The following is a 72089-nucleotide window of genomic DNA, read 5'->3' as shown; positions in this document are numbered from 1 at the left end:
AGGAGATCTTAACTATTTCCCCTTTCTGGGGCTATCCATGTGTGTTTCTCTTAGGGTCCTCTTCTTTACCTAGCTTCTCTAGGGTTGTGGTTGTAGCCTGGTTATCCTTTGCTTTGCATCTAATATTGACTTATGACTGAGTACATACCGTGTTTGTCTTTCTGGGTCTGGGTTATCTCATTCAGAATGACTTTTTTCTTGTTCCATTCACTTGTCTACAAATTTCATGATGTCATTGTTTTTTGTTTTTGTTTTTGTTTTGTTTTAATTTTTTTTTTTTTTTTTGGAGATAGGGTTTCTCTGTGTAGCTTTGGAGCCTGTCCTGGAACTCACTCTGTAGACCAGACTAGCCTCAAATTCACAGAGATCTGCCTGCCTCTGCCTCCCGAGTGCTGGGATTAAAGGTGTGCACCACCACCACCCAGTGATGTCATTATTTTTTTTACTGCTGAGTAATACTCCATTGTGTAAATGTACCACATTTTCTTTACCCATTCTTCAGTTGAGGGACATCTAGACTGTTTTTAGGTTCTGGCTATTACAAATAATGCTGCTATGAACATAGTTGAGTAAGTGTCCTTATGTATGGTTGAACATCTTTAGGGTATATGCCTAAAAGTGGTATTGCTGGGTCTTGAGGTAGATTGAGTCCCAATTTTCTGAGAAGCCACCATACTGATTTCCAAAGTGGCTGTACATGTTTGTACTCCCACCAGCAATGGAGGAGTGTTCCCCTTGCTCCACTGGAGCAACAGGTTTGTGGGTTTTTTATTGCCTCTATATCAATTTTTTAAGTCTTGAACTGTTTCCTTCACCTGTTTGATTTTTTTGGCTTTCTTTGAGGGAATATTGATTTCTTCCAATTTTTCCTTTGTCTTTCCCTCCATTTCTCTTTTCATTTCTTCTTTAAGGGCCTCTATCATCTCCATAAAATTATTTTTTAGGTCATTTCCTTCCACTTCATCTGCGTTGGGATGTTCAGGTCTTGCTGTTGTAGAATCACTGGGTTCTGGCGGTGCCATACTGCTCTTTATGTTGTTGAATATATTCTTGCACTGGTTTCTACCTATCTCTTCCTCCAATCAGTGCAGGTGGGGCCTGTGTCTCCAGGAGTCCCTCTTCCTCCAACTGGTGAAGGTAGGGTCTGTGGCTCCTGCGGTTGCTCTTCTTCCAATGGGTGTAGGTGGGGCCTGTGGCTCTGGTGGTCCCTGGTGCCATGGTGGCTGCAATGGGTGGGGGAGGGGCACAGGTTGTGCCCCTGGGGCCTAGGGGCTAGAGAGCTGGGCTGTCCAGTAGGGAGCTCAGACACCCACTTCTTCTTCCATTTGGTGCAGGTGGAGGCTGGGGCTCTGGTGGTTGCTGGTCCTGCAGGGGATGGTTGGCAAGGTGGGGGGTAGGATGCTGCTGCTTCATCTCTGGGGCTGCAATGGGTGGTGGAGGTACATGGGATGTGCCCCCAGGACCTAGGGGCTAGAGTGCAGGCCTATCTTGCCGGGAGCTCAGACATTCACCTCCTCCTCCCATTGGTGCAGGTAGGGCCTGTCCATAAAGTTGTTTTTAAGGTTGTTTTCTACTGCTTCATGTACATTGGGATGTTCAAATCTTGCTGTTATAGAATCACTAGGTTCTAGTGGTGCCATATTGCTCTTTATTCTGTTGAATGTATTCTTACACTGTTATTTACCCATCTGCATTTGGGATAATACTAGGAACAGGTGTTGATTCTTGTGATGTCTTTGTTGGGTCAGGCTTTTGTTCCTTTATTAAGTTTCCTTTACTGTCCTTTGCCCTGGATGGCCAAGGGTTCTGATGATCGGCTGGTTGTCAGGTCAAATAGGGTTGTCTCAGCTGAGGTTTGAGGGGGTTTGGGTACCTAGATCCAGTTTATCACCCAGGCTGGTATGGGCTTTACTTGTGCCTATGGGGTTTGTTCTTCCAACTGGTGTAGGTTTTCCCTGTGCCTGTTCTTCTAAGTTCTTCTAAGTTGTATGTCTATAGAATCTGCTGATGCTGCTGGAGAGGGCTGTTCACAGGGAGGATGCTCTTCTTCCAATTGGTACAGGTGGTGCTTGTGCCTCTAGGTGCTCTTTTTCCAATTAGTCCAGATGGTGCTTCCCCTAGGGGCTCCTGACTTTGGGGGGGATGGTTGGCCAGGGGGAGGATGATGGCCTTGATGGGCTTAGGTGGTGGAGTGGGTCTTGCAGGTTACAGGGTCCAATGGATGTCAGCAGTGGTGGCATGCAAGATTCTTACTTGATAGCTGGCTGTTGGGGCAGAGGTGGGGGGGGAGAGGCATGGAACATGTCCCAGGGTCTAAGACCTAGGGACTGGGGCAGTTCATCTGGAAAACCAGTCACTCACCTCTTCCTCCAGATGATGGAGGTAGTGCTTGTGCCTCTAGGGGCTGCTGATTTTGGGGGATGGTTGGCCAGGGGGAGGATGATGGGTTTGGTGGGTTTGGGTAGTGCAATAGGTCTTGTAGGTTACAGGGTCCAATGGGTAACAGTAATGGTAGCTGCCTGCCCTCAGAAGTCTGACCTGCTATCTCCTCCCGCAATTGGTGCAGGTGGTGCTTTTGCCTCATGGGGCTGCTGATTTTGTGATGGATGGTTGAACAAGGGGAGGATGATGGGTTCAGTGAGTCCAAACAATTTCTTTGATCTTACCCAGCAGTCATTATATGTCACTGTCTGTAACAATTGCTCCTGCTACCCCAAGTCTTCATGGCCACTCAAGTTATTTGCCACTGTTTATTTCCAGTGGACAGGAAGCAGTCTCTCTTGGACATGAAATTTTATCATATGCTGTTAGGATCCTGCCCTCACTCCTTGTGGTCTTGCTTCCTACATCATCAGGGGGCACTGGTGACTATGTGGTCATGCAACCTGTACCTTAAAAAGCCGGACACAGACCTCCACACTCTCTGTCTTTGTTGGAGCAGGTGTGGTCTTGTTGGAGGAAGTGTGTCACTATAAGGACAGGCTTTGAGGTCTTTTTCTTAAGCTTAAATCAGTGTGACAGTCAGCTGACTTCTTGCTGTCTCCAGCACGACATCTGCCTACACACTGCCATACTCCCTGTTATGATGATGATGGAATAAACCTCTGACACTGTAAGCCACCACTTCAAATGTTTTCTTTTTAAGAGTTGCTGTGGTCATTGTATTTCTTCACAGCAATAAAAAGCCCTAAGACAGGCCTGACCATGTGTTTGTTTGGAGGAATTTGGACTTTGGTACTTTGGGTTATGAAAGCAGTGGAATGCTTTAAGCACTGCTCAATGGGCCATACTAGTAGGAGCATGTCAGACAATGGTGCTGATAATGATTTGAAGTATCAGGACCTGGCTCAAGAGGTTTTGGAGAAGAATATTAGTATGCTGCCTAGAAATTGTTCTTGTGATATTTGTTGAAGAGAGTGACTGACTTTTGCCCTTATCTTAAGAGTCTGCCTATGGCTAAAGTAAAGTATTTTGGATTAATTCCATCAGCAGAGGAAATCTCAAAACAGCATAGTATAGACTCTGTCCTGTGTTTTTTAGTAGTAACTCTAATGAAGATTTATAATGAAAAGGAGTAAGCTGAGCAGGATAAATTACAAAATGTAAATTTTGAGTAGAAAAAGAGCACCAAGAACTGGAATGGAGCTAAATTCCTGTGTTCAAGGAGATAAATGGACTAAGAAATAGAACGAAGGGAGTGATGACCTCAGGACAAGATCCCACCCAGCTAAGTTTCTAACTTGTGTAATAGAATTAAAGAAAAGCTTAGAGCTGGGTGTGTTGGGGGGCACACCTTTAATCCCAGCTCTGGGAAGGTAGAAGCTGGTGGATATCTGAGTTTGAGGCCATCCTGGTCTAAAGTTCAAGGGCAGCAAAGCTTAGGCAGTTAAAGAAAACAGAAAGCTGGTGGAAACGTAATTAAACAAGGGGGCATGTTCTAGCACCAGCAAGCAGAACTTGGCAGCTTTGGCCATGTGGTTCTGGCTCTAGGGTTAAGGATAGAATAAAGCAGTTAAGGAATAAATCCACTGAGGCTAGGCATGTTTCAGGCCTAGTAGAGAGGCCATTGCATGAAGTTGTGAAGGTGAAGCCTGGATTGCCTTGGAGAACCAAAGATGTTAGAGATGCCAGAGTCATGGGATACCTGCTGAGGAAAGCTGCTAACCAAGAGTGAAACCAGTCCAAGGGAAAGAAGTGTGTTGCAGTAAACAAATATGAATGGAATTGGACACCTGAAGAGCATTTTGACATCAGATACGGAGATGCAGAGTTTGGAGTATGCCCAGCTGGTTTTCAGTCTTGCTTTGGTTGAGTATTTCCTCATTATGGTCCCTTCCCTGCATTTTGGAATGGTAATGTATATCCTGTGCCATCATAAGTTGGAAGCATGTGATTTGCTTTTTTATTTTGATTTCTACAGGTGATTACAGTTAATAGATTGTCATGCATCTCAGAAGAGACTTTGGACTTTGGACACTGAAATAAATTTGAGACTGTTATAGACTATGAAGACTTTTAAATGCATTTTTGCATTATAATATGGCTACAAGCTGTTGGGGGCCATGGAGTGGAAGGTGGTGGTTTAAGAGAAAATGGCCTCCAAAGGAAGTAGCACTTGTAAGGATTATGTCTTTAATTACATCAACAGCCTGCGACGGCATCTCAACCTAAAAAGAGTGCATGCTCTCTGTGTTCTCTCTTTCCACACTCTCTCTTTCCATATTCTCCCCCCTCTGCGTTCTCTCTCTCTCTCTCTCTCTCTCTCTCTCTCTCTCTCTCTCTCTCTCTCTCTCTCTTCTCTCCCAATAAATCTCTAGAAAGGTAACCATGGCTCGTGACTCTCCTCCAGCACTCTCATTTGTTGGTATGGCCACAAGTGCCACTGCTTAACCAACAGCACTATTAGGAGGTGTGGCCTTGTTGGAGTAGGTGTGGTTTTATTGGAGGAAGTGTATCACTGTTGGGGGTGGGCTTTGAAGTCTTTTCCTCAAGCTGCACTCATTGTGACAGTCAGTCAATTTCCTGGGGCCTTCTGGCCAAGATGTAGTTTGCATGCCACCTTGCTCCCCATCATGATGATAATGAACGGAACCTCTGAAACTGTAAGCCACAGCCTCAATTAAATGTTTTCTTTGTAAGAGTTGCTATGGTTATGATGTCTCTTCACAGCAATAAAAAACCCCAAGACATGTGGAATCCTGGGGAATTACCATCTTACATTGGGAAATATTTTTCACTCCCCAACAAGAAACCTTCCTGTGCTTAAGGAATGAACCTTTAGAGGACTATCTCTTCATTGTTGAGAACTTCTCTTCATCCCATAGGAAAAAAAAGACTGTTGCCCCTGTCTCCTCTCATTACTATATTTATGAGCTATATTAATTATATATTAATGGGCTGTCCATCTGAAGGAGCTCTTGTCATGCTGGCAATTGAGCTCCTTTGTGACAGACCTGCTCTTGTTTCTGAGGCAACCCTTATCTGTCCTGGCACTTCCACATACATATGTTCCTGCCAACTCTCCCTTAGGTCAAGGAAAACTTATCCTCTGCCACATGCCAAAGTTGGGTCCTGTTCTACCCATTATTCCAATGGATGGACAGTCATTACAGAGGAGGAGGGGGACATTACTTGAACTTGACCCTGGGTGTTCTCTGGGACTGTTGAGCAAGGTAGTCATGGAAAGAGAAACCTCTAAGAATGGTGACTTGCTTGTATGTATGTCTTTACAGCTCAGTGTGTTTTGCTATGCAGGCACTGGTATTGAAATGACCTCTTGGGGCTGGAGAGAAGGCTCAGAGGTTAAGAGCACTGACTGCTCTTCCAGAGGTCCTGAGTTCAATTCCCAGCAACCACATGGTGGCTCACAACCATCCATAATGAAATCTGGTGCCCTCTTCTGGCCTGCAGTCATACATGCTGTATACATAATAAATAAATAAATCTTAAAAAAAAAAAAAAAGAAATGACCTCTTTCCCAGCTCACATTTGTCTTCTTTGCTTGACTGTGGTTGTCTTTACTTAGATTCACTTTAGAAAGAACATCGCCATCTGCTTCTTGCTGTTACACACTTGACTCACAACACAAAGACACCCGGCCTGTTCCCCATACTTAGAGTTATTCCCTATATCTGTGGCTTGTACTGGGGACTTAGTTTTGTTGGTGAACCCTTGGATGACAGGGACTGAACAGAACTCTACCTGCAGCAGTCCTTAAAGGCAGCAAAAGTACAAAGGAAACAAAAGAAAGTCAAAAGACAGAAAAGAGAAAAGGGAAAGGGAGAAAATAGAGACAACAGACTGAGGCTGTAAGAGTGGAAGGAAGACAGGGAGAGACAAACGAAAGGAGGGAAGAGAAGGTGAGCAAGGTAGATGGAGGAAGGAAGAAAGCAAAGGAAGGAAGAAAAGGACCAACAAATATATAGCCTCTTGTTGAAATTCCTGGTAATTCCCCAAGTCCACAAGCAGAGTCCAGAATCTCAAGGACAATGTCTGATTCCAAAAAATGAGGGGTAGATATGAGAGAGGACTCAAAAAAATCATCGAAGGCCTTGGAGTGAGAGACTCAGCAAATGAGTAAGTAGAAGGCAGTAGTTACGAGACTGACACCCTGCCCACATCTTTGCATGCACTCACGAAAGAAAAAAATGTTTTCTTCTCTGTCCAGCACAGTAATCAAAGGCTCAAGGCACTCAAAATTAGTCTGCCATGTTTATATTACAACTCAGCAGACAGCTCACAGAACTGTAGCGATGTTGATCTTACCAAAATGTGAACACACACATTTTTCCCCATTGAAACTAAAATTTCTTAAGACCCACATCTGAACACACATGTTAATTACATACTGTGTAATCAATGACATTTCTTAGTAGTTTAAAAGAGGCTTTTGAATCTTTTCATCACAACGGAGAATTCCTTTTCAGTTTCTTTATAGTTGCTGAACTTTTTTTGTGCTTTTTTTTATATTAATATCTAACTTGTCCACTTTGGTTGTTAGCTGGTCAAGAATGCCTTCCTGCTCTTTAATTTCCGTCTTCATTCCTAAGGCTATGTCCTTGAGTAAGCCCAATCCCATGGAGAGATCATCTAAATTGTTGTCAATCTTCTGGTGATAGGCTTGAGTTCTTTGGGTAAACCTCAGTCGTCTCAGCAGAAGCAGGCCCTTTGGGGATCAGGTCTTCATCATGCAGCCTTCTGAGGTTTGGGTAGCTGGCTTGGTACTTGCTTTCCTGATTCTTACTTGTATTTATGGCTTCTTTCAATCTACTGTTGGGCTGCAGGGTGATGCTGCCATTCTGTTCAGGTGGAGTCTCTACTGGTTTGGATTTGAAATAGTTGATAAATCCTCCAAACACACTCTTAATGCTGTTGATATGTTTCTGGCTTATCTTCAAATCGTGATCCATCTTGTTCACCATCTTTTCAGTGTGTTCTAGGACTCCTCGCTGCTGACCAGCTCCTCGCAAGAGGTGACTCCGGCCCTTCTCCGATTCATACATGAGGGACAAGGAAGGACCTGCTGGTGCTGTAGCTTTGGCCCTGCAAGCACCTCTGGTCGCAGGTACTGCTGATGGTCCATGGGCGTATCATCCTGTCAGGAGGGAGGGTCGCAGGCGTCCTCATCCTCCACGTCGGTCCTCGTGGAAAGGATTATAGCTTTTAGGGTAGCCGGACATGGTGCCTGCCACGGCCTGGACCTGGGAAGCAGGAGGGGCGACCGGGCCAGGAGTCCATAGCCCAGGGCCAGCGGGTGGACTCACTGGAGCGAGCAAGAGCTGCTTCCGCCAGTTCTGTGCCGGCAGCCCCGCCTCCGGAGCCAACCACCACACCAAGCTGCGGAGGGGGAGCAGGCCAGGCGCTGCCTGGTGCAGACTGAGGCAAAGTGTGCTACTAAAATAAGTGCATTCTCCTCCCTTCTAACATGTAATGACTTGTAACTTAGCAGTACTAGAGTGACCTCATGAATTGTTTTTCCTCATTCTGTAGAAGAGGCCTGAAGTTCATTCATGTAACAAGTAAAAAAAGATAGTGCATTTTAATTTTCCTTTCTCCTTATAAATGTGTAATTTTAAGTGTATGATGTGTCACTTTAGTAAAAATTTCCTGCTTTGCAAAAAAAAAAAAAATCATCAAAGAGTCAGAGACTGTGTTGTTCCCAGAGGTACTTGAGCAGACTCTATTCCTTGATGCTGAGAGGAAATGGAGTCACACTCAAGGTGTCCACATATATATCTAGGCCGAGCTAATAACTTCTGAATAGAGTTCCTCTCCACCATGCCTGACATGGCTTATCACAAGATCTCCTGCCTACACTTTCTATGTCCATGAGTTTACTGCTAGGAATGCCTGGGGCCCCCACTGGTCACTTGCACCCTAGCTTATCTAAAGACTGGCAAGCTGGTTGGAGTCCCCTTCATTTCAGTATTTGGAATAGAGTCCCAAGCATTCCTCACCAAGCACTCCCTCTCTCTAGACCTATTGAGAAAAATCATGTTGAGCTTTTGTTAAAAGCAGCAATATAGTTCTGTTGGATGGCCATATTAGATTTAAAAAATGCCAAGGTGTACTATTATCAGGGCTGCTCCTTCTGTCCTACTATAGATGGGAGTGAGAGAGATAGATGGTAATAGATAATAGAGATGGTAGATAATAGACAAAGGGATTATAGAGAAATGATAAAGAGATAATAAAGAGATGATAGAGAAAGAGATGCTAGAGAGATGATAGAGAAAGAGATGATAGATGATAAAGATGATAGAAATGATAGATTGTAGAGAAAGAGATAATAGAGAGAGAATAGAGAAAGATGGTAGTGAGATGATAGAGTTGACAGAGAGCTGATAAAGATTATTGATAGATGATACAGAAAGAGATGATAGAGCAAGGTGATAATAGAAATGATAGAGAGATGATATAAAGATAATACAGATAGAGATGATAGAGATAGCTTTTGAGAGTTGCTGGTAGCAAAAGTCCATGGGAGTATAGAGCAGTGACAACTAGAGTTCAGAAGGTCAACCTATCAGAACTAAGGGTCCTGTTAGAGGAAACCATGACACAAGGTGTTATGGAATTACTGCCTTTTAAATGAATTGACTATTTCTTATTGTAAACTTCTTGTGCAATAACAGCTATGATTCTCTCCATTTACCATGCATTCCCATGTTATGTGTACATGTAACCTCATGATTGCATCTCAATCTTGAGCACAACTTTCCCTATACATTTAGAGTAATTGGACAACTGTCCCCAGCTGTGTATATTTTTTATTAACATAAATCTGTCCAGGGCAATTCTCCAGACAAAAGTATTTCAGCTAAGATACCTTTTTATCCTAGGACGAACACAGATCACATTAGCTCATCTCACCCACAGATAGAGAAAATAACCACCAACAATTAAATCCTCAACTCCTTACCTTCACTCCGGGTTGTTTACATAAGTCCCTAATTTAAGAAGTTTACTGCTCACATTTCTGGGATAATGTTTTAACTACTTGCTAGTTACTGTGTTAAGGTAGTTATTTCTCACTGGCATATATAGACTTCCTACATTTTGCCTAACCACTTGTAGATTATAGTTTGAGCACATAAATTACATTTTAGAATTCCCTAATTGATCTTAGCCTTTAGTTTAACCTACAAGAAAACTTCCCTTTAGTCACTCCCCCTTTTGGGTTGTAATTGGAAGCTGACAATTATTGCTTTATGTGTGGATCCTTATCACCTCTCTCTGCAACCCTGAAAACTTCAAGCCTCACAATGCTTTGTCAAAGAATTAATGCTTGCCGGGCGGTGGTGGCGCACGCCTTTAATCCCAGCACTCGGGAGGCAGAGCCAGGCGGATCTCTGTGAGTTCGAGGCCAGCCTGGGCTACCAAGTGAGCTCCAGGAAAGGCGCAAAGCTACGCAGAGAAACCCTGTCTCGAAAAACCAAAAAAAAAAAAAAAAAAAAAAAAAAAAAAAAAAAAAAGAATTAATGCTTGTGTATATATACCAGTTCCCTCACAGCACAAAAGGAATTGATTTAGAAGAAAAAGATGAGGGCAAAGATGGAAAGAATTAGATAGAGTTGAGAGAACAGCAGAAGAGACTGAGAGCAGGAGGGACTGAGAAGAGCAAAGTATAAGAACAGAAAAGAAGCTTTGTAGATAGAATTGAATTTAGAAGAATGAAGTGAGCGGACTAGAGAATTCAGTGTGCTTAGATTCATTTGATAGCTCTTAGATTATGATCCTCAGCTGGTTGTTAGACTCTCACAGACCCTGGGAGGAAGCAATAAGGGCAGGGCCCTTTATTGTTTTCGGTAGAGATGATAGAGATAGAGAAATGATAGATGACTGACAGAGAGATGATAGAGAGATGATGATAGAAATTTATATATATATATATATATATATATATATATATATATATATATATATATATATATATATAGAGAGAGAGAGAGAGAGAGAGAGAGAGAGAGAGAGAGAAGAGAAATAGAAGACATATATATAGAGAACAGCAAACAACTTGCCACAATACTTCAAGATCACTGAGTTCTATCTTGGCCACTTTTGTCAGATATGGGCCTTGGAGCCTTACCTTATAGATCTGGCCTACTAGATCTCACTATATTGAGACACTCTTCCACAAGGTCAAGACCCACTCTCAAAGCATAAGGAGCATACAGGGAAACTAATTTGGGAGTTCCCTCACTAAATACAAGAGTCAGTAGAAACCACAGAAACAGACTCTTGGGTACAGACTGGTCCTGGAGCTAAGTAAAGCACCCCACATATCATGCCAGAAGCATTCTAGATGGTATGTGTGTGGATGACCCTCAGCTGGTACCTTAAATGGGGGTCAAGGCTGGACAATAGTGTGTCTAGGACTGAACTTCCAGAAGCCCACCTCATTATTGAGACTTTCTATACTACCAAACAAAAAGGACTCTTCCCCTTTAATTCCAGGAAGTCATTACAGAGCTTTCAAGTTCTCCATTTCTGCAAAGGTCCAGCTGAAGGAGCACTTTTGATGATGGAAATTGAACTCCCTTGATGTGACTTCTCACTGGCTCAAGGGCACCCACACCTATAGACTGGTCCTAGCACCTTCATCATACATACTTTCCAGGCAAAGTTCCCAAAAAGCATATCAAAGACAAAGATACCAACCTCCTGAGAAGAGAGGACTACAATCTCAGGACTTCCAACTAGATTCACTTACCTGTCCTTCTGAGGGCTGGGCCATAAAGAACTTACAGTTCAGACCAAAAGCCCTTCTGTGTTTGAACTTAGGAATGCCTTTAAGAACTATTAGAGTCAAAATGCTCTGCCACCATGGTGTCTGACCAATATGGCTATGATTCCACTGCAGGATACACCCTTTTAACATACAAACTAACACATATCCCATCTTACACTCAAGTGGAGATGAAACACAGCCTATTTACCACCTGCTAAGAGGGGTACCTGCTTTATCTATAATTCCAGTGGTTGAATTCAGATCAGGTTCCCATATAGGGCAGCCAGGACATGAGAAAGAGGAGTGTTTCTTGAGATTGACACAGGGATTCTGTGGGACTCTTGAGCAAAGTGGCCTAGGGAGGAGTGGCCTCCAAGAATGGCGCCTGCTTATAATAAAACAGTTTTGTACCTATGGGCTTGGCAAAAGGGGCACTAGTAATGAAAGCTGTCTACCTGGCACCTCACCTGTCTCACATCTACCTTCCTTGTTGGCTCAGCTTCATCCTAAGTAACGACTCTGCCTTCTCGATCTTCTCCCTGCTCACTCACTTCACTCACAGGACAAAGATTGTAATCCACACTTGAGTTTATTCCCCGTACCTTGGATTGTGCTGGGGTTTTAATGTTGAACACCTGGATGAGAGGTATAGGACACTGAAATCTAATTGAAGCCCTCATCAAGGACAGCAGATTATCAAGGAAACAAAAAGAAAATCAAAATGCAGAAAAGCCAGCAATAAGCAACTAAATGTGAAGCAGAGAGAACAGAGTGGAAATATCAGCAGGGACAGAGGGAGGGAGCAAAAAAAAGGAGAATAGGAAGGAAGGGATGCAGTGAGGACAGACTGAGGGAGAAAGAAGGGAATGGAGAAATAAAGGAAGGACTGACTGAGAAACAGGTAAGCTCTTGGTGACATTTCTGGAGAACCCAAAGCCCATGTACAGAGTTGAGGATCCCAAGGGCAGTGTTTCATTCTAGGAGTTGAGGGCTAAGTACCGGTGAAAGTTCAAAGAAATAATCATGAAGATGGAGAACATGTAATCACAGACACTTGATCTGTCTCTGATCTTAGATGCTTTGCACACTTATCTGTTCCAGGCTGCTGACTACTGGGTATAGAGCTCCTCCCCTGCCCGACAAACATGGCTGCCACAGGATCTCCAAGCCTGCACTTCCTGTGTAGCTCTGGTTATTACTCTGTGGTACAGCAAGCCTCTAAGATTGGCAATGGTGAGGTGAAGACTAGACAGTTATAATTTCCTGAGTTATGATAAAAGATAAGTTAGATATGAAACCTTAGACTCACACATATAGAATAGATAGGATATCTTCTTTAATTTTACCAAATAGAAATAGACTAGATATTGTAACTGTAATTCTTGCTTGATAATTGTTTTGTTATATGTAATTTTACTATGTTAAACCTAAAACCATCCTTTTTGAAAAAAATGAAAAGGGGAAGTGCTGTGGATATCGCTTTGTGTGCTGTGAATGTGTTGCTCTGATTGGTTAATAAATAAAGTGCTCATTGGCCAGTAGCCAGGCAGGAAGTTAAGGCGGGACAAGCACAGAGGAGAATTCTGGGAACAGGAAGGCTGAATCAAGAGTCGCCAGCCACACACAGAAGAAGCAAGATGTAAAAGTACCAGTGAGCCACATGGCAAATTACAGATTTATAGAAATGGGTTAATTTAAGATATAAGAACTAGATAGCAAGAAGCCTGGCATGGCCATACAATTTATAAGTAATATAAGTCTCTGTGTGTTTACTTGAGTCTGAGCAGCTGCAGGAGCTGCATGGACACAGGAAAACTCCAGCTACAGTGAGGCCCTAATCTGTCAGCTAGACTGGGCTAGTAGCCACTTCAGTCTTTGGACCAGAATACCCCATATATTCCTTAATCCTTCTTGCCAGACTTTTTCAGAGAAAACACACTGAGGTATTAATGGAAACAGTAAAGAAATACTGCTTGATGGCAGCATTGCACCAACAATATCAAGGCACCAGTCTGCCAGGGTCTCGCCCTCCGCCCTTTTCTGATTAAAAAAATAAAAAGTAAACCAATTTGCCATTAGATTCCAAGATGGATGAATTCAGTCTTGGCTTCTTTTAGACAGAGATGGGCCTTGGGGCCTCACTGATTGTATACAGTCCAGGAGGTCACAGACTCCAGTTTTCTCAATCTCACTCCAACACGAGTACATAACATGCTCTTAAGGCCTAAGGACTATAGATGAAAACTAAGTTGGGAATACCCAAATAAGAAGCATGAGTCAGAAAAAGGCACAGAAAGGAAATGTAGGGCAGAAGTTGGACCTTACGGTGAGCACAACACACTATATCCTGCCAAGAACAAGCAAACGAGCCATATGTGCATGACGCTAGGGGCAATCTTGAAGCTGGGTTTCAGGGTAACCTACAGAGGGGCCAGTGCTCCTGTGAGTGTGCAGACATTGTATAGCCATTCTAAAAGCAAGCTCCAGTTCAAGACTGCCTGATATCCTCCTCACATTTACACACCAGACTCCTGACAAGGATAGCACAAAGCACAGAGAGGAAGGTAGGCAGTTGGCACAAGGGAGACAACATGTACCCACAGAGGCTCCAGAAACAGTGATGGATTTATAACAAGGGGAACGAAATGCTGGATTATACAGAGGAAAGAAAGCATGTAGATACTTTTGATGTAGAGTGTCCCAGTTCATGTGGTATGGACGAGAGTCAGAGTAAAAAGGACAGATGTCACCAAAACTCTTTAGGCTTCTTGTCCAGAAACTCCAACTTCTGCATTCTAGGATCTTACTAGTGCATACAAGAAAATACGTTGGGCATTTTCTAAAGCTCACATGAGCTTATGTATTGAGGCACCTCTGCCTCTGATGAAAGATTGGGGTTCCAAGGACCCACAATGGGGACTAGAAAATATCAAAGAAGAACTATTAGTCCATGCAGCTGCTACCAGAGTGTCAGGACCTGGGCTGTATTTCCAAATCATCTATTCTGGCGTTCCCAAAAACTTTATGACCTCATTGTCTGTAATCAGTAGTTCCCTCTACACCACAAGGCAACTGCCAGAGAAGATATTTGCCACTATTTATTTCTTCAAAGGACAGGCTCTCTTGTCCATGGACCTTTCTTTACCATGCACATGCAGCCAGGTACAGATGTCTGTAAGCCTCCATTCACAAAAAGGAAAGCTGTCTGATGGTATTTACATAGACCCAAGAGCACCAGGACACATAACAGAAAACCCAGTCCACTTGGCTTCTACCAGGATGCCAGATGACACCAGAAAGCCAGCACACCAGCACACTTTCCTTACGCAGTCCCTTGGTGTTACATTTGGGACAAACTCAAAAGAAATCCACAATTTCATCTTGTTTTCTCCTCGGGATCTGAACACATGGAGAAGGACAAAGTCAGTGTAGACATCATGAGAATTAGTGTGGTTTTTAATAAACATACACCTACCTATGCACATACACAAACTCTCTCCCTCATAACATGTCTTTCACATTACAAGTATACAGGAAGTATAGAAAATGATGTAGAGAGGACAGAATGGATCTGTGACCATGGGATGAAGGAGGGAGTCAAAAGGAGAAGAGGAAAGAAGGAAGGGAAGGAGGAAGTGTGGTTGGTATATTGTGCACCTGAATAAACTTGTCTGGGGGTCAGAGAACAAAACAGCCAGTGTATTAAACATAGAGATCAGGTAGTGGTAGCACATGCCTTTAATCACAGCACTAGAGATCTCATGTCTTACTTGGGAAAGACACAAGCCTTTAATCGCAGGAAGGGATGGCAGGAAGCAGAAAGGTATACAAGGAATGAGGACCAGGAACTAGAGGGTTTTTTTTTTTTAAGGATTAAGGCTTTTGGCAAGCAGTTCAGCTGAGATCAATTCGGGTGAGGACTCAGAAGCTTTCAGTCTGAAGATTCATAGAAAAAAGATCTGCTGAAAATTTGATGAGGTGAGGTTAGCTGTGGCTGGTTCTGTTTCTCTGATCTTTCAGCATTCAACCAAATACCTGGCTCCGGGTTGTTGTTTTTTTTTATTAATAAGACCTTTTAAAATTCATACTTAAGTAAGCACAGATTGAGGGAGGAAGAATGGAATGAGAAAGGTAAGATAGACTGCTAAATATGCAAACTCTTGTTGGGATTTCTGGGATCCTCAAGCCCATTAACAGAGGACAGAATCCCCAAAGCAGCATCTATTCCAGGAAATGAGGAGTAGGCATAGATGTGGGTTCAGAAAAACTATCATGAAGCCAGAGCCTCTGCTGTCCCCACAGCAACGTGTGCTGTCTCCACTCCTTGATGGTGGTAGAAGGGAATGAGTGAGCGCCAGCACATTGCCCACATGTCTCCTCCTAAGCAGCTGACTCCTGGGAAGAAAGGACTTTAGCACTCTGACAAACATGGCTACCCCAAGAAATCCGAGGCTGCACTTCCTGTTTAGCTCTGGTTAGTGTTCTGGGACATGGGGAGCCTCGGAAACTGGCAAGGGAGCACCCCCGCAGATCACATGGACCCCGGCTTGCCCCAGAACTGGCCAGCTACCTGAAGCCACCTTCACTTCAGTCCTGGGACCAGAGTCTCCATGCATAGTCACGCCCACACCCTGGGTCCTGCTGAGAAACAGCACGCTGAGGTGTTGACAAAAGAAGGAAAGCAAATCCGCTTGATGGCAGTGTTGTACTAAGAAGACAATGGTGCCCATATTCCAGGGTCTATCCCTCCGCCCTTCTCTGAGGGAAAAAAAAAGCCAACTTGCCAGTAGACTATAAGATGGTTGGTTTCAATTGTGTCCTTTTAGGCCTTTCTGTATTAATCCTGCATGGCAATCTCCCCCTAAAAACACACACACCATTACACTACAGGGAGACACTCCATCATAAGTGCCTGTCACATGCTCAAGGCATAGACAACATAAGGGAAACTAAATTGGAAAATGCACCACTAGATGCAAGAGTCAGGAGAAGGTATAGAAAGGAAACTTTGGGCATAAACTGGGACTAGGGATGAACACAGCAAGCTCTCATAGCCCAGCAGAAAGTCTGACTGGCAGGGATGTGCATGATGCTCAGCTCACATCTTGATTCTGGGTGCCAAGGGTAGCCAATATGGATTCAAGTGTCCCATGGCTGTGTAGACACTCGATAACCATGACATAACTAAGCTTCAGGTTCTATATTACCTTACACCTCCTCCCAACACTCACACACCAGGCTCATGACTGGGAAGGTGCATAGGACAGAGGAGAAGTTGGGCCATTGGCACAGGGGAGACAACACCTACCCACACTGGCTGTAGGACCAGGAATGGATTTATACCATGCAGAGGTAGATGCCAGGCTGTACAGAAGACAGAAAGCACACAGATAGTTTCCATGTTGAATGTCCCAGTTCCTGGGCCATGGGCAAGAGTCAGAATAGAAAGGACAAGTGTCATCTAAATCACTTGGTCTTCTACCATTGTGCATTCCATGAGTCTGTCTGTGTATTCAAGTGTTTCTGTCAGCCATCTTGCCTTTGTGTTGAGGTACCTCTGCCTCTGATGAATGATTAGGTTCCCAGGGACCCTCACTGGAGACTAGAAAATATCAAAGAAGAATTGTTAGTCCATCCAAGCAGCAGTCAAGTCCTGCGGTGGGCCTACAAACCATCTGTTCTGACCTTCCTAGAAATTATTATGATCTCATTGTCTGTAAACAGTAGTTCTCTCTACCACACACAGACACTGCAGTCAAGATATTGGCTACTAATTACTTTCTTCAAAGGACAGACTCTCCTGTCCATGGACCTTTCTTTACCATGTGCGTGCAGCCAGGTACAGATGTCTGTTAGCCTCCATTCACACAAAGGAAATCTGTCTGATGGTATTTACATAGACTCAGGAGCACCAGGACACATAACAGAGAACCCAGTCTTCTTGGCTCTTGACCAGGATGCCAGTACCACACCAGCACACCAGCACACCTGCATCCTTTTCTCAGGCGGTCCCTTGGTGTTACATTTGGGACAAACTCAAAGAAATCCACAACTTCATCTAGTTTTCTCCTCGGGATCTGAACATATGGAAGACAAAGTCAGTGCAGACATCACAAGAATTAGTGTGGTTTTTAATACACACACCTACCATGCACACACACAAACTCTCTCCCACATAACATGTCTTTCGCATTACAAGTATACCGGAGTACAGAAAATAATGTAGACAGGACAGAATGGATCTGTGACCATGGATGAAGGAGGGAGCTAAAAGAATAGGAAAGAAGGGAGGGAGGAGGAAGTGTGGTTGATGTATTGTGCACCCCAATGAAATTGTCTGGGGGTCAGAGAACAAAACAGGCACTGTATTAAACATAGAGGTCTGGCAGTGGTAGCACATGCCTTTAATCCCAAGAAGAGATGGCAGGAAGCAGAAAGGTGCACAAGGCATGAGCATCATGAACGAGAGTTGTTTTTTTGTTTTGTTTTGTTTTGTTGTTTTTTTTGTTTTTTTTTTTTAAGCTTTTAGGCTTTTTAGCAGCAATTCAGCTGAGATCAATTCAGGTGAGGACTCAGAAGTTTTCAGTCTGAAGATTCATGGAAACAAAATCTGCTGAGAAGTTGGTGAGGTGAGGTTAGCTGTGACTTGTTCTGTTTTTCTGATCATTCAGCATTTACCTCAATACCTGGCTCTTGGTTTGTTCTCATTAATAAGAAGGACTTTTTAAGTGCTACAAGGAAGCACTGTAGTGAGATTGTGTTTCCCAATATATTGTGTACTTTAATAAACTTATCTGGGGTCAGAGAACAGAAGAGCCACTAGACAGTCATAGAGGCCAGAAAATGGTAGCACAAACCTTTAATCCTAACATTCCAGAGGCAGAGATCCATTCCAATTTTTGTAAGTTAAAAGCTACACTGGAAACAGCCAGGCATAGTGACACATGCCTTTAATCCCAGGAAGTGATGGCAGGAAGCAGAAACGTATACAAGGTGTGAGGATCAGGAACTAGAGCCTGGTTATGCTTTTAGGCTTTTGGGCAGCAGTTCAGCTGAGATCCATTTGGATGAGGACACAAAGGCTTCCAGTTTGAGGAAACAGGATCAGCAGAGGAATTAGCAAAGTGAGGTTAGCTGTGGCTGGTTTTGTCTGATCATTCAGCATTCACCCCAGTACCTGGCTCTGGGTTTGTTTTTATTAATAAGAAAGACCTTTTAAGATTCGTGCTACAAGGAAGCACAGATTGAGGGAGGAAGAAGGGAAGGAGAAAGGTAAGATGGACTGCTAAATATGCAAACTCTTGTTGGAATTTCTGGGATCCTCAAGCCCATTAACAGAGGACAGAATCCCCAAAGCAGCATCTATTCCAGGAAATGAGGAGTAGACATAGATGTGGGTTCAGAAAAACTATCATGAAGCCAGAGCCTCTGCTGTCCCCACAGCAATGTGTGCTGTCTCCACTCCTTGATGGTGGTAGAAGGGAATGAGTGAGCACCAGCACATTGCCCACATGTCTCCTCCTAAGCAGCTGACTCCTGGGAAGAAAGGACTTTAGCACTCTGACAAACATGGCTACCCCCCAAGAAATCTGAGGCTGCACTTCCTGTTTAGCTCTGGTTAGTGTTCTGGGACATGGGGAGCCTCGGGAATTGGCAAAGGAGCACCCTCACAAATCACATGGACCCGGGCTTGTCCCAGAACTGGCAAGGTACCTGGAACCACCTTCACTTCAGTCCTGGGACCAGAGTCTCCATGCATAGTCATGCCCTTACCCTTGGTCCTGCTGAGAAACAGCTCACTGAGGTGCTGACAAAATAAGGAAAGCAAATCCGCTTGATGGCAGTATTGTACTAAGAAGGCATTGGTGCCCATATTCTAGCATCTATCCCTCCGCCCTTCTCTGAGGGAAAAAATGCCAACTTGCCAGTAGATTATAAAATGGCTGGTTTCAAATGTGTCCTTTTAGGCCTTTCTGTATTAATCCTGCATGGCAATCTCCCCCTAAAAACACACACACCATTACACTACAGGGAGACACTCCATCATAAGTGCCTGTCACATGCTCAAGGCATAGACAACATAAGGGAAACTAAATTGGAAAATGCACCACTAGATGCAAGAGTCAGGAGAAGGTATAGAAAGGAAACTTTGGGCATAAACTGGGACTAGGGATGAACACAGCAAGCTCTCATAGCCCAGCAGAAAGTCTGACTGGCAGGGATGTGCATGATGCTCAGCTCACATCTTGATTCTGGGTGCCAAGGGTAGCCAATATGGATTCAAGTGTCCCATGGCTGTGTAGACACTCGATAACCATGACATAACTAAGCTTCAGGTTCTATATTACCTTACACCTCCTCCCAACACTCACACACCAGGCTCATGACTGGGAAGGTGCATAGGACAGAGGAGAAGTTGGGCCATTGGCACAGGGGAGACAACACCTACCCACACTGGCTGTAGGACCAGGAATGGATTTATACCATGCAGAGGTAGATGCCAGGCTGTACAGAAGACAGAAAGCACACAGATAGTTTCCATGTTGAATGTCCCAGTTCCTGGGCCATGGGCAAGAGTCAGAATAGAAAGGACAAGTGTCATCTAAATCCCTTGGTCTTCTACCATTGTGCATTCCATGAGTCTGTCTGTGTATTCAAGTGTTTCTGTCAGCCATCTTGCCTTTGTGTTGAGGTACCTCTGCCTCTGATGAATGATTAGGTTCCCAGGGACCCTCACTGGAGACTAGAAAATATCAAAGAAGAATTGTTAGTCCATCCAAGCAGCAGTCAAGTCCTGCGGTGGGCCTACAAACCATCTGTTCTGACCTTCCTAGAAATTATTATGATCTCATTGTCTGTAAACAGTAGTTCTCTCTACCACACACAGACACTGCAGTCAAGATATTGGCTACTAATTACTTTCTTCAAAGGACAGACTCTCCTGTCCATGGACCTTTCTTTACCATGTGCGTGCAGCCAGGTACAGATGTCTGTTAGCCTCCATTCACACAAAGGAAATCTGTCTGATGGTATTTACATAGACTCAGGAGCACCAGGACACATAACAGAGAACCCAGTCTTCTTGGCTCTTGACCAGGATGCCAGTACCACACCAGCACACCAGCACACCTGCATCCTTTTCTCAGGCGGTCCCTTGGTGTTACATTTGGGACAAACTCAAAGAAATCCACAACTTCATCTAGTTTTCTCCTCGGGATCTGAACATATGGAAGACAAAGTCAGTGCAGACATCACAAGAATTAGTGTGGTTTTTAATACACACACCTACCATGCACACACACAAACTCTCTCCCACATAACATGTCTTTCGCATTACAAGTATACCGGAGTACAGAAAATAATGTAGACAGGACAGAATGGATCTGTGACCATGGATGAAGGAGGGAGCTAAAAGAATAGGAAAGAAGGGAGGGAGGAGGAAGTGTGGTTGATGTATTGTGCACCCCAATGAAATTGTCTGGGGGTCAGAGAACAAAACAGGCACTGTATTAAACATAGAGGTCTGGCAGTGGTAGCACATGCCTTTAATCCCAAGAAGAGATGGCAGGAAGCAGAAAGGTGCACAAGGCATGAGCATCATGAACGAGAGTTGTTTTTTTGTTTTGTTTTGTTTTGTTGTTTTTTTTGTTTTTTTTTTTTTAAGCTTTTAGGCTTTTTAGCAGCAATTCAGCTGAGATCAATTCAGGTGAGGACTCAGAAGTTTTCAGTCTGAAGATTCATGGAAACAAAATCTGCTGAGAAGTTGGTGAGGTGAGGTTAGCTGTGACTTGTTCTGTTTTTCTGATCATTCAGCATTTACCTCAATACCTGGCTCTTGGTTTGTTCTCATTAATAAGAAGGACTTTTTAAGTGCTACAAGGAAGCACTGTAGTGAGATTGTGTTTCCCAATATATTGTGTACTTTAATAAACTTATCTGGGGTCAGAGAACAGAAGAGCCACTAGACAGTCATAGAGGCCAGAAAATGGTAGCACAAACCTTTAATCCTAACATTCCAGAGGCAGAGATCCATTCCAATTTTTGTAAGTTAAAAGCTACACTGGAAACAGCCAGGCATAGTGACACATGCCTTTAATCCCAGGAAGTGATGGCAGGAAGCAGAAACGTATACAAGGTGTGAGGATCAGGAACTAGAGCCTGGTTATGCTTTTAGGCTTTTGGGCAGCAGTTCAGCTGAGATCCATTTGGATGAGGACACAAAGGCTTCCAGTTTGAGGAAACAGGATCAGCAGAGGAATTAGCAAAGTGAGGTTAGCTGTGGCTGGTTTTGTCTGATCATTCAGCATTCACCCCAGTACCTGGCTCTGGGTTTGTTTTTATTAATAAGAAAGACCTTTTAAGATTCGTGCTACAAGGAAGCACAGATTGAGGGAGGAAGAAGGGAAGGAGAAAGGTAAGATGGACTGCTAAATATGCAAACTCTTGTTGGAATTTCTGGGATCCTCAAGCCCATTAACAGAGGACAGAATCCCCAAAGCAGCATCTATTCCAGGAAATGAGGAGTAGACATAGATGTGGGTTCAGAAAAACTATCATGAAGCCAGAGCCTCTGCTGTCCCCACAGCAATGTGTGCTGTCTCCACTCCTTGATGGTGGTAGAAGGGAATGAGTGAGCACCAGCACATTGCCCACATGTCTCCTCCTAAGCAGCTGACTCCTGGGAAGAAAGGACTTTAGCACTCTGACAAACATGGCTACCCCCCAAGAAATCTGAGGCTGCACTTCCTGTTTAGCTCTGGTTAGTGTTCTGGGACATGGGGAGCCTCGGGAATTGGCAAAGGAGCACCCTCACAAATCACATGGACCCGGGCTTGTCCCAGAACTGGCAAGGTACCTGGAACCACCTTCACTTCAGTCCTGGGACCAGAGTCTCCATGCATAGTCATGCCCTTACCCTTGGTCCTGCTGAGAAACAGCTCACTGAGGTGCTGACAAAATAAGGAAAGCAAATCCGCTTGATGGCAGTATTGTACTAAGAAGGCATTGGTGCCCATATTCTAGCATCTATCCCTCCGCCCTTCTCTGAGGGAAAAAATGCCAACTTGCCAGTAGATTATAAAATGGCTGGTTTCAAATGTGTCCTTTTAGGCCTTTCTGTATTAATCCTGCATGGCAATCTCCCCCTAAAAACACACACACCATTACACTACAGGGAGACACTCCATCATAAGTGCCTGTCACATGCTCAAGGCATAGACAACATAAGGGAAACTAAATTGGAAAATGCACCACTAGATGCAAGAGTCAGGAGAAGGTATAGAAAGGAAACTTTGGGCATAAACTGGGACTAGGGATGAACACAGCAAGCTCTCATAGCCCAGCAGAAAGTCTGACTGGCAGGGATGTGCATGATGCTCAGCTCACATCTTGATTCTGGGTGCCAAGGGTAGCCAATATGGATTCAAGTGTCCCATGGCTGTGTAGACACTCGATAACCATGACATAACTAAGCTTCAGGTTCTATATTACCTTACACCTCCTCCCAACACTCACACACCAGGCTCATGACTGGGAAGGTGCATAGGACAGAGGAGAAGTTGGGCCATTGGCACAGGGGAGACAACACCTACCCACACTGGCTGTAGGACCAGGAATGGATTTATACCATGCAGAGGTAGATGCCAGGCTGTACAGAAGACAGAAAGCACACAGATAGTTTCCATGTTGAATGTCCCAGTTCCTGGGCCATGGGCAAGAGTCAGAATAGAAAGGACAAGTGTCATCTAAATCCCTTGGTCTTCTACCATTGTGCATTCCATGAGTCTGTCTGTGTATTCAAGTGTTTCTGTCAGCCATCTTGCCTTTGTGTTGAGGTACCTCTGCCTCTGATGAATGATTAGGTTCCCAGGGACCCTCACTGGAGACTAGAAAATATCAAAGAAGAATTGTTAGTCCATCAAGCAGCTACCTGTCAAGTCCTGCGGTGGGCCTACAAACCATCTGTTCTGACCTTCCTAGAAATCATTATGATCTCATTGTCTGTAAACAGTAGTTCTCTCTACCACACACAGACACTGCAGTCAAGATATTGGCTACTAATTTCTATCTTCAAAGGACATACTCTCCTGTCCATGGTCCTTTCTTTATCATGCACATGCAGCCAGGTACAGAGGTCTCAAACCCTCCATTCACATAAAGGAAATCTGTCTGATGGTATTTACATAGACCCAAGAACACCAGGACACATAACAGAGAACCCAGTCCTCTTGGCTCCTGCCAGGATGCCAGTACCACACCAGCACACCAGCACCCTTTCCTTAGGCAGTCCCTTGGTGTTACATTTGGGACAAACTCAAAGAAATCCACAACTTCATCTTTTTTTTTCCCTTTGGGATCTGAATTCACTGAGAAGGAGAAAGTCAGTGTAGGCATCAGAAGGAATGCTGTGTTTCACACACACACACACACACACACACACACACACACACACACACACACTTTCTCTCTAACATGTCTTTCACCCCAGAAGTATACTGGAAGCACAGAAATGAAGAAGAGAGAACGGAATGAGGATGTGACCATGACCTGGATGGAAGGAGTGAAAAGGAGAATAGAAAAGAAGAAATGAAAGAACCTTTGACAAATATGCAAACTCTTTGTGGAATTTCTAGAGATTTCCAATGTCATGAACAGAGGTCAGAATCCCAGAGGTTGTTTCTGATTTCAGGAAAGGAGGGGTAGGTATAGATAGCAGTTCAGAAAAAAAATATCACGAAACCAGGGACAATATCTCTGCTCCTTGATGGTGGTAGGAGGATATGGAAGATGTCACAAGCAGGTTTTGCATACATCTATTCCAATGTAGCTGAGTTCCAAGGAGAGAGTTCCTTCGGAACCTGACAAACATGGCTGCCACAGGAAATTCAAGCCTGCACTTCCTGTGTAGCTCTGGTTATTGTTCTGGGTCAAGGCAAACCCTAGTGTCTAGCTTGGGAATGCCCCACAGGTGAGCTGGACCCTGGATTACTCTAGTACTGGAATGTTAGCTACAGCCTCTTTCACTTCAGTCTTGGGATCAGAGTCCCCATGCAACCTTGCTCCTCCATTCCCAGTGCTGCTCAGAAGCAGCTCACTGAGGTGTTAGCAGGAACATGAAAGTCCTTCCGCTTGATGGCAGTGTTGTACCAAGTGTGCCTAGATAGCCTTCTTCCAGAGTTTCTCCCTCCTCCATTCACTGAGGATAAAAAACCAAACAACAATTTGTCACTAGACTATAAGGAGGCTGAATCAATCTTGTATTTTCTGCTCAAAGGTAGGCTTTGGCATCTGGATCTCATTGCTCAGAGGTGGAGGGGTGCAGGGGTGGAGGTGGGAGTGGAGGAAGGATCCTGTCGGGGTGATGTGGCGTGTGTCTCTCTGTTTTTTTTTTTTGTGTGTGTATGTATATATGTATGTATGTATGTATGTATGTATGTATGTATGTGTGTGTGTGACCAGTGTCCTCAGTCCAACTATTTTCAGTCACTCTACCACAAGGGCATGTCATGTCCTGAAGCCATAAACACCATGCAGGAAAACCCACCACTAGATTCAATAGTTATGAGAAGCCACAGAAATCAACTTTGGGCAGAAATTGGACACAGTGCTGAACACAGCCCAACTCTACCCTACCCTGTGGGAGGCCAGCTCCCACCTTTTAAAAAGGCTGCTATGAGAAGGAGAGAGGTATTAGAAGCTTTTAGACACAAAAATAGCAAAGAGGAGAAAGACAAAAAACACAGGATAGCTTTGGGAGGACCTGAATCAAAACCCAATAGTCCCTTCTGTGTCTTCAAAAGGGCTTTTCATGACAAAGCCAAGGGGCAGTGCAAAAGACCTTCCCCCCTTGCTAGATAAAAGCACACCACACAGCCGAGTATAGACCTCTCCAAACACCTGGTAACCATGCCCATGGTCAAATCATCCCCTTATGCAGCCTTGCTGGATAAAGCAAGCTCAGATACTTGGACCCTGAATAAGTTCTCACTAGGAAAACTCTTTGGGTCTGTACACCACCCCAGCCCAGGAGGAATACTCTAATTGGCAGAGGTGCACAGGAGTCTCAGCTACCATCATGATTCTGGGGTCAAGGGTAACTAATATGTGTCCACTCCTTCCATGGTTGACAGATACTGGATAACCATGATACATCTAAGCATCATGTTCAAGGTTAGCTGACCCTCTCTTCCCAACCCTCACACAGGAGGCTTCTGACAGAGAAAGTGCATAGGACAGAGAAGAAACTGGGCAGTTGGCTCAAGGGAGACAACCACCTGCCCACACAGGGCCTAGGAATAGAGATGGATTTATATCTGGCAGAAGGAGACTCTGGGTTACACAGGAAGTTTCCAATGTGAGGGCTTTAGGTCCTTAGAAAAGAGCCAGGAGCAGCATAGAGGGAACAGCTGTCACCCAAACACTTTGGTCTTCTTGTCTAGAGACCTCAATCTTGGCTGTGCATTCAAGTGGATTCTCTGGGCTATCTGCCACATCATGTATGGGTTGAGGCATCCTCTTCCTCTGCTGAAAGTTAAGGCTCTGCAGGATCCTAATCTCGGGGCAAGGAAATATCAAAAGAAGAACCTTTACTCCATCCCAGATGCTATCTGCCTACTAAGCCCGGGGCTGGGGCTACAAACCACCTCTTTGGACTCATCCAGCCACCATTATGATCTCACTATTTGTAATTAATCACTCTTATTAACCCACACATTCATTTTCAATCATCATTTTCCCACTATTTCCTGTCTACAAAAGACATGAAATTATTCTTGTATGTCAACCCTTTTTTATCATGTGCATCTAGCCATCTACCCATTTCTGCATCTCTCAACACAGTTAAAAGAAAGCTCTCTAATGGGATTTACATAGACTGAAAGGCACCTAGACACATTCAAGATTTCCTAGTTCTGTTAGTTCTTCCAGGATGCCAACATCACACCAGACTACCAGCACTCCTGCCTCAGGTAGTCACTTGTGGGCAAACTGGAGCAAACTCAAAAGGAACCCACAACATTACTTCACATTTCCCCCCAGGGATCTGGACATATGACTCAGGACTAAATGTGTGTAGGTCTAGGAAACAGAATTTTTTTTGGGGGGGTGGGGAGCTGGCTATGACTGTCAGTGGGCATATACACACATACTCCCAACCTAACATAGATTTCATGCCACATGTATTCAGGGAGGCTAGACCTTGCTAGATTATTGGGGAATTAACATTTTCCATTGAGAAGTGCTTTTAACTACCCAACAGGAAGTGTTCCTGTCCTTAAGGACTGAACCTGCAGAGGCCCACCTTCTCCTTATTGAGATTTTCTGTAGTGCCTAGCAGAAGATCCCCCTCCCTTTCTCACTGAGAAGCCCTGTCAGTGCTTTCAAACTCCCCATCTCTACCAACCTCAAGCAGGGAAAGCCCTTCAGTGGATGAGAATGGCATTGAGCTCCTATGTGACTTGTGGCTCTGACTTCTTATTGGTTCCAAGCCATCCACTCCTATGTACTGGTCCTTCAACCTTCCACATACTTTCCAGCCAAGGTCCAGGCCAGTAGGTCATAATTATAGATATTCACCCACTGACAGGAATAGATGCTATTTCTCTTTGTTCTCTTCACTTCCTGCCAGATGTACCCACCTAAATTTCTTAAAGGGCTTGCATTTCAGACCAACAGACATTTATTATTCGAACTTAGGGCTGTCTGTCACACCTACTACACAGGCAGTGTGCTCTGCCATGACTTCTGCACCCTCTATGGCCTTGATTCCAATGCAGGAGATAGAGATAGATAGATAGATAGATAGATAGATAGATAGATAGATAGATAGATAGATAGATAGATAGATAGATAAATAGATAGATAAGGAGGGAGGGAGGGAGAGAGAGAGAGAGAGAGAGAGAGAGAGAGAGAGAGAGAGAGAGAGAGAGAACGCTCATAATCATTTCAAGGAGAACTATAGCCTTGTGGTTCAATAAGGGACAGCCAGCCTTGGCCTTTATCCTGCATATTATCTGAGAGTTTTGAGCAAGGTGACCCTGTACAGAGAACCCTGCCTGTGAGTCTCTTCTGCAGCTAGAGGGTTCACACAGGGAGGCACTGGTAGTCAGAGTTGGCCACATGGTACCTTTCCTTTGATATCCTCCTTCCTTGCTTGACTGTGGCTGTCTCTACTCAGACTCACCCTAAGGAAGGACGCTGCCTTCTGCTACTTGCTGCTATACATCACTTGACTAACCCAGCAAAGATGCCCTGTGTGCATGCCACCATTGCAGACAGTCCCCATAGTCTTGGCTCATGCTGAAGGCTTGGCTTGAATGATGAACCCTTGGCTGACAGGTGCAGCACTCTGGAAAGACAGTAAAAGTACAAAGGAAACAAAGAGAGTCAAAATACAAAGAAGACAGAAAGCAAGGAGAGAGAGAAAATGAAGCGGAGACAACACAGTGGGCATGTTAGCCATCCAGGAGGAAGGGGAGGAGGGAAGGGGAGAAGGCAGGAAGGAGGAAAGGAAGGAAGGTAGAAATGAAGTGGGGAGAGAAGGATGGACAGGAAGAAAGCAAGGATTTGTTGAAAAATCATAGGACCTCTTATTCAAATTTCTGGGGACACCCAAGCTCTTGAGCAGAAGCCAGAATCCCAAGGAGAGAATCTGATTCTAGGAAATGAGGGGTAGTTAAGGTGGGAGGCAAAAAACAAAGCAAAAAATGCAAACCCAAAGGGCCAGGGACCCCGTTGTTCTTACAGGAACTTGGGTAGACTCTCATTTTTGGTGTTAGAAAGGTATTGCAAATTTCCCACATATCCTCACCCACCTGCTGACTTCTGGACAGAGAACCCCACTCCACCCTGGCAGACATGGCTGCCACAGGATCTCAATGCCTATACTTCCTGTGTAGCTGAGGTTATTGCTCTGGAGCCTAGCCATCTTTAGGGGATGGCACTGGCTGGGGCCATCATGGGTCACCTGAACCCTGCCATATCCCAGGACTGGCAAGCCAGCTGGAGTTCCCTTCATTTCAGTCTTGGGACCAGAGTTCTCCAACACCCTCACTCTTTCATCCAGCACATACTGAGAAACAACACACTGGGGTGTTGGCAGAAAAAGGAAAGCAATCCCGCTTGATGGCAGTGTTGCTTCAAGAATGCCAAGGTATCCAGGCTCTCTCCCCCGCCCTTCACTGAGTTAAAAAAAAATACAAACAAACAAAAACCGAAAACCAAAAAACAGAACTTTCTACTAGACTCTAAGATGGCAGAACTCAATGTTGACCTCTTCTTGAGGCTCCTCGAATAAAGAGCTGGAGGGAGGGAAGAAGAAGAAAAGGACTGAAAGTCTGACAGATAGATGACCACTTGGTGGAATTTCTGTACCCGCCCCCCCACCCCACCCCCTAGCCAATGAACCAAGAATAGAATCCCAAGGGTAGAGTCTGATTTCAGGAAATAGAGGGATAAATACAGTTGAGAGTTAAAAAACAAAACAAAACAAAACAAAAAAAAAAAACATGAACCAGAGACCCTGTTCTAACTACATGTAAGTTCTGCTTGACTTGAGAGTGAGATGGTGTGTGTGTATTTGTATGTTCGTGAGCAGACGCTGCTCTTGATGGTGGTAGGAGGATATGAAGGAGTCACAAGCAGCTTGCTCACATATGTGTTCCAAGGCTGCTGACTCCAGGGTAGAGAGTGCCGCTCCACCATGACAGACATGGCTGCCACAGGATATCCAAGCCTGCACTTCCTATGTCTCTATGGTGATTGCTCTGGGGTACAGTGAGCCTCCGGGACTGGCAATGGTAAGGCCCTACCCATTACCTGAACTGGGATAACTGGAGCCCCCTTTGGATGGTCCCTATTTATGATTCCTCACTCCTTCACCCCTAGACCAGACCCGCTGAGAAACAGCACACTGAGGTGTTGGAAGAAACAAGAAATCAATTCCGCTTGATGGCAGTGTTGCACCAAGAATGCCAAGGGACCCAGCTTCCAGCGTCTCTCCCTCCACCCTTCCCTGAAGGAAAAAAGGCCAACAACATGTCATTATACTCCAAAATGGTTGAGTTCATTCTTGGCCTCTTCTGGTCAGAGATAGGTCTTGGATCTCTACAGTATGGATCCTGACATGGAGTGGGGGTGTCACAGATCTTGCAGGATTCTCAACCCCATTGTATGGAGATGATTGACTACAAGGGGCATCTGCCCTCAAGGCCCAAGGACCATACAGGAAAACTAAACTGGGAATTCCACAACTAGAAACAAGTGTCAGGAGAAGCCACAGACTCAAACCTTGGCCCGAAACTGGATCCAGGGATGAGTACAGTTCCTGCCATAGCCTGCCAGAACACTATAAATGGCAAATGTGTACAGGACCCTCAGATGGTATTTTGATGCTGAGGTTTTTGTTTGTTTGTTTTTGTTTTGCTTTGTTTTGTTTTTCAAGATAGTGTTTATCTGTGTAGTTTTGGTGCCTGCTCTGGATCTCGTTCTGTAGACCAGGCTGGCCTTGAACTCAGAGACATCCACATGGCTCTGCCTCTTGAGTGCTGGGATTAAAGGTGTGCCCAGTGATACTGAGGTTTAAGGGTAACCCATATAGTGTCTAGGTCTCCTATGGGTGTGCCAACATTGCATATCCATGCCACAATAAAGCTTCAAGTTCACGGCTACCTGACCCCATATAAGACATAGAAGAAAATAGACAGTTGGCACGAGGAGTCAACCACCTACCCACATAGGGCCAAGGATCAGTAATGGATTTGTACCTAGTAGAAGGGGAATCCAACTTGTACAAAGTTCCATTTTGAGAGCACTACTTCCTCAGCCACAGACAGGAGTCAGGTTACAAAGTAAATCTGACACCGGAATCCTTTCGTCTTCTTGTCCAGAGACTCAACCTGTACATTCCAGGACCTTGTCTGGGCATTCAAGTGTATCTGTTGGCCATCTTCCAAAGCTCACATGAGTTTTTGTATTGAGGCACCTCAGCCTCTGCTGAAAGATTAGGATTCCAGAGACCCTCAGTGGGGACTGGAAAATATCAGAGAAGAATGTTAGTCCATTTCATTTGTGATCAGCCTGTCAGGTCCTGGGCTGTGACTTCAAACCATCTCTTTGGGCTTGCCTAGCCACTGTATGATCTCTCTATCTGTACACAGTTGCTCCCCTTTTCCCACATAGCCACTGGATGTCAAGACAGTAGCTACTGTTTCCTTCCTCCAAAGGTCACAGAGTCTGTTTTGTACACAGACCTTTTTTTTTTTTATGACATTCATCCACATCCTTTCAGGTACTGATGTCTATAACCTGCCATCGATGAAAAGGAGGCTCTCTCTGATGGTATTTACATAGACTGAAGGGTACCTAGAAAACCATGTAACAGAGAACATAGTCCTCTTGGCTTTTTTCAGCATGCCAGTACCACACCAGGACACCACTACCCTTCCTCAGGTTGTGCCCCCTTTGTGCTACAATTGGGCCATACCGAAATGGAACCTATAACTTTCCTTTACCATCTTTTCTCCCAGGAAGCTGGACACACAAGGACAAAGTGAGTGTAGGTATCAGGAGAAGGAATTTGTTTTTCACCTGGCTGTCACTACGAGTGGGCACACACACACACACACACACACACACACACACACACACACACACACACACACACACATGCACGCATGCACACACGCACACACACACACACTCCCACACTTCCACACTCACATTAATGTCATGCCACAGGTGTTCAGGGAAGATAAACCTCGCTGGTTTCTTGGGGGAATTACTACTTTCTCTTATAAAATACTTTTCATTACCAAATAGAAGCCTTCATGGCCAGAATGACCAAATCTGTAGATGCCTCCATCCTTCTTGCTGAGACTTTCTGTGATACCTAGGGAAAAGGACTGTTCTCTGTTCTCCAGACAACCCTGTCAGTGCTTCCACACTCTCTATCTCTACAAACATGCAGATTAGGCAACCCCTCTCAGGATGGAGATGGACCTCCCTTGTGACAGGCTTACTCCAATTTCTGACTGGTCCCAGGCCACCCATGTCTATGGATTGGTCCTGGCACCTTCCATATACATACTTTCCTGCCAAAGGTCTTGAGAGCCACATCATAAGAATAGACACCCACTTCCTGACAAGACTGTGTACTCCTACTCTGTGATCCTAGCACTTTCTGCCAGATGCACCTACTTGTGCACTTCTGCTGGGACTTACAAACTCACACCAAGAACTCTTCCAGGTTTGAGCCTAATAGCCATGTTACATACCTTCTAGAGGCAAGCTGCTCTGCCACGGCTTCTGTACTCTCTGTGGCCTTCTTTCTTTCTTTCCCCTGTGATTGTTGTGATTTGAACTCAGAACCTCTGAAAGAACAGTCAGTGCTCTTAACTTCTGAGCCATCTCTTCTGCCCAGGACTTGTTTCTAATGTAGAGAAAACACAAGGAATCTGCCCCCCCACACACACACAGATACACACAAACAAATATAGATACACGCAGACACACACACACACATACACACACACAGGAGAGAGAGACAGAGAGAGAGAGATACACACAGAGAGAGACACAGAGACAGACAGAAAGACAGACAAAGAGTGAGACAGAGAGACAGAGAGACAGAGACAGAGACAGAAAATATGCCAACTACCCCTCAAGTCGAGTTGAATCATAGCCTCATTTGCTACCTGCCTATGTTGGGCCCTGATCTACACATTAACACACTGACTGACCACAGACCAGCTTCCTAATCGGTCAGGGAAACCCTTCTTGACCTTGTCCCTGGATACTCTCTGTGAATATTGTGGACCAGTGAGGAGTAAACTCCGAGAGTTCTGATCTGCCTTTGAGTCAGATTTGTTGTTAGTTGGTTTTCCAGGGAGGCTCAGGTAGTGAATCCTGGTTATGTGCATGTCACATCACACCTCTACCTTGCTTCCATGGCTGAGGCTGCCTCTGCTCAGGTTCACCATGAGGAAGGACACTGCCTTCTGCTCCTTGCTGAATGATATGTACACAATAGGCTCACACAACCAGGATGTTCCAAGTACATATTTTCCTTGCAGTAACTCCCCATACTCTTGGATTCTGCTGTGAATATAATTTTTATAACTGAGTCCTTGGCTGCAGCAGTCCTGAAGGAGAGCAACAGTCAAATTGAAACAAAAAGAAATGAAATGGAAAAGAGAGCAGAAAGCAAGATGAAACAGAGAGAAAAGCAAAGTGAACAAGCTAAGGATATCAGTAAGCAAGTGAGCAAGGGGGACGGAAGGAAGGAAGGAAGGAAGGAAGGAAGGAAGGAAGGAAGGAAGGAAGGAAGGAAGGAAGGAAGGAAGGAAGGAAGGAAGGAAGGGTCAGATGGAGAGAAGGAAGGTAAAGGAAGGAACTATGGAAGGACCTAGAAGTAAATGGCCTCTGGCTACAATTTATGGGGATCTGTCCCCCAAGCTCCCGAGAAGACTCTGTGCCTTGCTCCTAGGAGGACATGGAGGAGTCATATGTCCCCATTCCACACATCTGAGCCCCATGTGATGACTCCTGGGCAAAGAGCTCCTTTCATCCATGCCAGACATGGCTGCCACAGGATCTTTATGCCTGTACTTCTTGTGGAGCTGAGATCTGGTGCTCTAGAGCCTTGCCTTCTTAGGGAACTGGACTGTCTGGTGCCCCACATGGGTCACTGAGACCCTGGCTCTCTCTAAGGCTGGCAAGCCTGCTGGAGCCTTCTTTCTTGTACTATCTGGATTAGAGTCTCCATCCTTCCCATTTCCTCATCCCCCAGACCTACTGAGAAAAACCAGAGTTGTTGGTGGGAACAGCAAAATAGTTCTATTGACTGGCAGTATTGTACCCTGAATACCAAGGTGCCCTTGTTCCAGGTCCACTCCCTCTGCCCTTCTCTGAGGAAAAAAGCCAGTAACAACTTGCCACCAGACTCCAAGATAGCTGACTACCATCATGGCCACTTCTGGACAGAGATGGGCCTCCCAGCCTAACTCTAGGTATCTGACCAGGGAGGGTCACAGACCCCACATGGTCCTCATTCTTGCTGGATTGAGACATTACAGTCCCAGGCCATTGTGCCCCCTCAGGATACCAGGACCCTCTGAATAAACTAAATTAGGAATCTCACCACTAGATGAGTCAGAGTAAGCCACAGAAACAAAACTTCCTGAGCCCACGGCTGACCACAGCCCACTCTCTATCAGGAACATTGATCACCCTTTCAGCAGGTCTCCTCTGAGTTCTCAGAAGACCTAAGCTGCCCACTCAGTTAGAATGGCCTGCCACCTTTCACGCATTTTCATGCTATTTATCAACAGCTCTAGCATTCCACAACTATGGCTTCCCAGCTTATATCCAGTGGACTGAGCCAATCCACTGTGAATGCATGTTCTACTTCCAGTGTTAAGCCTCAAACCCTGGGACAAATGGCTGAGGTACCTACTTAACATATCAAAGCAGACAATGGTCACAGGTTCTCCCAACATCCCTCAGTCTCTACCTGGCAAACCCGCCCCCTACCCTGAACTCTCTAGCCCAGGGACTGGGCTGCCCTTCCCCCAGAGGCCTTTCCCTATATAATATAGCCATTTTGGTTATCCTTCCTCTTTTGGGCCTCCAGGCTGCTGTACCTGGTTCCTCTCTCTCCCCTCTCCCTTCCCCTTCCTCCTCTGCCCACATGACACAGCTCAGTCTGGTCATATCCAGTCCGGACTCTCCCAGATGTCCCTGCCTCTGACTGTGCTCCCCTTTTTTCTACAATAAACTTTCTCTTCCACCATACTTAGGAGCAGTCATGTCTTGTCCTTTTTTTTTATTTCTTTTTTCATTCAAAAAGAACCTTGCTATCCTTCTTCAGTCAGCTACAGAATCTACAAAAGTCCTGTTATGGTCAAGTGTGTATCCATGTCCCTTGTATTTTGCTCTAAAGTGCAGGATGCTAGCTTAAAGTTCTAGAGGCCCATATTCATCTTATGTTGCCTGGATAGTCATCCATACAACTCCTAAATCAGGTTCTATCACTAGAATCTCACTTAACAGCCTTTTCTACTACCCATTGTTGAAACTACACAAGATGATATGTGTGATATGTATACACACACACACACACACACACACACACACACACACACACACACACACATCTATACAACTTTTCCATTCAAGAATCTAACTGCCTTGTTATCCTTTCCATTAGCATTTCCATAGAATTCAAGAGACTGTTTTTTTTGCTTTTGTTTTTGTTTTTAACACAGAGTAATTACCTGGAACTTCAGGATGTAGAGATGCCCAAAGATCATAGTGGAAGCCTTTCTCACACTGTTCACCCTAGAAGGAAACACCACAATGTCTTTCAGTTCATGTGGGGCTGCCAGACTGATGGTCAAAATGTGACACTATACCCCTCACTTGACCAGCCTCCAGAGTGCATTCAGGCTATAATATCAGCTCTCAGGGACAGTATAACTTTTGAAGAAAATATGCCATGAAAATTAATTCCACTTATCCTTTGGAAACCTAACAGGTATAAGTTCCCACTGATTATTGTAATCTTTAAATTTTATTTTCCTTCTTATTTATTATTCTCTCATATATTACATGCTGACCACAGTTTCCCCTCCCTCCTCTCCTCCCAGTCTCTCCCCCAGATCCACTCCTCCTCCATTTGCTCTCAGAAAAGGGCAGACCTCCCCAGGGATATCAACCAAACATGGCATTTCAAGTTACAATAAGACATAAGACTAGACACATGCCCTCATATTAAGGCCGGACAAGGCAACCCAGTAGGAGGAAAAGGGATCCAAAAGCAGGCAAAAGAGTCAGAGACAGACCCCATGACCACTGTTAGAAGGCCCACAAAAACACCAAGGTACACAACCACAACATATATGCAGAGGACCTTGGTCAGACCCATGAAGGCTCCCTGATTGTTGGTTTAATCTCTGTGAGATCCTATGAGCCCTGTTTAGTTGATTCTGTGGGCCATTATTTTTTTGCCTCCTTGACCCCTTTCACTCCTACAATCCCTCTTCCCCTCTTCCACAGGATTCCCCAAGCTCTGCCTAATGCTTGGCTGTGGGTCTCTGCATCTGCTCATCAGTTGCTGGATAAAGCCTTTCTGATGATGATTATGCTAGGCTACAGTCTACAAATATTATCACTAGGAATCATTTCACTGACTTAAAAAATTTTTTTGCTGGTCATGTTTGGTCTCTGGACTATCCAGACCTAATTCCTGGCCTTCCAGGCAGTGTCAGGCATGGGTTCCCTCTCCTGGCATGGGCTTCAAGTTGGACCAGTCATTGGTTAGCCACCACAAATTCTGTGCCACAGAATTTTACCCCAGCACATCTTACAGGTAGGACAAATTGTAGTCAAAGGTTTTGTGCTTGGGTTGGTGTCCTAATCCCTGTACTAGAAGCCTTGTCTGGTTACAGAAGATGGCTGGTTCAGGCTCCATATCCCTCATTACTAGGGGGTCTTCTCTAGGGTCACCCTCATAGATTTCTGAGAGTTTCCACTGCACTGGGTTTCTATCTTACCCCTCAAATAATCCCAATTCCAGTCATCTCTCCCGGTACTCTCCCCCACCTCCACCTGATTCCTCTTGTTCCCATCCCCATCCACCCCTAGTCCACCCTTGAAAGTATGACTCAGGTGTTAAAAAAAATAACATCATGAAACTTGAAGGCAGATGGATGTAACTAGAAAAAAAATCATCCTGAGTTAGGTAACCCAGACCCAGAAAGACAAACACAGTATGTACTCGCTTAGAAGTGGACATTAGTTGTTAAGTAAAGGATAATCATGCTACAACCCACAGACCCAGAGAGGCTACGTAACAAGGAGGGCTCAAGGGGGGATACATGGATCTCCCTGGGAGATCTCCCTGGGAAGGGGAAATGAAATAGATTCTTTTTAAAAAAGGTAACAAGCAGCTTTCATGAAAGAGTCCATTGAAAGCTGAAGGATGCTTTCTCTTAAGATCACTATTTGGAGAACAAAAGGAAGTTCACTTATAGAACTTCCTTTCTAAGACTGACAAGGTAGATTAGTGAGCAAAAGTGTTTTCTATACAAGCCTGAGTACCTGAGTTCAATCCTCAAAACCCATGTAAAGGTAGGTTTTGCCAACGTAAAAAATACAGCTCTCATCTTAAAGGAAATAAGAGATAGTTTATTCTGGAGCCATTGAGTGATCATGGCCTGGTTAACACAGATTTAGGCTACACCAAACTGCATGTCTCAATGTGGAAACAGTTTCACTTGGTTTCTATGGTTTTACAGGATGAAGAAAATCATGTATAAGGGCAACTTTAAAATATATTGGTGAGCACACCAGAGAGGTGGTTACAACAACTCGGGGAGAGCTATTTTATAGGCACGAGACACTACGTGATGACATTGTTAGCTCTTGGATCAGTGGACACTAAGTGTTCTGCTATGTCAATAGCTTCTATGAGGTGTTTATTTATTATTATGGTGTAAGTTCAGATACAGAGTGGGACAAGGAATGGCTGTTCCAGAAGGCTAAAACTAGCCCACAATAATCAGCCTCTAAAGCAACTCCAATTGATAAATCCACACAAATGAAAATTGAGTTTCCTCCAACTGGGGAAACAAACTACCCTTAAGGGTAGGCTGCATGCTCAGCAGTAGATGGCCAACAGGAAACAAACTCAACAGCATCTTTGGAAGTTCCTAGAAGCCTTGTCTAGTTAGATGGAAGCTGGTCGCATAATGTCCTGTCAAGGCTTTTCCTTTTTAAAAAAAAAACCTAATTTTTATTTTATTTATATTTTTCTTCTCTTTTTACCCGACAGCTCCTTTGTATATGTATATAGTTTTCACTTTAGGGTGTTTATGGGGTTCTTGAGTGTGTGAACAAGTGGGTTTCTGTTTCTTGTGCCTTTTCTTGGGCTCTTTTTCTTCTTTTTGTTTTGTCTGATTCTAATGTGTTAGTTTTTATTTTATCTTATTTTACAGTCATTCCTTGGAAGCCTGTTTGGCTTTTGTTTTGTTTTTGAGACAGGGTTTCTCTCTATAGCCCTGGCTGTCTTGGAACTTGCTCTGTAGACCAGTTTGGCTTCACTTACACAGATCTTCCTGCCTCTGCCTCTGGAGTGCTGTGATTAAAGGCAAGGGTCACAACCACAGTCACCTATTTGTTTTCTAATGAGAGAAAAAAGGGGGTAAATCTAAACAGGAGGTGAGGTGGGGAGGGGATGGAAAGAACAGAGGGAAAACTGTAATCAAGATATATTATGTGAGAAGAAAAATTGATGGTGGCCATGTCAGAGGAGCAGCAGGTGACAATTGAAGTTCAGGATGTCAGCCCACCAGGAGGCAGGTGAATCTCAGACAGGTAAGGCCCCGAGACCCCAGCCCCCAGAATGTCTTTTGCTTCTGCTGTGCCTTCACATGTTTGCTGCTTCCATCTCTCTCTGGTATCTGGTGTGGTGTAAACAGGTGTGGGAAGATCCCCACTGCCTGTAATTTTTATATTTCCTGAAAATTTTTTCTGGGGTATAGAAGCTGTAAGGGAAAGAATAAAGATAGAGTTAAAGTGGGTTAGAAGGAACACATGAAAGATGAGAGAATTAGGAGGAGAACATCAAGAGAGGTAGAAGGAGAAGGAAAACATCAAGAGAGACAGAAGGGACATTTCTGGACAGAGATAAGAAAAGACAATATAGAACACAGAATTAAGAACACAGAAGAATAAAGAAGGAAACCATCAAGAGAATGTGTGGGTATCTTTTCCCCTTAAGCCTCTCAGATAAAAAAGTCTAGTACGCACCAACTCTGTGGATTCCCTTTGAACTCTGTGCTGTTGGAGGCTAGTCCCCCAGGCAGTGATAAAAAAAATCTACTTTCAATAAAAGGGGGAAAATGAATTAAAACACCTACACATTTAATGTATATTAAAAGTAATTTTCATATTTAGTATTTCAAAAGCCTAGAAGTGTTGTCTAATTAGATGAAAACTTTTTTTTTTTTTTTTTGGTTTTTCCGAGACAGGGTTTTCTCTGTGTAGCTTTGCGCCTTTCCTGGAACTCACCTGGTAGCCCAGGCTGGCCTTGAACTCACAGACATCCGCCTGCCTCTGCCTCCCTAGTGCTGGGATTAAAGGCGTGCGCCACCACCGCCCGGCTTAGATGAAAACTTTTTATCTTTATCATTTCCTTCCTTGTTTCCTAAAAAAAAAAATTGAACAAAACCACAACTTTTGGCAAAAACAATACATGGCTGCTTCTTTAAAAAGATTTAAATGTGTATATGCAGTTACCTGCAGTGGCCAGAAGTTGTCATATCTCCTGGAGCTGGAGCTGCATGTAGTTTTAAGCTACTTGCCCTTTGTGGATGCTGTGAGGCAAACTTCAGGGCTCTAGAAAAGCAGCAATCAATCATACCTGCTGAGACATCTCTCCAGCCTTTGACTTAATCTTGTTTGAATTCTTATTGTTTGATATAAAGCACAGCCCCTTGTTCCTGTATATTGGGTGGCGAAGTCCTGTGAGGCCAGGTATGGTGGGATTTAGGAACTCAGGGAATTTACTAGCTCACCTCCTTCACTGAGATCTTCTAGAGTGAGTATGGAAGCTGTGGAGATACTTCTTCTATTTAGGCATTCGAGGATGGGGAAGTAGCTAGTACAGGGATGGACAGGAGTGATAGCTGTTTCTTTGGCAAAGGAAATGGAACTATCACGGGGCATTTGGCTCCATGATACTTGTTCTTGATGTAGTGTTAAGGTTGGCCAGTGGCAGAACTGTCTTTGGAGCTTAGGGCCACAGGCGGCCCAAGATTTAACATCCCTTCTGGAGGACCCAGACTCAGCAAGGGTTGTTGCCTGGTCAAGGACAGGCTTTCATGGAGAGGAAATAAATGTCCTGAAGCAGACAAAGGCAAGGAGGAGTAATGGGGTACATTACTATTCAAATTTTTCTCAGCTTTACTGTCAAAGCAAACAAAGTCTGAATCCCCAGTCATAAGACACATCGTTATGGATATCATCTCTCATGGGATACAGGTTGCAGAGAATGCACATTCAAAATTCATAAGACGGGCAGACCACAGTTCTTAGGAGTTGGAGAATCAAGGTCCATTTTGTACATGTACATGTGATGGAGAACAGCCTAATAGTGCCCTATTTCAAAGTCACTCAGTTGTGATATAGTTCTTCCTGGAAAATAAATGAATGCTCATACTTGGGATACGTCTATGATCTGTGGTCTCAGGTATCCTGAAGAATTGACTCAGACAAAAGGAGCAAACTAAGACCATCAAGCTTAAGATTAATGATCAAATACTATGGGTGGAAGTGAAGAAGGATGCTTCATTCAAAGGTTCTGTCCATATAAACTACTTAGCAACACTTCAGAACATCAAAAAGATGTGAAATAAAGTGGATTAGGAAACAATTTTGAATACTCATATGGTAACAAAACAGGCAAATATAAGAAAATCAAATATTAAACAAAAAGATAAATCAGGAAAGGCGTGGAGGGATAGAATTCTCTCCCACAATCCTCTGTGGAAGCTGGCCAGGGAGCAGGGAACACAGGTAGAAAGGTGAGAAAGGGCACAGCCTATCATAGAGACTCTCCAGAAGTAAATTACCAGGAAAATTAGAGTCTGCAAGGAAGGGCTGTGTACCATGGACATCTAGCCATCATATGAAGGAGATATTGAAGAAAATAATGGCTGGGCACAAAGATGTGAAAGGGAATTGGGAGTGAGAAGAGGGATTTCCAAACCCCAAACCAGTAATAATGATGCAAGTTCTCTTTGTGCCTTCATGATTACCAAATCCATGAATAGGCAAAGGTTGAGATCTTGAGAGCCAAAGGAAAGTGGAGAGAGGGGGCCATTCTTGCTGAATGCCTGAGAGGTTCTGAGGTATGGGGTAGATACAGATATAACAACCACCTGATAATTAATGTTCTATGCCCCCTTTATTGCAATCACTAACCACACTACAACTTGGTACTACCTAGTGTGGTGATATTGTGTTCCCCAATATATTGTGCACCTTAATAAACTTATCTGGGGTCAGAGAACAGAACAGCCACTAGACAGACATAGAGGCCAGAAAATGGTGGCACACACACACCTTTAATCCTAGCATTCTGGAGGCAGAGATTCATCTGGATCTCTGTGAGTTCAAAGCTACACTGGAAACAGGCAGGCATGGTGACACATGCCTTTAATCCCAGGAAGTGAGAGCAGGAAGCAGAAAGGTATGTAAGGCATGAGACCAGCTACTAGAGCCTTGTTAAGCGTTTAGGCTTTTGAGCAGCAGTTCATCTGAGATCCATTTGGATGAGGACACAGAGTCTTCTAGTTTGAAGAAACGAGTTTTGCTGAGGAATTGGTGAGGTGAGGTTAGCTGTGGCTGGTTCTGTTTCTCTAATCTTTCAGCATTCACCCCAATACCTGGCTCCAGGTTTGTTTTTATTAATAAGACTATTTAAGATTCCTGTTACAACCTAGGAACTTATATTGTCCAAGACTGCCACAGTAATCTCTACTTAGGGTCTTCACAGGTCTTTCACAAGCCTGAAAGAACCCCTTCTGTGTTTTGCTTGGACCAGAATCCCTCCCAGGCAGGAGAGTCCTCCCTACAAAAGTACAGAGAAGTGTTGGTAGAATCTGCAAAGCAATTGTATTTGATATCAGTATTGTACTAAGAGTGCCAAGATAGCCATGTTTTAGGTCCATTCCCTCTACCCTCTGCTGAGGAAAAGAAAAGCCAACCAGTTGCTACCAGACTCCAAGGGGCAACTTACTACCTAGGCCCCTTCTGGCTAGAGATAGCTATCATAGACTGAGCCAGTGGATGTGATCTGCAGGTTCTTCATTTCCACTGGACTGAGACACTTCACTACTGGGACATGGTGCCCTCAATGCACAGAGACCATACAGGAGAGATCCAAACCCTCAGCAACAAAACCATGGACAGTGGCTCCCTGGGATGAGTCAAGGCCCTCTCATTGCCCAGCAGAAACATTCTGACTTGGGCATTTACATAGAACATTAGCCAGAAAACCAGCTCTAGGAAGACCTCTGGTCAATGGCGGACTTGGGGTGGCTGAATCATGGCTGCAGAGAACATACTTCCACTTCTGGAAACATCTAGGCTTCATCATCTTCATTCTCTGGGTCATGTTTTCTACTTCAGTCATTCTTAATCTTTGAGTAGAACTCTCCTTACTATAACAAGGTGACAAGAAATGCATTTGTCTTCTATACTGCACTTTCTTTCTAAGCTATAATCTTATGCTTAAGTCATCTCACTTTGTTCTGGAGTGGGTGACTGAACAATTACAAGTTGTTTGTATTTTTCAGAACAGAAAACAGATTTTTAAATAAAAGTGAGGAAGAACTCGCAAGAGTAGGAAGGACTCCAAAGTTGGAATTCACTGGCATTCATTTAAAAAAATTTTATTACATTTTAATCATGTGCAAATGGGTGTGGGTGTGTGCATATGAGTATAAGGTGCCACTGGAAGGCAAAGGCATCAAACTCCTTGAAGTTGGAATTAGAGGTGGTTGTGAGTCACCCAATGCAGGTGCTGGAAAATGAACTCAGGTTCTCTATAAGAATACTACATGCTCTTAACCTCTGAGCCATCTCTCTAGCTCCATGATGTTCATTTTAATGTTTTATTCAATATGCTTAGATGATGAAATCCTGCATTTTTGGTTGTTTTGATGATTTAACTTTGATATTATGCAATTCTTCGTGGTTTTCTATTTGAAGTTTTATGAATTATAGTCAGGTTTGTGTGTGAGCATTTGTATGTGCGTGAGAGCATGTGTGTGTGTGAGCTTGTATGTGTGTATGTGTACATGCACATGTGTGTGAGCATGTGTGCATGTGTTTTCCTGTTTATGTATGTGTGGATACAGGGTCTCTTTATTGGCCTGGAGATCTTTGATTGGTTTAGACTGGCTGGTCAGGGAGCACTAAGTATCCATCTGCCTGTCTCTGTCTCCCTAGCTCTGGAATTGTAAGTGCAAACGCCATATCTGGCTTTTTAAAATGTGAGTTCTAGGGACTATAGTCAACTCACTTTACCAACTGAGCTGTGGCTCCATCCCAGGTTCATTGTTCTATAATTGAAAATTTCTCTCTCTGTTTCATGTTTTGTGGGTTGTTTCTTTCCCCAAGGACTGGCTTATGGAGTTGGTTCTCCAACTTGTGATGTGGTCAATATAAAATTGTTTGAGTGAAGTACCATTGACCAGCCTGGCAAGATATTAAGCCTGGTTCTTCCCAGGGCCTGAACAACCTCCAAACAGAACTTTCTGGTTTTCATCACTAAGAGTTTGGAGCCTTTGGAGAGACTGTGTAAACAAAGGAATATGGACCATTCATGGGGTAAAAGGTCTCCAACATGGAGAGTGGGGAAAAGAAACACCAGCTTGGCCAACAGACATGTTTTGGTTAGAGTTCTGGCTATAACTGGCAAAGAAACAAGTTTCAAAATATTTCTTCTCTTTGGGACTTTCAAAGTATAAAGAAATTGAATGTATATGACATTTATAACCTTCTTTCCATATGGTCTTTAGTTTGGTTATCTCTTACTATCTTTAAACATGCCATGTCTCATTTCTGTGGTGTATTTGGCAAATACTGTGTAATCAAATTCTTCACTAGTCCTCCCCCTCCTTTTTTTTGATATAGGGTCTCATGTAGTTCAGGCTAGCCTCAAACTTGCTGTGTAGCTGAGGTTGACATTAGGTTCCTGATCCTCTTCCTCTGCTTCCCAAGTGCTGGAATTATAGGTGTGCCACCATGCCTAGCTGAAGTTCCTTACCATGAAGTCCCTTTAGTGCCTGCTATATTCGTGTTTAGTTTTCTTCCTTACTGACAATGGAAACTTTGAATTGTTGACAAGACAGGATTTCACTCTGTAAGCATTGGCCAGTCTGGAACTCACTATGTAACCCAGGTTCACCTCAAACCTATGACAATTCTGTTTCAGCCTCCCAAGTGCTGAGGTTATAGATGTGAACCACCATTCCCAGCTATGAACTGGTTGAAGCAGGAGGTGTAGCTTGTCTTTCTTTTTCCAAACTTATGAAACACTTGTTTCATGAATGACACAAAGAAGTATGTAGATGTAACAGCGCCCCCCTCCAGCAGGAAGTAGTAAGAGAAGTTATGCCCAAATTCCCAAATATACCAAGCTGGCTTTGGAGATGTGTAAAAGTTAAAACCTTCCTCTTTAAAAAAAAAAATAAAGAAAAGGGGAAGTGCTGTGGGATGGTCTGTATGTCAAATTACTCTGATTGGTCACAAATAAAACACTGATTGGCCAGTGGCTAGGCAGGAAGTATAGGCAGGACTAACAGAGAGGAGAAAAGAAAGAACAGGAAGGTGGAAGGAGTCACTGGCAGCCGCTATCATGACAAGCAGCATGTGAAGATGCTGGTAAGCCACGAGCCACGTGGCAAGGTATAGATTTATGGAAATGGATTAATTTAAGTTATAAGAACTGTTAGCAAGAAGCCTGCCATGGCCATACAGTTTGTAATCAATATAAGTCTCTGTGTTTACTTGGTTGGGTCTGAGCGGCTGTGGGACTGGCGGGTGACAAAGATTTGTCCTGACTATGGGCAAGGCAGGAAAACTCTAGTTACAGAAGTAGGCACTGATTAATTATAAGTTGATCATTCTAATAATTTTACTCTTATCTGAGGAGCTAGATTGTCAGCTACAGTGTTAGGCACACTGCGGTCTACTTTCAGCTATGGTGCAATTCTGGTCTTATGTGATGTTAAAATCCACATGCAAGTGGCTGAAATGTACACTTAATAAGGAAGTCATCAAATAATTAATATTAGTAACACAATGAGCTGTCAATCATGACTCCAGTCCTGGGGAAAATGTTAAATTTCATAGGGAAAATAAATCCAGGAATGACTTTGTTACCTTGTACATTTAATGAAGCAAAGAAATAGTCAGAGCCAAATTCTCTACTTTTCAAATTATGTTCTAATAAGAAAATAAGAGGATGAAGGCAATCACTGGCAAGCTCAATTCAATAGCAGATTTTTCCTGGGTGAGATTGGTGCAGCTCTTGACGGGCTCTCCTCTCAATCGTGTCCTTTGACAGATGCTCCGGCTGATCTGGAAACTGCTTTGTTGTATTCTCACTTTGAAAATGTTGCTGACTTGAGATGAGACAACTTTGCCATCTACCACCTCCTCTGTGATGGTCTTCATCACATGTGTCTTGCTCAGAACTAAAAATCCCAGGACCAGAAGGTCCCTTGGGATGGCTGAGCAGGAAAAGACATTTGCTGCTATGTCTAATGACCTGAGTTTGATACCCCAGACTCACATGTTAGAAGGATAAAACAAACTCCAATAAGTTGTCCTGTCTTTTACACTTGTGCCATGGCTATAGAACCCTTACAAACATACACATACAAAAAAATGTAAGACAAATTTCACCACAGTCTATGACTAAATAAAAGTGAAAGACATGTGCTAGGGATACAAAGAGGAAGGAAAGGAAAGGAAATAAAAAAGACACAGAATAAACACATGGAAATGTTTTTATAAAGTCTTTTGTAAAAGAATTCTATGGCTAGCTCTTGAAATATTTTTTATGGCAAGACACCTCTTTCCAATCACCTTTTAAATTAAAAGTAGTTTTTAAAGAAGTAAAAATATTTATTATTGTTCTTTGTTGACTGGTTCATTTTTCCTTGGTGAAAAACCAATGAATAAATTATTAATTTTAGGATCATAATACTAGCCACAGAATCAGAAGTATCTGGGTAGTAAGCAGATTTTCAAGTGGAACAATCTCAAAGTGGTTGGAGATGTGCCTCCCTTGGACACTGAGCCTCTCTGGGCCTAATTCCTACTGGAGGCACAAAAGATGAGGGAGAATGGACTATCTAACACTTACAATAGCTTCCACCACTGCCAACCTTATCTTCAGTAGGCACAGATCCAATCAATTTAAAAATATTTCCTTTTTGGTCCTAATCATTTCAAAACTTTCCAGGAGCCAATAGATAAGATCTCCTGGGTAAACCATGAACATTGAGGGTGGGTGGAGCGGTGAGGGGGTGGATGAGAACATGAGGGAATGGGATGATCAAGTTGGGAGAGGGACAGAGAGGCAGAGCAATGAATGAGATATCATGATAGAGGGAGCCATTATGGGGTTAGGGAGAAACCTGGTTCTAGGGAAATTCTCAGCAATCCACAAGGATGACCCCAGCTAAGACTACTTGCAATTGTGGAGAAGGTGCCTGAACTGGTTTTCCCCTGTAATCAGATTGGTGACTAACCTAGTTGTCATTATAGAGCCTTTATACAATAACTGATGGAAGCAAATGTAGAGATCCACAGTTAAGGACTGGGCCGAGGTCATGGAGTCCACACAAAGAGAGGGAGGAGGGATCATATGATCAAGGGGGAGGTCAAGATCCTAATACGGGAACCCACAGAGACAGCTGACCTGAGCTAGTTGGACTTTATGGACTCTAGACTGACAGGTGGTGAATCTGCATGGGACTGAACTAGGCCCTCTGAATGTGGGTGGCAGATGTGTGGCTTAGCCAGCTTGTGTACCACTGCAGCGGGACAAGGATTTATCCCTAGTGCATAAGCTAGCTTTTTGGAGCCCATTCCCTATGGAGGGATACCTTGGTCAGCCTTGATGCAGCTGGAGGGACTTGGTCCTGCCTCAACTTGGTATGCCACACTTTGTTAACTCCCCATGGGAGGCCTTACCCCCTCTGAGGAGTGGGCCTAGGGTGAGGCAGGGGGTAGGTCTGGGGTAGCAGGAGGAGGGGAGGGAGGGGTAATTGTGGTTGGTATGTAAAATGAAAAAAAAAAGGCATGCACCACTACTACCCTGCTGTAATATCCTTTTATTACTTTTTGTTTTTTTGTTTTGTTTTGTTTGGTTTGGTTTTCATGACAGGGTTTCTTTGTGTAGCCCTGGCTATCCTGGAACTCAATTTGTATACTACGCTGGCCTCAAACTCACAGAGATTCGCCTGCCTCTCCCGGTTGCTGTAACATCCTTTTTCAATATATATATATATATATATATATATATATATATATATATATATATATATATATATATGGAATGCTTCATGAATTTGCATGTCATCCTTGCACAGGGGCCATGCTAATTTTCTCTGTATCATTCCAATTTTAGTATATGTGCTGCCAAAGAGAGCACATAATATCCTTTTAACAAGCCAGTATGTGTGTTTTCCTGATGTCTGTGAGTCACTTGTACAAGTTAACAGAACCCAAGGAGGAAATGGTGGACCGCCAGTTCATAGCCAATTGGTCAGAAGGTCAGGGGCCTGCAAGGGAAATGGATTCTGAAGTGGGGCAGTCTTGGGCAATGGAAATCTCTACTTGTGGGATGTAACCTCTCCCCTCAGATGCACAGTGCCCACATTGAATTGCACCAGGGGATGCTTGGCTTGTGCCCTCTGCGAGATTATTTGGTGGGGAGAAATGGCTACAAGGGAATTGATTGTGGTTGTGAGGGTTTGTGTGTTGTGTTGAACTGGGAGAACAGAAAATAAATAAATAAAACACTTTAAAAAGAAACAGCTCCAGGACAAATCCACCAGCATAATTTAATAAAATATTTTAAAAGATTTTTTTTATTCCAGGATTTAGATTTTTTTTGGGGGGAGACAACTATCCTCCATTGCCTTTTAAATTCCAAATCATTTTGTTCAAGAGGCAAAATCATTACTGTATCTCTTGATGTTCTTTGATATGAACAAGATCACCTATACCTTATCTAAGAATAGGGAACTAACCCGTGGCAGGACTGCAAAGTTCCACTCCTGCAGACCCCCAAGACCTTCCTCTTTAGACCTCGTGGAAGGAGGAAGCTAGCTAGAAACAAACATATTTCAAAAAATAATTTTGTGTGGAAGACAATTTTCATACATTGCCTTTTAAATTACAAATCATATTTTTGAGAGACAAATTTTAAATTCCAAATCATTTTTTTCAAGAGGCAAAATCATTACTGTATCTCTTGATGTTCTTTGATATGAACAAGATCACCTATACCTTATCTAAGAATAGGGAACTAACCCGTGGCAGGACTGCAAAGTTCCACTCCTGCAGACCCCCAAGACCTTCCTCTTTAGACCTTGTGGAAGGAGGAAGCTAGCTAGAAACAAACATATTTCAAAAAATAATTTTGTGTGGAAGACAATTTTCATCCATTGCCTTTTAAATTACAAATCATATTTTTGAGAGACAAAATCATTTAGGGTTTTTTTTTGCTTTTTTTTTTTTTTGCCCCCTTGGTGAAAAACCAGTAAGAGAATTAATAATTTGAGAATAAGCTACTGCCCACAGAAGCATAAGTTTCTGGACAGTAAGCAGGTTTACTAGGCGGTCTACCAAGTCCTTGGAGATGTTTCTCCCTTGGACACTATGCCTCTGTGGGGCAAATTCCGAGTAGGATACACAGATGAAGGGGAACTGAGAAGGCACAGGCTAACAGCCTTCACCACTGCAGATTTTACCTTCAGCGGGCTCTATCCAGTCAACTGAAAATTATTTCATCTACTGTCTTAATCCTTCCTCAAAGGTCCGGGATCCAGGGCATTTTATCAGCATATTGAGCAGGCACTATGCACAAGCACTGTATGGGCTGAATCTCCGGGAAGAGATAGTGGGAGAGTGCAGGAATTCCGATCACTTTCTCATATAAAGCTCAGCGAACAGCCCCAAATGCAAGATGCTCGCTGTCTGACCCAGGCAGACCACCCTGGTTCGCCAGGATCTTATGGAACCCAAAGCGGAACCAGAGCTCACTTGCCGCTGAGGCAGACATATTGAGGGATCGCTCCCGTTCGCGGCAAAGAATTACCCCGCACCGCTAAAGTGCAAACACAGCTAGCCAAAGAACATGGAAATGCCCTGGAATCCAAAGTACTGATCCGTGTCTGACAAAAAAAGGAAAGGAAAAACTAGCACGAGAAATTTACCAGGCAGAGAAGGAAAAACAGGGCCTTTTAAATCATTTCCTGTATTAAACCACGGGGACTGACGCGACGGGAGGGAGTAGGGACATGGAAGATGTTACTTTATCTGCCTGCTTTCCAGGGCACTGGATTTAAGATTGGGATATTCAGGCACCCAAGAGCTGGTCCGTGCAGGCTGCACAAGCGAACCCTGTTGGTTTTCAGATAGGTTAGGGCAATAAGTAGGTTATTCTGGTGAAACTATTGCAAAGTGCTTGGACATGTGTCTCCCTTGTTCTCTGAGCCTTTATCACTGGTGCTGATTCCCGATTAAATCATGAAGAAAACGGAATGCAAAGAGGCCAGGCTAGCACTTGCAAACAATTTTTCTTCAGTAGGCACACATCAAATCAACTTAGAAATATTTCGTTTTAAATCCTAATTTTGAATAAACTTTCCACGAGTCAGGGCAATGCACAGATTCGCTGCTCAACATATTCATTCAGCGTGCTCTGTGCAAAAACAACCTCGTGGGCTCAGTCTCAGGCAACAGACAGTGTGGGACCCTCCCTGCCAGAATCCAAGAAGAGAGTCGCCATACCTACCTCTCTCTGAACCGCCATTCTCTGCGAATGGTATACACTTGCAGTTGTTTCGCTTGAAAAGCTTTCCAAAACCTCAATGAACACCGGTAAACTCACGATGCTAGCTGACCCAGGAGCTCACTATTAGTAGGGAGGAACCTGGAGGAACCCAGATCCCCCTTGCTCGGGCAGCCGTTCTGTGGGATCTATTCAGTTTGAGACAAACAGCTGCCTTCTGGGAAAAAGCTTCTCTAGCATGGACCTTAACTAGAAGCATACAGATGCCCTGGGACTGAAAACATTGTCGCATACTTGCCAAAAAGGTGAGGAGAAAAATGGCTTTATATTACTTACCTGACAGCTTTTGAGGTCTTACAGTAATGGATTCTTTGTGTTCTTAGAGAAATGGATTTCTGGAAGTAGCTGAAAGGACCTGTAACCCACCCTTGCCCTAATAATGAGCCTAAATGATCCCGGGTTAAATTGTCAGGGTTTCTCTCTGCCTCAATGACAGGTCCCCATTTATGGGGGTGAGTTGGGGACTCGTGACATACTGAATGTGCAGTGGCAATGGGAGGTGATGAAAATCCATCTGCAGTGGTATCACTTCGGACCAGGAGGGAGTTTGAACAGCACCAGCTCCTTCTGTCTGTTTGAAAAGGCTCTGAGATAAGCTTGGGATAGCCAGGTGCATAAAGGCTCAGCCCTGCAACTGTACAAGAGGACCTTCTTGGCTTTCATACAGACAAGTTCCCTGCTATTAAGAACAGCACGGGTTGACCAAATCAAAAGTGACAAGTGGAAACTCTCAATACAGCAGAAAGAGTGGGAACAAAAGGCAGCCCTTACCCACCTTTATCAAATAGTAACCCCAGAGGTCTATGATTCCAATGTCTGGAGTTATAAACTAAGGGCTTGCACTAACTGATTTTGTGTCAACTGGACAAGAGTCATCAGAGAAGATGGTGCCTCGGTGGAGGAAACGCCTCCATGAGCCCCAGATGTAAAACATCTTCTCAATTGGTGGTCAATGGGGGAGGGTCCATCCCCTGGTGGTGGTGCTATTCCTGGGATGGAAGTCCTGAGTTCTATTAGAAAGCTGGCTGAGCATGCCAGGGGATACAAGCCAGTAAACAGCACCGCTGCATTGCCTATGAGTCAAACCCTGCCCTGTTGGAGTTCCTAAAATGACTTCAGCTAAAGCTGATCTGGAAGCATACACCCACTAAACACTTTTCTCCCCAATTTGCTCTTTGGTGTGGATGTTTCTTTGCATCAATAGAAGCCCTAACTAAGGCAGGCCTTGATTGCTTCCTGACCAAGTGAAAAGCAGGCACCCAGGACCAGCCACTCCTCCTCTTTACCCTGCAAACTCTTGCTCAGTCCTACATGTTCCTAATGCTGTGACCTGTTCTACAGTGCCTCATGTTGTGGTGTTCCCCTGTCCCACTCCCTGCACACCGACAATTACTTTGTTACTACTTCATAGCTGCTGGGTTGGTACCGTTATCAATCATAATGTAAATATCTGATATGCAAACCTTAAATTGGCTGTGACCCACAGGTTGAGACTCCCTCCTCTTGGTGATTAGTGAGCCTTCTCTGGATATCCTCAGTCCATTGGTGACTCTAGGATGAAAGAGTGTCCAGAGAGTAGCAAACACTGATGTTTCCCATGCACCCCCATCTTATACTACCCTCCCTTCTCTTGGAACACTGTCCATCTCCTCAAGCAATGCAATCAATGAACAGGTAAACAGGGTTACCTACACCTTATACAAGAACAGGGAACTAACCACTGGCTCACCCCTTGCCGGACTGCAAAGTTCTACTCCTACAGACCCCCAAGAACTTCATCTTTAGACCTTGTGGAAGGAGGAAGCTAGCTAGAAACAAACATATTTCAAATGTCTGGCCCCAGTACCCTGGAAACTCTCCACTATATGGTCATTCAACAATTGATCCCAAAACCATTATTGTTGCTAATGATGTTTGTGCACAAATGCAGTCCCAGCCCTTGTGAGGTGGGGACATCAGGATCCCAAGGCACCTGCTACAGGTGGTAGAATCCAGCCTTTTACGGGAAAAATTCTATTTGTCTTAAGTTTGCCTTTTAAAATGTTTCATTCATGTTTTCCCTTTCCCCAATTCCTCCCAAACCTTCCTCTACTACTCAGCCAACTGTATATTCTTTACCTCCAGAACAGAGAAAAATTTTTTTTCATTCCATTTTGTGTTGGAGCCGAATTCCTGAGCATGGTGCCTGTCCTGGGGTATAGTTGATATAGACTATGACCTCTCTTGTATACATGGTCACAGTGAGGTCCTGGTTACCCTGAAAATCTAGATATTCCTGCCCCTGAAGACAGGTGGAATGTATATTTGTAATTAACACCAGATCTAGTTTGACCTCTTGGCTCTATTCTTATTTCTACTATTGTCATATGCTTTGGTATTCATTGTTTTTATTTTATAATGTTTATGAATAAAACATTGCAAGTAAGTGAAATGACACTTCCCCAATTTTAACCAGACCTGACATATAGACAGCTCACTTGGAGTAGCCACACTAAAGCTATGGAATTTCACACTGAATTTTACACATTCACATTGATACTCTTCATACACTTAGCATGCAAACATGAAGAATTCCAACCCCTCCCCGAAAGACTCAGAACTAGAAAAGCAGTCCACTCCATGGGCCCTTTCAGAACTCATACAGATCACTTGCAGTCAGTCTTGGCTCACTCCCTTATATCAGTCTCATCTGTTCTCTACTAAACGATTTTTTCCCTATACACACGTACATTGGATTCATTACCCATGTATATTATTGATTAAATTTCCTATTTAAGGGATAACATACATTATTCTCTTTCTGAGATTATTCCACCTTGCTTAACCTCACACTTTATATTCTGGCTGCCAATTTCATAATTTTCAGATGTTAGAAATTTAAAAAAAGTAAATAGCAGAAAAATGGATGTTCTTTCACAATCTTAAATAACAACATTTCCAAATACAAAATTTTTTCAATATCATTCATTCTGTCTTGGACATGTGGACACATTAAGAAGAAACAGCACAGGAGAAATCCAACAGCATGTTTTTATAAAATATTTTGTAAATGAATTTTGTTCCTCACTTTAGAAATAATTTTGTGTGGAAGACAATTTTCATCCATTGCCTTTTAAATTACAAATCATATTTTTGAGAGACAAAATCATTTAGGGTTATTCTTTGCTTTTTTTTCTTTTTTTTTTTTTTTTTTTGCCCCCTTGGTGAAAAACCAGTAATGGAATTAATAATTTGAGAATAAGCTACTGCCCACAGAAGCATAATTTTCTGGACAGTAAGCAGTTTTGCTAGGCGGTCTACTAAGTCCTTGGAGATGTGTCTCCCTTGGACACTATGCCTCTCTGGGGCAAATTCCGAGTAGGATACAAAGATGAAGGGGAACTGAGAAGGCACAGGCTAACAGCCTTCACCACTGCAGAGTTTACCTTCAGCGGGCTGTATCCAGTCAACTGAAAATTATTTCATCTACTGTCTTAATCCTTTGTCAAAGGTCCGGGATCCAGGGCATTTTATCAGCGTACTTAGCAGGCACTATGCACAAGCACTGTATGGGCTGAATCTCCGGGAAGAGACAGTGAAAAAGTGCAGGAATTCCGATCACTTTCTCATATAAAGCTCAGCGAACAGCCCCAAATGCAAGATGCTCGCTGTCTGACCCAGGCAGACCACCCTGGTTCGCCAGGATCTTATGGAACCCGAAGCGGAACCAGAGCACACTTGCCGCTGAGGCAGACATATTGAGGGATCACTCCTGTTTGCAGCAAAGAATTACCCCGCACCGCTAAAGTGCAAACACAGCTAGCCAAGGAACATGGAAATGCCCTGGAATCCAAAGTACTGATCCGTGTCTGCCAATAAAGGGTAAGGAAAAACTAGTGCGAGAAATTTACCAGGCAGAGAAGGAAAAACAGGGCCTTTTAAATCATTTCCTGTATTAAAACTCCAGGACGGACGCGAGGGGAGGGAGTAGGGACATGGAAGATGTTACTTTATCTGCCTGCTTTCCAGGGCACTGGATTTAAGATTGGGATATTCAGGCACCCAAGAGCTGGTCCGTGCAGGCTGCACAAGCGAACCCTGTTGGTTTTCAGATAGGTTAGGGCAATAAGTAGGTTATTCTGGTGAAACTATTGCAAAGTGCTTGGACATGTGTCTCCCTTGTTCTCTGAGCCTTTATCACTGGTGCTGATTCCCGATTAAATCATGAAGGAAACGGAATGCAAAGAGGCCAGGCTAGCACTTGCAAACAATTTTTCTTCAGTAGGCACACATCAAATCAACTTAGAAATATTTCGTTTTAAATCCTAATTTTGAATAAACTTTCCACGAGTCAGGGCAATGCACAGATTCGCTGCTCAACATATTCATTCAGCGTGCTCTGTGCAAAAACAACCTCGTGGGCTCAGTCTCAGGCAACAGACAGTGTGGGACCCTCCCTGCCAGAATCCAAGAAGAGAGTCGCCATACCTACCTCTCTCTGAACCGCCATTCTCTGCGAATGGTATACACTTGCACTTGTTTCGCTTGAAAAGCTTTCCAAAACCTCAATGAACACCGGTAAACTCACGATGCTAGCTGACCCAGGAGCTCACTATTAGTAGGGAGGAACCTGGAGGAACCGAGATCCCCCTTGCTCGGGCAGCCATTCTGTGGGATCTATTCAGTTTGAGGCAAACAGCTGCCTTCTGGGAAAAAGCTGCTCTAGCAAGGTGCTTAACTAGAAGCATACAGATGCTCTGGGATTGAAAACATTGTCGCATATTTGCCAAAAAGGTGAGGAGAAAAATGGCTTTATATTACTTACCTGACAGCTTTTGAGGTCTTACAGTAATGGATTCTTTGTGTTCTTAGAGAAATGGATTTCTGGAAGTAGCTGAAAGGACCTGTAACCCACCCTTGCCCTAATAATGAGCCTAAATGATCCCGGGTTAAATTGTCAGGGTTTCTCTCTGCCTGAATGACAGGTCCCCATTTATGGGGGTGAGTTGGGGACTCGTGACATACTGAATGTGCAGTGGCAATGGGAGGTGATGAAAATCCATCTGCAGTGGTATCACTTCGGACCAGGAGGGAGTTTGAACAGCACCAGCTCCTTCTGTCTGTTTGAAAAGGCTCTGAGATAAGCTTGGGATAGCCAGGTGCATAAAGGCTCAGCCCTGCAACTGTACAAGAGGACCTTCTTGGCTTTCATACAGACAAGTTCCCTGCTATTAAGAACAGCACGGGTTGACCAAATCAAAAGTGACAAGTGGAAACTGTCAATACAGCAGAAAGAGTGGGAACAAAAGGCAGCCCTTACCCACCTTTAACAAATAGTAACCCCAGAGTTCTATGATTCCAATGTCTGGAGTTATAATCTAAGGGCTTGCACTAACTGATTTTGTGTCAACTGGACAAGAGTCATCAGAGAAAATGGTGCCTCAGTGGAGGAAACACCTCCATGAGACCCAGATGTAAAACATCTCAATTGGTGGTCAATGGGGGAGGGTCCATCCCCTGGTGGTGGTGCTATTCCTGGGATGGAAGTCCTGAGTTCTATTAGAAAGCTGGCTAAGCATGCCAGGGGATACAAGCCAGTAAACAGCACCACTGCATTGCCTATGAGTCAAACCCTGCCCTGTTGGAGTTCCTACAATGACTTCAGCTAAAGCTGATCTGGAAGCATACACCCACTAAACACTTTTCTCCCCAATTTGCTCTTTTGTGGATGTTTCTTTGCAGCAATAGAAGCCCTAACTAAGGCAGGCCTTGATTGCTTCCTGACCAGGTGAAAAGCAGGCACCCAGGATCAGCCACTCCTCCTCTTTACCCTGCAAACCCTTGCTCAGTCCTACATGTTCCTAATGCTGTGACCTGTTCTACAGTGCCTCATGTTGTGGTGTTCCCCTATCCCCACTCCCTACACACCAACAATTACTTTGTTACTACTTCATAGCTGCTGGGTTGGTACCGTTATCAATCATAATGTAAATATCTGATATGCAACCCTTAAATTGGTTGTGACCCACAGGTTGAGACTCCCTGCTCTAGGTGATTAGTGAGCCTTCTCTGGATATCCTCAGTCCATTGGTGACTCTAGGATGAAAGAGTGTCCAGAGAGTAGCAAACACTGATGTTTCCCTTGCACTCCCATTTTATACTACCCTCCCTTCTCTTGGAACACTGTCCATCTCCTCAAGCAATGCAATCAATGAACAGGTAAACAGGGTTACCTATACCTTATACAAGAACAGGGAACTAACCCCTGGCTCACCCCTTGCAGGACTGCAAAATTCTACTCCTACAGACCCCCAAGACCTTCCTCCTTAGACCTTGTGGAAGGAGGAAGCTAGCTAGAAACAAACATATTTCAAATGTCTGGCCCCAGTACCCTGGAAACTCTCCACTATATGGTCATTCAACAATTGATCCCAAAACCATTATTGTTGCTAATGATGTTTGTGCACAAATGCAGTCCCAGCCCTTGTGAGGTGGGGACATCAGGATCCCAAGGCACCTGCTACAGGTGGTAGAATCCAGCCTTTTACGGGAAAAATTCTATTTGTCTTAAGTTTGCCTTTTAAAATGTTTCATTCATGTTTTCCCTTTCCCCAATTCCTCCCAAACCTTCCTCCACTACTCAGCCAACTGTATATTCTTTACCTCCAGAACCGAGAAAAAATTTTTTTCAATCCCTTTTGTGTTGGAGCAGAATTCCTGAGCATGGTGCCTGTCCTGGGGTATAGTTGATATAGACTATGACCTCTCTTGTATACATGGTCACAGTGAGGCCCTGGTTACCCTGAAAATCTAGATATTCCTGCCCCTGAAGACAGGTGGAATGTATATTTGTACTTAACACCAGATCTAGTTTGACCTCTTGGCTCTATTCTTATTTCTACTATTGTCATATGCTTTGGTATTCATTGCTTTCATTTTATAATGTTTATGAATAAAACATTGCAAGTAAGTGAAATGACACTTCCCCAATTTTAACCAGACCTGACATATAGACAGCTCACTTGGAGTAGCCACACTAAAGCTATGGAATTTCACACTGAATTTTACACATTCACATTGATACTCTTCATACACTTAGCATGCAAACATGAAGAATTCCAACCCCTCCCCGAAAGACTCAGAACTAGAAAAGCAGTCCACTCCATGGGCCCTTTCAGAACTCATACAGATCACTTGCAGTCAGTCTTGGCTCACTCCCTTATATCAGTCTCATCTGTTCTCTACTAAACGATTTTTTCCCTATACACACGTACATTGGATTCATTACCCATGTATATTATTGATTAAATTTCCTATTTAAGGGATAACATCCATTATTCCCTTTCTGAGATTATTCCACCTTGCTTAACCTCACACTTTACATTCTGGCTGCCAATTTCATAATTTTCAGATGTTAGAAATTAAAAAAAAGTAAATAGCAGAAAAATGGATGTTCTTTCACAATCTTAAATAACAACATTTCCAAATACAAAATTTTTTCAATATCATTCATTCTGTCTTGGACATGTGGACACATTAAGAAGAAACAGCACAGGAGAAATCCAACAGCATGTTTTTATAAAATATTTTGTAAATGAATTTTGTTCCTCACTTTAGAAATAATTTTGTGTGGAAGACAATTTTCATCCATTGCCTTTTAAATTACAAATCATATTTTTGAGAGACAAAATCATTTAGGGTTTTTCTTTGCTTTTTTTTTTTTTTTTGCCCCCTTGGTGAAAAACCAGTAATGGAATTAATAATTTGAGAATAAGCTACTGCCCACAGAAGCATAAGTTTCTGGACTTATGGAAGCAGGTTTACTAGACGGTCTACCAAGTCCTTGGAGATGTGTCTCCCTTGGACACTATGCCTCTCTGGGGCAAATTCCGAGTAGGATACACAGATGAAGGGGAACTGAGAAGGCACAGGCTAACAGCCTTCACCACTGCAGATTTTACCTTCAGCGGGCTCTATCCAGTCAACTGAAAATTATTTCATCTACTGTCTTAATCCTTCCTCAAAGGTCCGGGATCCAGGGCATTTTATCAGCATATTGAGCAGGCACTATGCACAAGCACTGTATGGGCTGAATCTCCGGGAAGAGATAGTGGGAGAGTGCAGGAATTCCGATCACTTTCTCATATAAAGCTCAGCGAACAGCCCCAAATGCAAGATGCTCGCTGTCTGACCCAGGCAGACCACCCTGGTTCGCCAGGATCTTATGGAACCCGAAGCGGAACCAGAGCTCACTTGCCGCTGAGGCAGACATATTGAGGGATCGCTCCCGTTCGCGGCAAAGAGTTACCCCACACCGCTAATGTGCAAACACAGCTAGCCAAGGAACATGGAAATGCCCTGGAATCCAAAGTACTGATCCGTGTCTGCCAATAAAAGGAAAGGAAAAACTAGCACGAGAAATTTACCAGGCAGAGAAGGAAAAACAGGGCCTTTTAAATCATTTCCTGTATTAAACCACGGGGACGGACGCGAGGGGAGGGAGTAGGGACATGGAAGATGTTACTTTATCTGCCTGCTTTCCAAGGCACTGGATTTAAGATTGGGATATTCAGGCACCCAAGAGCTGGTCCGTGCAGGCTGCACAAGCGAACCCTGTTGGTTTTCAGATAGGTTAGGGCAATAAGCAGGTTATTCTGGTGAAACTATTGCAAAGTGCTTGGACATGTGTCTCCCTTGTTCTCTGAGCCTTTATCACTGGTGCTGATTCCCGATTAAATCATGAAGGAAACGGAATGCAAAGAGGCCAGGCTAGCACTTGCAAACAATTTTTCTTCAGTAGGCACACATCAAATCAACTTAGAAATATTTCGTTTTAAATCCTAATTTTGAATAAACTTTCCACGAGTCAGGGCAATGCACAGATTCGCTGCTCAACATATTCATTCAGCGTGCTCTGTGCAAAACAACCTCGTGGGCTCAGTCTCTGGCAACAGACAGTGTGGGACCCTCCTTGCCAGAATCCAAGAAGAAAGTCGCCATACCTACCTTTCTCTGAACCGCCATTCTCTGGGAATGGTATACACTTGCAGTTGTCCCGCTTGAAAACCTACTGCCTAGGAAATTTTCCATGCTTTCCAAAACCTCAATGAACACCGGTAAACTCACGATGCTAGCTGACCCAGGAGCTCACTATTAGTAGGGAGGAACCCGGAGGAACCGAGATCCCCCTTGCTCGGGCAGCCATTCTGTGGGATCTATTCAGTTTGAGGCAAACAGCTGCCTTCTGGGAAAAAGCTGCTCTAGCAAGGTGCTTAACTAGAAGCATACAGATGCCCTGGGACTGAAAACATTGTCGCATACTTGCCAAAAAGGTGAGGAGAAAAATGGCTTTATATTACTTACCTGCCAGCTTTTGAGGTCTTACAGTAGTGGATTCTTTGTGTTCTTAGAGAAATGGATTTCTGGGAGTAGCTTAACAGTGCTGTAACCCACCCTTGCCCTAATAATGAGCCTAAATGATCCTGGGTTAAATTGTCAGGGTTTCTCTCTGCCTGAATGACAGGTCCCCATTTATGGGGGTGAGTTGGGGACTCGTGACATACTGAATGTGCAGTGGCAATGGGAGGTGATGAAAATCCATCTGCAGTGGTATCACTTCGGACCAGGAGGGAGTTTGAACAGCACCAGCTCCTTCTGTCTGTTTGAAAAGGCTCTGAGATAAGCTTGGGATAGCCAGGTGCATAAAGGCTCAGCCCTGCAACTGTACAAGAGGACCTTCTTGGCTTTCATACAGACAAGTTCCCTGCTATTAAGAACAGCAAGGGTTGACCAAATCAAAAGTGACAAGGGGAAACTGTCAATACAGCAGAAAGAGTGGGAACAAAAGGCAGCCCTTACCCACCTTTAACAAATAGTAACCCCAGAGTTCTATGATTCCAATGTCTGGAGTTATAATCTAAGGGCTTGCACTAACTGATTTTGTGTCAACTGGACAAGAGTCATCAGAGAAAATGGTGCCTCAGTGGAGGAAACACCTCCATGAGACCCAGATGTAAAACATCTCAATTGGTGGTCAATGGGGGAGGGTCCATCCCCTGGTGGTGGTGCTATTCCTGGGATGGAAGTCCTGAGTTCTATTAGAAAGCTGGCTAAGCATGCCAGGGGATACAAGCCAGTAAACAGCACCACTGCATTGCCTATGAGTCAAACCCTGCCCTGTTGGAGTTCCTACAATGACTTCAGCTAAAGCTGATCTGGAAGCATACACCCACTAAACACTTTTCTCCCCAATTTGCTCTTTTGTGGATGTTTCTTTGCAGCAATAGAAGCCCTAACTAAGGCAGGCCTTGATTGCTTCCTGACCAGGTGAAAAGCAGGCACCCAGGATCAGCCACTCCTCCTCTTTACCCTGCAAACCCTTGCTCAGTCCTACATGTTCCTAATGCTGTGACCTGTTCTACAGTGCCTCATGTTGTGGTGTTTCCCTATCCCCACTCCCTACACACCAACAATTACTTTGTTACTACTTCATAGCTGCTGGGTTGGTACCGTTATCAATCATAATGTAAATATCTGATATGCAAACCTTAAATTGGTTGTGACCCACAGGTTGAGACTCCCTGCTCTAGGTGATTAGTGAGCCTTCTCTGGATATCCTCAGTCCATTGGTGACTCTAGGATGAAAGAGTGTCCAGAGAGTAGCAAACACTGATGTTTCCCTTGCACTCCCATTTTATACTACCCTCCCTTCTCTTGGAACACTGTCCATCTCCTCAAGCAATGCAATCAATGAACAGGTAAACAGGGTTACCTATACCTTATACAAGAACAGGGAACTAACCCCTGGCTCACCCCTTGCAGGACTGCAAAATTCTACTCCTACAGACCCCCAAGACCTTCCTCCTTAGACCTTGTGGAAGGAGGAAGCTAGCTAGAAACAAACATATTTCAAATGTCTGGCCCCAGTACCCTGGAAACTCTCCACTATATGGTCATTCAACAATTGATCCCAAAACCATTATTGTTGCTAATGATGTTTGTGCACAAATGCAGTCCCAGCCCTTGTGAGGTGGGGACATCAGGATCCCAAGGCACCTGCTACAGGTGGTAGAATCCAGCCTTTTACGGGAAAAATTCTATTTGTCTTAAGTTTGCCTTTTAAAATGTTTCATTCATGTTTTCCCTTTCCCCAATTCCTCCCAAACCTTCCTCCACTACTCAGCCAACTGTATATTCTTTACCTCCAGAACCGAGAAAAAATTTTTTTCAATCCCTTTTGTGTTGGAGCAGAATTCCTGAGCATGGTGCCTGTCCTGGGGTATAGTTGATATAGACTATGACCTCTCTTGTATACATGGTCACAGTGAGGCCCTGGTTACCCTGAAAATCTAGATATTCCTGCCCCTGAAGACAGGTGGAATGTATATTTGTACTTAACACCAGATCTAGTTTGACCTCTTGGCTCTATTCTTATTTCTACTATTGTCATATGCTTTGGTATTCATTGCTTTCATTTTATAATGTTTATGAATAAAACATTGCAAGTAAGTGAAATGACACTTCCCCAATTTTAACCAGACCTGACATATAGACAGCTCACTTGGAGTAGCCACACTAAAGCTATGGAATTTCACACTGAATTTTACACATTCACATTGATACTCTTCATACACTTAGCATGCAAACATGAAGAATTCCAACCCCTCCCCGAAAGACTCAGAACTAGAAAAGCAGTCCACTCCATGGGCCCTTTCAGAACTCATACAGATCACTTGCAGTCAGTCTTGGCTCACTCCCTTATATCAGTCTCATCTGTTCTCTACTAAACGATTTTTTCCCTATACACACGTACATTGGATTCATTACCCATGTATATTATTGATTAAATTTCCTATTTAAGGGATAACATCCATTATTCCCTTTCTGAGATTATTCCACCTTGCTTAACCTCACACTTTACATTCTGGCTGCCAATTTCATAATTTTCAGATGTTAGAAATTAAAAAAAAGTAAATAGCAGAAAAATGGATGTTCTTTCACAATCTTAAATAACAACATTTCCAAATACAAAATTTTTTCAATATCATTCATTCCGTCTTGGACATGTGGACACATTAAGAAGAAACAGCACAGGAGAAATCCAAGAGCATGTTTTTATAAAATATTTTGTAAATGAATTTTGTTCCTCACTTTAGAAATAATTTTGTGTGGAAGACAATTTTCATCCATTGCCTTTTAAATTACAAATCATATTTTTGAGAGACAAAATCATTTAGGGTTTTTCTTTGCTTTTTTTTTTTTTTTTGCCCCCTTGGTGAAAAACCAGTAATGGAATTAATAATTTGAGAATAAGCTACTGCCCACAGAAGCATAAGTTTCTGGACTTATGGAAGCAGGTTTACTAGACGGTCTACCAAGTCCTTGGAGATGTGTCTCCCTTGGACACTATGCCTCTCTGGGGCAAATTCCGAGTAGGATACACAGATGAAGGGGAACTGAGAAGGCACAGGCTAACAGCCTTCACCACTGCAGATTTTACCTTCAGCGGGCTCTATCCAGTCAACTGAAAATTATTTCATCTACTGTCTTAATCCTTCCTCAAAGGTCCGGGATCCAGGGCATTTTATCAGCATATTGAGCAGGCACTATGCACAAGCACTGTATGGGCTGAATCTCCGGGAAGAGATAGTGGGAGAGTGCAGGAATTCCGATCACTTTCTCATATAAAGCTCAGCGAACAGCCCCAAATGCAAGATGCTCGCTGTCTGACCCAGGCAGACCACCCTGGTTCGCCAGGATCTTATGGAACCCGAAGCGGAACCAGAGCTCACTTGCCGCTGAGGCAGACATATTGAGGGATCGCTCCCGTTCGCGGCAAAGAGTTACCCCACACCGCTAATGTGCAAACACAGCTAGCCAAGGAACATGGAAATGCCCTGGAATCCAAAGTACTGATCCGTGTCTGCCAATAAAAGGAAAGGAAAAACTAGCACGAGAAATTTACCAGGCAGAGAAGGAAAAACAGGGCCTTTTAAATCATTTCCTGTATTAAACCACGGGGACGGACGCGAGGGGAGGGAGTAGGGACATGGAAGATGTTACTTTATCTGCCTGCTTTCCAAGGCACTGGATTTAAGATTGGGATATTCAGGCACCCAAGAGCTGGTCCGTGCAGGCTGCACAAGCGAACCCTGTTGGTTTTCAGATAGGTTAGGGCAATAAGCAGGTTATTCTGGTGAAACTATTGCAAAGTGCTTGGACATGTGTCTCCCTTGTTCTCTGAGCCTTTATCACTGGTGCTGATTCCCGATTAAATCATGAAGGAAACGGAATGCAAAGAGGCCAGGCTAGCACTTGCAAACAATTTTTCTTCAGTAGGCACACATCAAATCAACTTAGAAATATTTCGTTTTAAATCCTAATTTTGAATAAACTTTCCACGAGTCAGGGCAATGCACAGATTCGCTGCTCAACATATTCATTCAGCGTGCTCTGTGCAAAACAACCTCGTGGGCTCAGTCTCTGGCAACAGACAGTGTGGGACCCTCCCTGCCAGAATCCAAGAAGAAAGTCGCCATACCTACCTCTCTCTGAACCGCCATTCTCTGGGAATGGTATACACTTGCAGTTGTCCCGCTTGAAAACCTACTGCCTAGGAAATTTTCCATGCTTTCCAAAACCTCAATGAACACCGGTAAACTCACGATGCTAGCTGACCCAGGAGCTCACTATTAGTAGGGAGGAACCCGGAGGAACCGAGATCCCCCTTGCTCGGGCAGCCATTCTGTGGGATCTATTCAGTTTGAGGCAAACAGCTGCCTTCTGGGAAAAAGCTGCTCTAGCAAGGTGCTTAACTAGAAGCATACAGATGCCCTGGGACTGAAAACATTGTCGCATACTTGCCAAAAAGGTGAGGAGAAAAATGGCTTTATATTACTTACCTGCCAGCTTTTGAGGTCTTACAGTAGTGGATTCTTTGTGTTCTTAGAGAAATGGATTTCTGGGAGTAGCTTAACAGTGCTGTAACCCACCCTTGCCCTAATAATGAGCCTAAATGATCCTGGGTTAAATTGTCAGGGTTTCTCTCTGCCTGAATGACAGGTCCCCATTTATGGGGGTGAGTTGGGGACTCGTGACATACTGAATGTGCAGTGGCAATGGGAGGTGATGAAAATCCATCTGCAGTGGTATCACTTCGGACCAGGAGGGAGTTTGAACAGCACCAGCTCCTTCTGTCTGTTTGAAAAGGCTCTGAGATAAGCTTGGGATAGCCAGGTGCATAAAGGCTCAGCCCTGCAACTGTACAAGAGGACCTTCTTGGCTTTCATACAGACAAGTTCCCTGCTATTAAGAACAGCAAGGGTTGACCAAATCAAAAGTGACAAGGGGAAACTGTCAATACAGCAGAAAGAGTGGGAACAAAAGGCAGCCCTTACCCACCTTTAACAAATAGTAACCCCAGAGTTCTATGATTCCAATGTCTGGAGTTATAATCTAAGGGCTTGCACTAACTGATTTTGTGTCAACTGGACAAGAGTCATCAGAGAAAATGGTGCCTCAGTGGAGGAAACACCTCCATGAGACCCAGATGTAAAACATCTCAATTGGTGGTCAATGGGGGAGGGTCCATCCCCTGGTGGTGGTGCTATTCCTGGGATGGAAGTCCTGAGTTCTATTAGAAAGCTGGCTAAGCATGCCAGGGGATACAAGCCAGTAAACAGCACCACTGCATTGCCTATGAGTCAAACCCTGCCCTGTTGGAGTTCCTACAATGACTTCAGCTAAAGCTGATCTGGAAGCATACACCCACTAAACACTTTTCTCCCCAATTTGCTCTTTTGTGGATGTTTCTTTGCAGCAATAGAAGCCCTAACTAAGGCAGGCCTTGATTGCTTCCTGACCAGGTGAAAAGCAGGCACCCAGGATCAGCCACTCCTCCTCTTTACCCTGCAAACCCTTGCTCAGTCCTACATGTTCCTAATGCTGTGACCTGTTCTACAGTGCCTCATGTTGTGGTGTTTCCCTATCCCCACTCCCTACACACCAACAATTACTTTGTTACTACTTCATAGCTGCTGGGTTGGTACCGTTATCAATCATAATGTAAATATCTGATATGCAAACCTTAAATTGGTTGTGACCCACAGGTTGAGACTCCCTGCTCTAGGTGATTAGTGAGCCTTCTCTGGATATCCTCAGTCCATTGGTGACTCTAGGATGAAAGAGTGTCCAGAGAGTAGCAAACACTGATGTTTCCCTTGCACTCCCATTTTATACTACCCTCCCTTCTCTTGGAACACTGTCCATCTCCTCAAGCAATGCAATCAATGAACAGGTAAACAGGGTTACCTATACCTTATACAAGAACAGGGAACTAACCCCTGGCTCACCCCTTGCAGGACTGCAAAATTCTACTCCTACAGACCCCCAAGACCTTCCTCCTTAGACCTTGTGGAAGGAGGAAGCTAGCTAGAAACAAACATATTTCAAATGTCTGGCCCCAGTACCCTGGAAACTCTCCACTATATGGTCATTCAACAATTGATCCCAAAACCATTATTGTTGCTAATGATGTTTGTGCACAAATGCAGTCCCAGCCCTTGTGAGGTGGGGACATCAGGATCCCAAGGCACCTGCTACAGGTGGTAGAATCCAGCCTTTTACGGGAAAAATTCTATTTGTCTTAAGTTTGCCTTTTAAAATGTTTCATTCATGTTTTCCCTTTCCCCAATTCCTCCCAAACCTTCCTCCACTACTCAGCCAACTGTATATTCTTTACCTCCAGAACCGAGAAAAATTTTTTTTCAATCCCTTTTGTGTTGGAGCAGAATTCCTGAGCATGGTGCCTGTCCTGGGGTATAGTTGATATAGACTATGACCTCTCTTGTATACATGGTCACAGTGAGGCCCTGGTTACCCTGAAAATCTAGATATTCCTGCCCCTGAAGACAGGTGGAATGTATATTTGTACTTAACACCAGATCTAGTTTGACCTCTTGGCTCTATTCTTATTTCTACTATTGTCATATGCTTTGGTATTCATTGCTTTCATTTTATAATGTTTATGAATAAAACATTGCAAGTAAGTGAAATGACACTTCCCCAATTTTAACCAGACCTGACATATAGACAGCTCACTTGGAGTAGCCACACTAAAGCTATGGAATTTCACACTGAATTTTACACATTCACATTGATACTCTTCATACACTTAGCATGCAAACATGAAGAATTCCAACCCCTCCCCGAAAGACTCAGAACTAGAAAAGCAGTCCACTCCATGGGCCCTTTCAGAACTCATACAGATCACTTGCAGTCAGTCTTGGCTCACTCCCTTATATCAGTCTCATCTGTTCTCTACTAAACGATTTTTTCCCTATACACACGTACATTGGATTCATTACCCATGTATATTATTGATTAAATTTCCTATTTAAGGGATAACATCCATTATTCCCTTTCTGAGATTATTCCACCTTGCTTAACCTCACACTTTACATTCTGGCTGCCAATTTCATAATTTTCAGATGTTAGAAATTAAAAAAAAGTAAATAGCAGAAAAATGGATGTTCTTTCACAATCTTAAATAACAACATTTCCAAATACAAAATTTTTTCAATATCATTCATTCCGTCTTGGACATGTGGACACATTAAGAAGAAACAGCACAGGAGAAATCCAAGAGCATGTTTTTATAAAATATTTTGTAAATGAATTTTGTTCCTCACTTTAGAAATAATTTTGTGTGGAAGACAATTTTCATCCATTGCCTTTTAAATTACAAATCATATTTTTGAGAGACAAAATCATTTAGGGTTTTTCTTTGCTTTTTTTTTTTTTTTTGCCCCCTTGGTGAAAAACCAGTAATGGAATTAATAATTTGAGAATAAGCTACTGCCCACAGAAGCATAAGTTTCTGGACTTATGGAAGCAGGTTTACTAGACGGTCTACCAAGTCCTTGGAGATGTGTCTCCCTTGGACACTATGCCTCTCTGGGGCAAATTCCGAGTAGGATACACAGATGAAGGGGAACTGAGAAGGCACAGGCTAACAGCCTTCACCACTGCAGATTTTACCTTCAGCGGGCTCTATCCAGTCAACTGAAAATTATTTCATCTACTGTCTTAATCCTTCCTCAAAGGTCCGGGATCCAGGGCATTTTATCAGCATATTGAGCAGGCACTATGCACAAGCACTGTATGGGCTGAATCTCCGGGAAGAGATAGTGGGAGAGTGCAGGAATTCCGATCACTTTCTCATATAAAGCTCAGCGAACAGCCCCAAATGCAAGATGCTCGCTGTCTGACCCAGGCAGACCACCCTGGTTCGCCAGGATCTTATGGAACCCGAAGCGGAACCAGAGCTCACTTGCCGCTGAGGCAGACATATTGAGGGATCGCTCCCGTTCGCGGCAAAGAGTTACCCCACACCGCTAATGTGCAAACACAGCTAGCCAAGGAACATGGAAATGCCCTGGAATCCAAAGTACTGATCCGTGTCTGCCAATAAAAGGAAAGGAAAAACTAGCACGAGAAATTTACCAGGCAGAGAAGGAAAAACAGGGCCTTTTAAATCATTTCCTGTATTAAACCACGGGGACGGACGCGAGGGGAGGGAGTAGGGACATGGAAGATGTTACTTTATCTGCCTGCTTTCCAAGGCACTGGATTTAAGATTGGGATATTCAGGCACCCAAGAGCTGGTCCGTGCAGGCTGCACAAGCGAACCCTGTTGGTTTTCAGATAGGTTAGGGCAATAAGCAGGTTATTCTGGTGAAACTATTGCAAAGTGCTTGGACATGTGTCTCCCTTGTTCTCTGAGCCTTTATCACTGGTGCTGATTCCCGATTAAATCATGAAGGAAACGGAATGCAAAGAGGCCAGGCTAGCACTTGCAAACAATTTTTCTTCAGTAGGCACACATCAAATCAACTTAGAAATATTTCGTTTTAAATCCTAATTTTGAATAAACTTTCCACGAGTCAGGGCAATGCACAGATTCGCTGCTCAACATATTCATTCAGCGTGCTCTGTGCAAAACAACCTCGTGGGCTCAGTCTCTGGCAACAGACAGTGTGGGACCCTCCCTGCCAGAATCCAAGAAGAAAGTCGCCATACCTACCTCTCTCTGAACCGCCATTCTCTGGGAATGGTATACACTTGCAGTTGTCCCGCTTGAAAACCTACTGCCTAGGAAATTTTCCATGCTTTCCAAAACCTCAATGAACACCGGTAAACTCACGATGCTAGCTGACCCAGGAGCTCACTATTAGTAGGGAGGAACCCGGAGGAACCGAGATCCCCCTTGCTCGGGCAGCCATTCTGTGGGATCTATTCAGTTTGAGGCAAACAGCTGCCTTCTGGGAAAAAGCTGCTCTAGCAAGGTGCTTAACTAGAAGCATACAGATGCCCTGGGACTGAAAACATTGTCGCATACTTGCCAAAAAGGTGAGGAGAAAAATGGCTTTATATTACTTACCTGCCAGCTTTTGAGGTCTTACAGTAGTGGATTCTTTGTGTTCTTAGAGAAATGGATTTCTGGGAGTAGCTTAACAGTGCTGTAACCCACCCTTGCCCTAATAATGAGCCTAAATGATCCTGGGTTAAATTGTCAGGGTTTCTCTCTGCCTGAATGACAGGTCCCCATTTATGGGGGTGAGTTGGGGACTCGTGACATACTGAATGTGCAGTGGCAATGGGAGGTGATGAAAATCCATCTGCAGTGGTATCACTTCGGACCAGGAGGGAGTTTGAACAGCACCAGCTCCTTCTGTCTGTTTGAAAAGGCTCTGAGATAAGCTTGGGATAGCCAGGTGCATAAAGGCTCAGCCCTGCAACTGTACAAGAGGACCTTCTTGGCTTTCATACAGACAAGTTCCCTGCTATTAAGAACAGCAAGGGTTGACCAAATCAAAAGTGACAAGGGGAAACTGTCAATACAGCAGAAAGAGTGGGAACAAAAGGCAGCCCTTACCCACCTTTAACAAATAGTAACCCCAGAGTTCTATGATTCCAATGTCTGGAGTTATAATCTAAGGGCTTGCACTAACTGATTTTGTGTCAACTGGACAAGAGTCATCAGAGAAAATGGTGCCTCAGTGGAGGAAACACCTCCATGAGACCCAGATGTAAAACATCTCAATTGGTGGTCAATGGGGGAGGGTCCATCCCCTGGTGGTGGTGCTATTCCTGGGATGGAAGTCCTGAGTTCTATTAGAAAGCTGGCTAAGCATGCCAGGGGATACAAGCCAGTAAACAGCACCACTGCATTGCCTATGAGTCAAACCCTGCCCTGTTGGAGTTCCTACAATGACTTCAGCTAAAGCTGATCTGGAAGCATACACCCACTAAACACTTTTCTCCCCAATTTGCTCTTTTGTGGATGTTTCTTTGCAGCAATAGAAGCCCTAACTAAGGCAGGCCTTGATTGCTTCCTGACCAGGTGAAAAGCAGGCACCCAGGATCAGCCACTCCTCCTCTTTACCCTGCAAACCCTTGCTCAGTCCTACATGTTCCTAATGCTGTGACCTGTTCTACAGTGCCTCATGTTGTGGTGTTTCCCTATCCCCACTCCCTACACACCAACAATTACTTTGTTACTACTTCATAGCTGCTGGGTTGGTACCGTTATCAATCATAATGTAAATATCTGATATGCAAACCTTAAATTGGTTGTGACCCACAGGTTGAGACTCCCTGCTCTAGGTGATTAGTGAGCCTTCTCTGGATATCCTCAGTCCATTGGTGACTCTAGGATGAAAGAGTGTCCAGAGAGTAGCAAACACTGATGTTTCCCTTGCACTCCCATTTTATACTACCCTCCCTTCTCTTGGAACACTGTCCATCTCCTCAAGCAATGCAATCAATGAACAGGTAAACAGGGTTACCTATACCTTATACAAGAACAGGGAACTAACCCCTGGCTCACCCCTTGCAGGACTGCAAAATTCTACTCCTACAGACCCCCAAGACCTTCCTCCTTAGACCTTGTGGAAGGAGGAAGCTAGCTAGAAACAAACATATTTCAAATGTCTGGCCCCAGTACCCTGGAAACTCTCCACTATATGGTCATTCAACAATTGATCCCAAAACCATTATTGTTGCTAATGATGTTTGTGCACAAATGCAGTCCCAGCCCTTGTGAGGTGGGGACATCAGGATCCCAAGGCACCTGCTACAGGTGGTAGAATCCAGCCTTTTACGGGAAAAATTCTATTTGTCTTAAGTTTGCCTTTTAAAATGTTTCATTCATGTTTTCCCTTTCCCCAATTCCTCCCAAACCTTCCTCCACTACTCAGCCAACTGTATATTCTTTACCTCCAGAACCGAGAAAAAATTTTTTTCAATCCCTTTTGTGTTGGAGCAGAATTCCTGAGCATGGTGCCTGTCCTGGGGTATAGTTGATATAGACTATGACCTCTCTTGTATACATGGTCACAGTGAGGCCCTGGTTACCCTGAAAATCTAGATATTCCTGCCCCTGAAGACAGGTGGAATGTATATTTGTACTTAACACCAGATCTAGTTTGACCTCTTGGCTCTATTCTTATTTCTACTATTGTCATATGCTTTGGTATTCATTGCTTTCATTTTATAATGTTTATGAATAAAACATTGCAAGTAAGTGAAATGACACTTCCCCAATTTTAACCAGACCTGACATATAGACAGCTCACTTGGAGTAGCCACACTAAAGCTATGGAATTTCACACTGAATTTTACACATTCACATTGATACTCTTCATACACTTAGCATGCAAACATGAAGAATTCCAACCCCTCCCCGAAAGACTCAGAACTAGAAAAGCAGTCCACTCCATGGGCCCTTTCAGAACTCATACAGATCACTTGCAGTCAGTCTTGGCTCACTCCCTTATATCAGTCTCATCTGTTCTCTACTAAACGATTTTTTCCCTATACACACGTACATTGGATTCATTACCCATGTATATTATTGATTAAATTTCCTATTTAAGGGATAACATCCATTATTCCCTTTCTGAGATTATTCCACCTTGCTTAACCTCACACTTTACATTCTGGCTGCCAATTTCATAATTTTCAGATGTTAGAAATTAAAAAAAAGTAAATAGCAGAAAAATGGATGTTCTTTCACAATCTTAAATAACAACATTTCCAAATACAAAATTTTTTCAATATCATTCATTCCGTCTTGGACATGTGGACACATTAAGAAGAAACAGCACAGGAGAAATCCAAGAGCATGTTTTTATAAAATATTTTGTAAATGAATTTTGTTCCTCACTTTAGAAATAATTTTGTGTGGAAGACAATTTTCATCCATTGCCTTTTAAATTACAAATCATATTTTTGAGAGACAAAATCATTTAGGGTTTTTCTTTGCTTTTTTTTTTTTTTTTGCCCCCTTGGTGAAAAACCAGTAATGGAATTAATAATTTGAGAATAAGCTACTGCCCACAGAAGCATAAGTTTCTGGACTTATGGAAGCAGGTTTACTAGACGGTCTACCAAGTCCTTGGAGATGTGTCTCCCTTGGACACTATGCCTCTCTGGGGCAAATTCCGAGTAGGATACACAGATGAAGGGGAACTGAGAAGGCACAGGCTAACAGCCTTCACCACTGCAGATTTTACCTTCAGCGGGCTCTATCCAGTCAACTGAAAATTATTTCATCTACTGTCTTAATCCTTCCTCAAAGGTCCGGGATCCAGGGCATTTTATCAGCATATTGAGCAGGCACTATGCACAAGCACTGTATGGGCTGAATCTCCGGGAAGAGATAGTGGGAGAGTGCAGGAATTCCGATCACTTTCTCATATAAAGCTCAGCGAACAGCCCCAAATGCAAGATGCTCGCTGTCTGACCCAGGCAGACCACCCTGGTTCGCCAGGATCTTATGGAACCCGAAGCGGAACCAGAGCTCACTTGCCGCTGAGGCAGACATATTGAGGGATCGCTCCCGTTCGCGGCAAAGAGTTACCCCACACCGCTAATGTGCAAACACAGCTAGCCAAGGAACATGGAAATGCCCTGGAATCCAAAGTACTGATCCGTGTCTGCCAATAAAAGGAAAGGAAAAACTAGCACGAGAAATTTACCAGGCAGAGAAGGAAAAACAGGGCCTTTTAAATCATTTCCTGTATTAAACCACGGGGACGGACGCGAGGGGAGGGAGTAGGGACATGGAAGATGTTACTTTATCTGCCTGCTTTCCAAGGCACTGGATTTAAGATTGGGATATTCAGGCACCCAAGAGCTGGTCCGTGCAGGCTGCACAAGCGAACCCTGTTGGTTTTCAGATAGGTTAGGGCAATAAGCAGGTTATTCTGGTGAAACTATTGCAAAGTGCTTGGACATGTGTCTCCCTTGTTCTCTGAGCCTTTATCACTGGTGCTGATTCCCGATTAAATCATGAAGGAAACGGAATGCAAAGAGGCCAGGCTAGCACTTGCAAACAATTTTTCTTCAGTAGGCACACATCAAATCAACTTAGAAATATTTCGTTTTAAATCCTAATTTTGAATAAACTTTCCACGAGTCAGGGCAATGCACAGATTCGCTGCTCAACATATTCATTCAGCGTGCTCTGTGCAAAACAACCTCGTGGGCTCAGTCTCTGGCAACAGACAGTGTGGGACCCTCCCTGCCAGAATCCAAGAAGAAAGTCGCCATACCTACCTCTCTCTGAACCGCCATTCTCTGGGAATGGTATACACTTGCAGTTGTCCCGCTTGAAAACCTACTGCCTAGGAAATTTTCCATGCTTTCCAAAACCTCAATGAACACCGGTAAACTCACGATGCTAGCTGACCCAGGAGCTCACTATTAGTAGGGAGGAACCCGGAGGAACCGAGATCCCCCTTGCTCGGGCAGCCATTCTGTGGGATCTATTCAGTTTGAGGCAAACAGCTGCCTTCTGGGAAAAAGCTGCTCTAGCAAGGTGCTTAACTAGAAGCATACAGATGCCCTGGGACTGAAAACATTGTCGCATACTTGCCAAAAAGGTGAGGAGAAAAATGGCTTTATATTACTTACCTGCCAGCTTTTGAGGTCTTACAGTAGTGGATTCTTTGTGTTCTTAGAGAAATGGATTTCTGGGAGTAGCTTAACAGTGCTGTAACCCACCCTTGCCCTAATAATGAGCCTAAATGATCCTGGGTTAAATTGTCAGGGTTTCTCTCTGCCTGAATGACAGGTCCCCATTTATGGGGGTGAGTTGGGGACTCGTGACATACTGAATGTGCAGTGGCAATGGGAGGTGATGAAAATCCATCTGCAGTG

General features: G+C 43.9%; 1 long non-coding RNA gene, 1 other non-coding gene and 1 pseudogene across 3 annotated transcripts; all 3 read right to left on the bottom strand.

Annotated features, from left to right (window-relative positions):
• Positions 1–6784: 6784 nt before the first annotated feature.
• LOC143270839 (synaptosomal-associated protein 29 pseudogene) lies at positions 6785–9929 on the bottom strand (annotated as a pseudogene).
• Positions 9930–16314: 6385 nt separating this feature from the next.
• On the bottom strand, positions 16315–50574 carry LOC143271024 (uncharacterized). 2 transcript variants are annotated; one of them, XR_013048286.1, is made up of 4 exons: positions 49164–50574; positions 34501–34564; positions 16713–23115; positions 16315–16594 (listed from the first exon to the last, which is right to left on the bottom strand). It is a non-coding gene; the product is annotated as an uncharacterized LOC143271024 (long non-coding RNA). The 2 variants fall into 2 exon arrangements; XR_013048285.1 differs by lacking the exons at positions 34501–34564; positions 49164–50574 and having other exon boundaries at positions 16713–22877; positions 22996–24584.
• Positions 46354–46460, bottom strand: LOC121825887 (U6 spliceosomal RNA). The gene has a single exon (XR_006068262.1). It is a non-coding gene; the product is annotated as a U6 spliceosomal RNA (small nuclear RNA).
• Positions 50575–72089: the final 21515 nt, after the last annotated feature.

This window comes from Peromyscus maniculatus, chromosome X, assembly GCF_049852395.1.
Source record: "Peromyscus maniculatus bairdii isolate BWxNUB_F1_BW_parent chromosome X, HU_Pman_BW_mat_3.1, whole genome shotgun sequence".
NCBI classification, from domain to species: domain Eukaryota; kingdom Metazoa; phylum Chordata; class Mammalia; order Rodentia; family Cricetidae; genus Peromyscus; species Peromyscus maniculatus.
The sequence above is the reverse complement of the archived record's forward strand: the minus strand, read 5'-3'. Positions and strand labels throughout refer to the sequence as shown.